At 50.2% G+C, this 71170-nt stretch overlaps 2 protein-coding genes and 1 long non-coding RNA gene across 4 annotated transcripts; 1 reads left to right on the forward strand and 2 right to left on the reverse strand.

Annotated features, from left to right (window-relative positions):
• Positions 1 to 24123: 24123 nt before the first annotated feature.
• Positions 24124 to 25853, reverse strand: LOC116966952 (gastrula zinc finger protein XlCGF49.1-like). 2 transcript variants are annotated; one of them, XM_033013339.1, is made up of 2 exons: positions 25135 to 25853; positions 24124 to 24702 (listed from the first exon to the last, which is right to left on the reverse strand). In XM_033013339.1, the coding sequence occupies exons 1-2, from the start codon at positions 25840 to 25842 to the stop codon at positions 24604 to 24606; spliced, it is 807 nt and encodes a 268-aa protein (XP_032869230.1). In that variant the 5' UTR covers positions 25843 to 25853; the 3' UTR covers positions 24124 to 24603. The 2 variants fall into 2 exon arrangements, with proteins under 2 accessions (XP_032869230.1, XP_032869231.1); XM_033013340.1 differs by lacking the exon at positions 24124 to 24702 and having other exon boundaries at positions 24709 to 25503; positions 25585 to 25853.
• Positions 25854 to 44991: 19138 nt separating this feature from the next.
• On the reverse strand, positions 44992 to 51712 carry LOC116967097. The gene is made up of 3 exons (XR_004410138.1): positions 51701 to 51712; positions 50732 to 50734; positions 44992 to 45035 (listed from the first exon to the last, which is right to left on the reverse strand). It is a non-coding gene; the product is annotated as an uncharacterized LOC116967097 (long non-coding RNA).
• A 17038-nt stretch (positions 51713 to 68750) lies between these two features.
• Positions 68751 to 69834, forward strand: LOC116966831 (zinc finger protein 551-like). The gene is made up of 2 exons (XM_033013170.1): positions 68751 to 69774; positions 69812 to 69834. Exons 1-2 carry the CDS (start codon positions 68751 to 68753, stop codon positions 69832 to 69834), a joined length of 1047 nt encoding a protein of 348 aa, XP_032869061.1.
• The last annotated feature ends 1336 nt before the right edge of the window (positions 69835 to 71170 follow it).

A 71170-nucleotide genomic window follows, 5' to 3' on the forward strand; every position in this document is an offset into this window, starting at 1 on the left:
TGGAAGCTCATGAGGGTGGTGTGGAAGAAGCAAACAATACCTAAGGCGTGGCGAAGGGCCGGCGGCGTGCTAATACCTAAAGAAAAGAATGCGTCAGACATCAGCCAATTCCGGCCAATATGTCTCCTCAACGTCGAGGGAAAAATCTTTTTCAGCATTGTATCACAAAGGCTGTCCACCTATCTGGTAACAAACAAGTACATTGATACATCTGTACAGAAAGCAGGAATTCCAGGATTTTCGGGCTGCTTGGAGCATACAAGCATGATCTGGCACCAGATCCAAGCAGCTAAGAAGGAGAAGAGAGACCTACATGTGATCTTCCTCGATCTGGCCAATGCATTTGGTTCAGTTCCCCATGAACTCCTTTGGGAATCTTTTGCCTTTTTCCATGTACCAGAGCTCATCACCACACTGGTCAAGAGCTATTTCCAAGACCTGCAGCTGTGCTTCACAACAGCTGACTTCAGTACAACATGGCAGCGCTTGGAAGTAGGCATCATGGCAGGCTGCACAGTCTCACCCTTGGCCTTTACAATGGCCATGGAAGTCATCATCAGGGCCTCAAAATGGGTGGTGGGCGGTGAACGAACCAGGGCTGGGCTCCGTCTGCCACCCATCAGGGCATACATGGACGACATGACCACACTAACCACTACTGCAGCATGCACCAAGCGGCTACTTGGAAAGCTGCAGGAGAACATCAAGTGGGCCCGAATGAAGATCAAACCATGTAAATCTCGAAGCATCTCCATAGTCAAGGGGGTGCTTAGAGACACAAGGTTCTGTATCGGTGACGACCCTATACCAACAGTGTCTGAACAGCCAGTTAAAAGCCTGGGCAGATGGTACAATGCAAGTCTCAAGGATAAAGAGCAGGTGGAACAACTAAGGCAAGAAATTGTCAATGGCCTGGAGAACATCAATCAGACCCTACTGCCTGGGAAACTGAAGCTCTGGTGCCTACAGTTTGGACTCCTTCCTCGGACAATGTGGCCACTGACCATTTATGAAGCCCCAATAACAACTGTGGAGAAGATGGAGCGAACCATAACTTCATACGCGAAGAAATGGCTCGGGGTCCCACGATGTCTAACTAACATCGGCCTATATGGCAAAGGGGTCCTGGAACTACCTCTCACTAGTCTAACAGAGGAATACAAGTGTTCTAAAGTAAGACTTCAGATGACACTGAGGGACTCTAGAGACAAGACCATCAGTGCTGTTGCGCCGCCCCTAGTAACTGGCCGGAAGTGGACGCCATCTGATGCATTACAGCAAGCTTCATCAGCCCTGAGATACAAAGACATCGTGGGGCAAGTCCAGCAGGGAAGAGGAGGCTTTGGCCTTACGACAAGTAAACCAACTTGGCGAAAGGCCACAACATCAGAGCGGAGGACATTGGTGGTCGAGGAGGTGCGGCGACAAGAGGAGGCCGCAAGAAGTGCAAAGGCGGTCTCTCTTGCCAAACAGGGGCAATGGATGCAGTGGGAAGGTGTGGAGCGGAGGAAGATCAGCTGGAAAGAACTATGGGAAATGGAAGCAAGCAAGATCAGCTTCATCATCAGAGCGACTTATGACGTGCTTCCATCACCAAAGAACCTCCATCAGTGGTACGGCGAGGATCCAACCTGTGCCCTCTGCCCAACTCCAGCGACCCTCAAACACATCATGGTAGGCTGCAAGACCAGCCTCACGCAAGGGAGATACACGTGGCGGCATAATCAGGTACTAAAAAGCCTGGCATCAGCCCTTGAGAACAGGCGGTGTGCGACCAACTCCTTGCCTCCGAGAGCAAGCAACCCCCTCCCCCTAAGGGCAACAACCTTTGTCCGAGAAGGACAGAAAACATCTAAACATCCTTCCACCAGATCAGAAGAAGGAAACCTATGCAGGGCCCGCGACTGGAGGATGCTGGCGGACATTGGCCGACAACTAGTTTTTCCACCTGAAATTGCTTCCACCAACCTCAGGCCAGACTTGGTGTTCTGGTCCCCTTCACAGAAGACTGCTTACATCATAGAGCTCACAGTTCCATGGGAGAACTCTGTTGAGGAGGCCTATGAGCGTAAGAAGCTGCATTACGCAGAGCTTGCAGCAGAGGCAACGCAGCGTGGCTGGAACACCAAAGTCTATCCAGTTGAAGTGGGATGCAGAGGATTTGTTGCGTCATCTACCATCAGACTGCTGAAGGAGCTTGGAATCCACGGTCAGGCTCTGCGGAAGACCATAAGATCACTCTCAGAGGCGGCTGAAAGAAGCAGCCGGTGGATTTGGCTCAAGCGGAAAGATCCATGCTGGGCCCCAAGTATTTCAGGGTGAATCTTTGGGACGGTTTGACACGGGACACGCGCTGAGGGCTGATCATCCTGCAGCGGGCCGCCCTTGTGGAGGGTGTATAGTGATAAAAGGCCGAAACACCCAGTGATGCAAGGGTACACTACTGATGATGTGTCCTGTGCCCAACTGTCCTAAAGGTTACCCAGGCCAAGATATACGTATCCACTCCCCCACCCCCCCCCCCCCCCGCCCCCCCCCCCCCCCACAGATGTTGAGCGTCTACCACTCTCAACAATCAACGAATGTCGTGAAATGCTCCCCACCTATTGGCACAAGGGACTTCTTAACATCTTGTCCTGTGTATTTGATTCTGTATCTTTAAATTAAACTTAAAACACTAAAATTAGAGGGAGTCTAAACAAGGGTCTCTACCCGAAACGTCACCCAATTTCTTATATCCAGAGATGCTGGCTGCTCCATAGTCTTCACCCTACCATAGTTACCCAACCAGACGCAACTAAATTTAAGGTAGCTCTTTTTTCCCCAACAACCCTTTTTTGCTTAAGTCCAAGTCAAGAATCAAGAGAATTATATTTTCATGTGTCCCAGTTAGGACAAAGAAATTCTTGCTTGCTGCAACACAACAGAATATGTAAATATAATACAGAACAGGAGATAAAAGCTCAGTGTGTCTATATAAAATAGAGCATATATATATATATACACAATAAATAAACAGATAAAGTGCAATAGGCTGAGTTGTGCTGAGTTTGGAGTTTGGTGGTGGACCCTCCTCCGCCTCCAGTTTAAATTTAATTTGGAATATTTTGGGGGGACCAGGAAACCAAGAAGCAAGAGATACCACAGGGAGTTACTCCAGCTCCAGGGAGTGATTCTGCATTGGGTTTCAAGGGTGGGGGGGGGGGGGAGTGCGAGGTGGTGAGTAGGGGAGGGAGAATGGTGAGAGGGGGGGAAAGGTGTGAGGGTGAGGGGGGGGGGGGTGGAGGGTGAGGGTGAGGGGGGCGAGGGGTGAGAGGGGGAAGGGTGAGAGGGTGAGGGTGAGGGGGGGGGAAGGGTGAGAGAGGGGGAAGGGTGAGGGAGGGGAAGCGTGAGAATGTGAGGTGAGGGGGGGAAGGGTGAGAGGGTGATTGGTTGAGGGGAGGAGGGTGAGAGAGGGTGGAAGGGTGAGGGAGGGGGAAGCGTGAGAGGTTGAGGGGAGGGTGATGGTGAGGGGGGGAGGGTGGAGGGGGGGGAGGGTGAGGGGGTGGGAAGGGTGAGGGGGGGGAAGGGTTGAGGGGGGAAGGTTGTGAGTGAGGGTGAGGGGGGGGAGGGTGCGGGGGGGACAGGTGAGGTGAGGGGAGGAGAGAAGAGGGTGAGCGGTTCGAGGGTGATTCGGGGGGAAGGGTGAGGGTGAGGGGAGGGTGAGGGTGAGGGTGAGGGGGGAAGGGTGAGGGGGGGAAGGGTGAGTGAGGGTGAGGGGGGGAAGGGTGAGTGAGGGTGAGGGGGGGAAGGGTGAGTGAGGGTGAGGGGGGAAGAGGCGTCGAGACGCCAGTCGGTGTGGAGTTTGCCCGCTTTCCTCCCCGTGGTGACCGGATGTGGGAGGGGCGGGGGCCGGGAGCCCCTCAATCCATTGGCCGCTGGCGTTGCCCGTCAATGCGGGGGCGGGACCTGGTCGCCGGTCACGTGAGACCGACGCTCAGGTGGGAACCAAAGGTCCTATGGCGGAGCTCCGCCGCCGCTGCTGCTCGGCCCCGCGTCCTTTCCCCACCCCCTCCTCCCTTTTCGAGGGTGATCCTGCGGCCGGCGACCCGAGGAGCCGGAGCCCGAGGCGTGCGGACGATGTCAGTGAGTGAAGGAGGGAAGGAGGTCTGGGAGGCCGCGGTGCAGCGGATCCAGTCCTCCCGGTGCAGCGTCTCTGGTCCTCCGAATGAAGCGCCCCTGGCGGCGGGAGGCCGCGGTGCAGCGTCTCTGGTTTGGCGGTGACGTCTGGGCTTAGGTCGTGCACGACGGTTGACGTCACGGCGGCTCGCTGCGATTACCGTTTGCTCGTCCCCAGGTAAGTGGAGGAGAGGCCCGGCCCTTCCCCCCCTCCCCACTCTTCCTCCTTCCCCCCCCTTCCCCCCTCTACTCCTCCCCCGCTCAACCTTCCCCCTCTCTCCCCTTCACCCCTCACCCCCTCCCCCCTCTCACCGCTTCCCCTTCACCCCTCTCCTCCCCACCTTTCCCCCTGCCCCCTCTACTTCCTTCTCCCTCGCTCCCCTTCACCCCTCTGGGCTTCCCCCTCACCCCCTCCCCCCTCTCACCGCTCCCCCCCTCCCTTCAAGCACTAGTAATGTTCACGTGTTAGTAAAGATCTGTTTACCCGCTTGTTGAGCCTCTGTGTTCCCCTCCTGCAGGGTTGCTATGGACGGAGAGGTGGGGACGTGAGCAGCCATTGAGGGCGCCCAGGGTACCAGTGAGCCCCCCATCTGCTCGGTGTGTGGGCTGAGCTTCAAGGGGCTGAACTTCAATGGAGGACCGCATGATAGGGCACAATAAGGAGAAGCATTATGAGTGTGACATGTGTGGCAAGGCCTGGCAGCGCCCAAGCCAGCTGGAGGCCCACCGGCGGGTGCACACGGGAGAACGCCCCTTCGACTGCTCCGACTGCTGCAAGAGCTTCAAGACAGCAAATCACCTGAAGGACCACCGGCGGGAGCACACGGGTGAGAAGCCCTATGGCTGCTCCATCTGCGGAAAGGGCTTTACCCGGTCGTCGGGACTGCGGGAGCATCGGCAGGTGCACAGCAATGAGCGGCCCTTCACCTGCTCCGACTGTGACAAAGGCTTCAAGTCATCTACGCAGCTAAAGGTGCACAGGCGCCTGCACACTGGGGAGCGGCCCTACACCTGCAGCGAGTGTGGCAAGAGCTTCACCCGCTCCAACAACCTGCTGGATCACCAACGCACCCACACCGGCGAGCGCCCCTTCACCTGCGCCCAGTGCGACAAGGGCTTCACCAACTCCTACCGCCTGCTGGAGCACCAGCGCACCCACACCGGCGAGCGCCCCTTCACCTGCGCCCAGTGCGGCAAGAGCTACACCCGCTCCTCCAGCCTGCTGTCCCACCAGCAGGTGCACGCCAGCGACCGACCCGTCCCCAGCCCAGAGTGTGGATAGTGCTTTACCATGCCCTCCCATGCCGTCTCACCAGCGCGTGCACACCAGTGGCCAGCCCTATGGCTGCGCGTACTGCGGTGAGGCGTTTTGACAGCTCGTTGGAGTTGCTGCAGCACCGGCGGGCCCACGCCGGCGAGTGGCTGCTCCCACTTTGGAAAGCATTTCAAGAACGCACGGGGGCTGCGGGAGCACCAGCGGGTACACACCGGAGAGAGACCCTTTTTTGTGCACTGAGTGTGGCAAGGGTTTCGCCAGCATGACCTGCCTGTGGCAGCACCGGCGTGCCCACAGCGGTGAGCGTCCCTTCCCCTGCCCTTCCTGTGGTAAGGGCTTCGCCCTCCTTGACCACCTGTTGGAGCACCGTTGAGCCCACACCAGCCAGCTCCCCTACACCTGCCTGTTCTGTGGCAAGGTCTTTGCCCGCTCCTCCAGACTGCTGGCACACTGCGATGTGGATAGGTGTTAAAGTTCGATTACTTATCACAGACAAGTCAAACACAAAGTAAGGCAAGATTCTTTTATTCGCTAGCAGGAGTGTGCTGGAAGCTATACACCTTCGCTTCCCTGTCGCACAACTCTCCGAACAAAGAAAAGTTAGTACAATTTTAGTCATTTCTTATCAATAAACACGCCTACCAAGTCTATCTGTAGCCTTTCAGGAAATAAGGAAAGCTAGACCCATATCAAGCTAAACCAATAGCAAGTTATTAGTAAACTATGCAATGTCAGCAGTATGCTCCAATCTTAGCTCGGGCATACTGTGTTCATCCATTTCAGTTTCGAGACAAAGTTTCTAGAGAAAGAAGGACAGTCGACTCCATTTTGTATCAAGGTTGGCACAGTCATTATTGGCAGGAGTTATTGCCTTGTCCTTGATTCTAGTCGTATGTTTCTTAAAATTGTCAGTTATATCAGATTTGGCACCGAGCCTCTTTTCTCAAACAATGCTTTCTCATATTACGTATACATTGTAGTTAGTAGAGAAATAGAGACTACTTACAATGTCTCTATTTCTTAAACTCCTGTTAGATACGACTGCATTATTTATTTAAATTTTGTTAAATAAAATGTAATAACTCTCATTCCCTCCTTTTATCATAAATGATAACATTCGCAGTCCTCTGTATCTACACAATGGTCGCAAGCATTTAATAATGAAAAGCAGAAGGATAGAGCCATAATGTATCATAATACCTCTAATTCCACCAAACCAACGGTATGGCCACCGGTTTCCATTTCTCACCGTATCCATACATGTCACTGCCAACCCTACGGATCTTCTCAATTTCTTAGCAACGTCAGTGATATTAGAGGATTTATCAGGGATGTAGGTGCAACACTCTTGTCCTTTAAATATCGCAGGTGCCCCCTTTTTTTCCGCCAAGATCAAATCTAATGTCATATGATCTGCAAGGCCATAGTGCGGATGGCAACCATGTCTGCTGAAAGAGACGTAATGGTCATCTTTGCATTTGCTAGGACTTCGACAGTTGTATTTGTCAGTGATTCCATGGGGGAAGCAATATTGAGCAACTCCCTTGTTAACTTGGCTTTCCTGCAGAGGGGGAAAGCAATCATACAACACCTCTGTGCTTCCCAGATACCCCTTTTGACTCTTAGGGTTTTAGCTACCTCTGCAAGATCCTGGACCACTTTCATGCAGGGAACAACATATCTGTAGTCTTCCGTTGGCATCCATGCCCGTAGCTTGCACACAAATTATGTTCCATTTACTGGTGGTGGTGGTCTCTGAGGAGAGATTGCGGTGCATGAGCTGTTTCCCAATTATGTCCCTTTCTCTGGGTTGTTGCAGTGACATGAGCTATTCATTGGTATATCGGGATGGCTTGTTATGATAGATAGATAGATAGATAAATACTTTATTAATCCCCTTATTCAGGGGAAATTCTGATGTCCTTGCAGCACACTAATAAAAATACAACACCGTATTCATAAAGAAATTCAACACCAAAACATCCCCCCACAGTGATTCCCACTGTGGGGGAAGGCACAAAGTCCAGTCCCCATCCTCTTGTCCACCCATAGTCGGGCCTATTGAGGCCTCCACAGTCGCCGCCACGGCGCCCGATGTTCTCGCCGGGTGATGGTACTCCGGCGTCGGGAGAACCCCCAGCAGCTTGGGGTGCCAGGAACGGCCGCCTTCCCACCGGAGCCTGCGGCTTCCAAGCCAACAGACCACGCCCGACGGAGCTCCGCACACTGGTGATCTCGGCGAGATGTAAATTCAACTTCGCAGCTGGCCGCTCCGCAGAACCGCGGCTCCACGATGTTTTCCTCGGCGGTACCAAGCATACTGGAGTCCCAGCGCGGCGACCCAGGAAAGGCATCGCCCGCTCCGCAATAGCGCTCCAGCGCTGCACTGCCGCCAAAGCCGATGTTCTGCGCCGCCAACGCCGACGTTCTGCGCCGCTGCCAACGCCGATGTTCTGGCCAGGTCCCCTCAGGGAAACGTCGCTCCAGGACCCGCTGGTAAACCGCGAGGACAGGTCGAAGACGCTGCTCGGAGGAAGGCAACCCCTCCGACCAGGTAGGGACTTAGAAAAGCAGTTTCCCCCTTCCCCCCCACCACCCCCCACACATAAAAGATTTAGACCCCCTGACTGTACACTTAACGAACTAAAAATAATAAAAAAAGAAGGGGAAAAAACGGACAGCTGCAGGACAGGCAGCCGTTCAGGACAGCGCCTCCTCCGGAACTCAACCTTCCAGCCTGGTTCAAACGGGCTTGTGTACCATCCTTTAAAATTGTTATACTTGGGTTCCCTGTGCTTGTTGCTCACATTCCCATATACTTGCGAGATTACTAGGCAACTGCCAGACGCCGTGACGTGAAAATGGAGTAGGACCACGGGCTTTCAGTCTGGTTTAGGGCTATTGGCACCAGTGGTACACGTCCTCTGCTGTTGTGGGGAAGATAAGTGCACACCAGACAGTTACTGCCATTCCCCCTACAAACTAACTCATAACTCATAGACAAAAAGGTATTAGTCCAGGTCATCTGGGCCATTTAATCCCATTGTCCTTTTTCCTGTATCCAATCCTTTTGCCTTCAGTTAGGTGTACCCAACGAGGAAGATCTTCGACCTTCACTGCTGTAGGTGTGGTCAGTAGTACTAGGAAGGGCCCTTTCCACCGTTCTATGCTAATAGTGGTTTCTGCGTCTCCAATACCTGTGAATGCAAAACTGACAAGGTTCGGGTTAATTGCTGTGCGTACATAATTAGTTAATCGCTGAGGGCCTGTAGGTCAAAACTAACTTCCACACTCTAGTCGCACCCCAGGGGGTATGTAGCGTGGGGTCACCCTCATTACAGATAGAGGGCCATCTGCTGGTTGGTTCATAGCTTGTCCTGTTAGCAGTTCAAAAGGTGTAAAAGCTGTAGCTTGGTGTTTTGAACTGTTAAAATGGCTGGGAATACCATAACTCATTCCTGTCCAGTCTTGGTCAAGGCTTTACCTAAACTCTTTAGTGTCCTACTAGACTAAATGGGACACAGGCTTGGTCCCTCAACGCAATATTCCACCACTCAGCTATAACCCCCAACTGTGCTGGCGCGGCTCATTTCCCCTCATCCCTAGCACTCTCTCCCCCTCCTCTTCACCCTCCCTCTTCTTTCCCCTCTCCTCCCCACCTCCAATCCCTCCTCACCTCTCTCTCCCTCTCCTTTCCCCTACCCACAGTCCACTCCTCCCTCCATAACTTCTCTCCCCTCTCTACACCCCCCTCCTACCTCTCTATCCCCACCTCCTCCACTCACATCCCCTATCCCCCCCACTATCCCTCCTCACCTCCCCACTGCCCTCCTCTCCCTCTATTCCCCATTCCCAACCTCGCCCACTGCCCCTTCACTACTACCCCCCACTCTCCCTCTATTCCCCCACTCTCCCTCCTCACCTCCTCCCTCTTTTCCCTCTCCTTCCCTCCCCCAATCCCTCCCTCACCTCTACTTTCCCCGGCCCTCAGCCACTCCCTCCCTCCTTCCATTGGTCCTCTCCCCTCCCTACTCCCCTCCTCTCCCTCTATCCCCTCTCCTCCCCCCCCCCCCCAGGGTCTCGAGGTTGCCTTGTGTTTAAAAAAATAAATTTGCTGTCTTCATTGACAGCTTAGATCGGACTCGCTGTGTGTGTGTGGGGGGGGGGGGGGGGGGGGGCAGGTGGTTAGTGTGTGTGCCCAGCTGCTGACCTCACAATGCCTTTGCACCTGGCCCTACCCGACCCTGCCCATCCACCTGCTTCCTGGCCCCGCCCCCCCAGCCTGCCAGGTCATTGTTCTGCTCTATGATCTTTGGTTTAAACTGAAGATAGACACAAAATGCTGGAGTAACTCAGCAGGACAGGCAGCATCTCTGGAGATGAGGAATGGGTGACGTTTCGGGTAGAGTCTGAAGAAGGGTCCCAACCCGAAACATCACCCATTCTTTTTCTCCAGAGATGCTGCCTGTCCGGCTGAGTTACTCCAGCATTTAGGTCATTACTATCCATCTATCACTTGCCTGGCTTTGCCCTGCTCCGATCCAACACATCCTATTCCCGTTTCTCAGTGATGCTGCTTGACTCACTAAGTTACTCTAGTACATTGAGTAATTTCTAGTTATAAATCAGCCACATTGAGCAGGTCACATCATTAACCTGCCTGACACCAGTCTCCCAAAACCCACACTACTCCAAGCATTAGCATGGGAAGAGATTACTGGGAAGATAGAGGGAAAGATTCAAGGATGTGCTCCAAGTTACCTTGAAGAAAAACAACATGCTCCACTGACTCTTGGAAGCCTCTAGCCATGAACACTCAGTGAAGGAGAATTGAGAACCTGAATACCATGCATTGGGAGCATGCAAGTGTCCATTCCTCTGCTATTGATTCAACCATACCTTATTGTTACTGTATCGAGGTACAGGGAAATTGTTTGATATACAAAGAGGTAAATTCGTATCGCAAGACTGGACTGGACTGAAACGGGACCATCTCATAAACCATCCTCCTGTCTGCCCAACTGGCCTCCCCATGCCGCATCTGCGGAGGAACCCCCATTCCCCACAATGACCATTTGCCTGCTCAGGACCCACTGAACCTGACTGGAAGCAAATCATCCACCATCTCATGGGACAGCCTAAAGGAAAGATGTAAAGTGCCAGCATTTAAATACAAACCATGTGACCAATAGAGCATGTTCTGTCCATTGCATGAAAGGCACCGTCTGTCACGACCAGTTAGTTTCTCCAGCGTGAGCAAGGTCTTCATCTCATCAGCAGTTTCAGACAATGGTTTGAAAGAAACCTTTGTTGACAGAAAATGGATTAATTTGTCACTATTGACTGTCTGACACTTCTAAACTACATAAACGAAAGTCATTAAAGCTCTGAAAGATAATTCAAGAGCTATTATAACCAGAAACAAGTAGACACTCAGCAGATTAAGACACCACTGACTGATTTTTAAAATTACAGTCAGATCAAATTAATTTCAGTCTTTCCAGGTGAGGCAGAGGTTCACCTGCACTTCCTCCAACCTCATCTACTGTATCTGCTGTTCCAGGTGGCAACTTCTCTACATCGGCGAGACCAAATGCTGGATCGGCGATCGTTTCATTGAACACCTCCACTCAGTCTGTCTTAACCTACCTGATCTCCCGTTGGTTCAGCACTTCAACTTCCCCTCCCATTCCCAATCTGACGTTTCTGTCCTGGGTCTCCTCCATTGTCAGAGTGAGGCCCAGCGTAAATTGGAGGAACAGCACCTTGGGTAGTTTACACCTCGGTGGTGTGAACATTGACTTCTCTAACTTCAGATAGCCCTTGCTTTCCCTCTCTTTCCATCCCCTCCCCCTTCCCAGTTCTGCCACCAGTCTTACATAGAAACATGGAAAATAGGTGCAGGAGTAGGCCATTCGGCCCTTCGAGCCTGCACCGCCATTCAATATGATCATGGCTGATCATCCAACTCAGTCTCCGACTACTGAGTCTATGTTTGTCCCAAATTCAATGGAGCAATAATGAGCTTGTGTTTATTTGGGGCTCTCTGTGGTTTTCCTTCTGGATACATGCAGCAGGCCCTGGAAAACTGATCATTAATTCTCCGGAGATTCAGGGAATTCTTGACAACCCATAAGACGCTTTCTTAGTAATATATTGACGGAGACGCTAGTAAATAAAACAGAATACGTAAGATTTAAGAAAGAACTACAGATGCTGGTAAAAACAAAGGTAGACACAAAATGCTGTAGTAACTCAACGGGTGATGCAGCATCTCTGGAGAGAAAGAATTGGCAACATTTTGGGTCTTTTGGAGTGTAAGAATTTTGTGGAATTCCCTACCACAGAGGGTAGTGGAGGCCAAGTCACTGGATGCATTTAAGAGAGAGTTAGATGCTCTAGAGGCTAGTGGAATCAAGGGATATGGGGAGAAGGCAGGCACGGATTATTGATTGGGGACGATCAGCCATGATCACAATGAATGGCGGTGCTGGCTCGAAGGGCCGAATGGCCTCATGCACCTATTTTCTATGTTGCTAATTTAAAGCTATTTCTACTCACCACAAAGTTGTACTGGTAGTTGCGAGAGTGATCCCTACTGTTGACTAGCTAGAATAGATGAGGAGTCCTAGCGATAGTGGTGATAACTATATGTGATAGATATATACAATTGGCGGTCTACTGCTGTTTGTGAATGATCCACAACAACACACATAGTGAAAGATCAATCTTTATTCCAGAAGCAATCAGGAACATTTATACTGCCAGCCATTCTCATCCAGCTCGGCGTGGCTTATGAGAGCCGACTGACCTTGCTAGTGTAAAGCTGTGTAGTACCGTAATACCATGTAAAGGGTGTCATGCATATATGTGTAGTGAAGATTGTAAATGGCATGGATTAATAAGGGTTAAACTACATCCTTCCTCTTAAAGAAGCAAAGCATATATAGAGTGGTTAGTGGAGCATATTGTAAAACACCAGTATAAGGTGTGAGGATTTGTTATTTTACGTGTACACGCTTGTGCATATGTGAGCACATAATACGAAACGGGTCATGCACAGTTCACGTATACCCGGTGAATGTTCCAATCAGCGGGTTTGGCTTGCAGACACGACCTGCACGTGTATGGTAGTACCCCTCGTGCGCCTCTCTGAGGAAGCAAGTCCCTTAGCGCGTGGCTCTTTAGCGCGTGGATTCTTAGAGCAGCTTGTATTGGAGCCTACCAGAGAGAAGGCAATTCTGAAATTAATGTTGTGTAATGAACTTGATAAAGGAACTTGAGATTAAGGCGCCATTAGGAGGTAGTGACCGTAATATGGTCAGGTTTAATCTACAATTGGAGAGGGAGAAGGGTAAATCAGAGGTGTCAGTGTTACAGTTGAATAAAGGGGATTATGGAGCCATGAGGGAGGAGCTGGCCAAAGTTGACTGGAAAGATACCCCAGCAGGGATGACAATGGAACAACAATGGCAGGTATTTCTGGGAATAATACAGAAGGTGCAGGATCAGTTCATTCCAAAGAGGAAGAAAGATTCCAAGGGGAGTAAGGGGCGACCGTGGCTGACAAGGGAGGTCAGGGGCAGTATAAAAATAAAAGAGAAGAAGCACAACGTAGCAAAGATGCGAGGATTGGGTAATGTTTAAAGAGCAACAGAAGATAACTAATAAGGCAATATGGGAAGAAAAGATGAGGTAGGAAGGTAGGCTAGCCAAGAATATAAAGGAGGAAAATAAAAGCTTCTTTACATATGTGAGGAGGAAAAAAATAGTTAAGACCAAAGGTGGACCCTTGAAGACTAAAAAAGGTTTAATTAAAAATATATAATATGGGGAACAAGGAAATGGCAGATGAGTTAAACAGGTACTTTGGATCCGTCTTCACTAAGGAGGACACAAACAATCTTCCTGATGTACTAGTGGCCAGAGGATCTGGGGTGACGGAGGAACTGAAGGAAATCCACATTAGGCAGGAAATGGTGTTGGGTAGACTGATGGGAATGAAGGCTGATAAATTCCCAGGGCCTGATGGTCTGCATCCCAGGGTACTTGAGGAAGTAGCTCTAGAAATTGTGGACGCATTGGTGATAATTTTTCAATGTTCTATAGATTCATGATCAGTTCCTGTGGATTGGAGGGTAGCTAATGTTATCTCACTTTTTAAGAAAGGCGGGAGAGAAATGGCAGGCAGTGGGGTACCTCAAGGCTCTGTGCTGGGACCGCAGCTATTTATAATATACATAAATGATTTTGATGTAGGGATTCAAAGTAACATTGGCAAATTTGCAGATGACACAAATCTGGGTGGCAGTGTGAACTGTGAGGAGGATGCTATGAGAATGCTGGGTGACTTGGACAGGGTGGGTGAGTGGACAGATGCATGGCAGATGCAGTTTAATGTGGATAAATGTGAGGTTATCCATTTTTGTAGCAAAGCCAGGAAGGCAGATTATTATTTAAACGGTGTCAAGTTGGGGAAAAGGGGAAGTACAACGGGATCTGGGCGTCCTTGTTCACCAGTCAATGAAAGTAAGCATGCAGGTACAGCAGGCAGTGAAGAAAGCGAATGGCATTTTGGCCTTCATAACAAGAGGAGTTAAGTATAGGAGCAAAGAGGTCCTTCTGCAGTTGTACAGGGCCCTAGTGAGACCACACATGGAATATTGTGTGCAGTTTTGTTCCCCTAATTTGCGGAAGGACATTCTTGCTATTGAGGGAGTGCTGCGTAGGTTTACAAGGCTAATTCCCAGGATGGCGGGATTGTCATATGCTGAGAGAATGGAGCGGCTGGGCTTGCACACTCTGGAGATTAGAAGGATGAGAGACTAAAACAAAATTTCTACTTCTCAAATTCTTGTTAGAAAATGACTGAAGGATTAATTTCTTAATATTTTGTTACGTAAAATGTATTAACCCCTTCAGTACAAGAGGTCAATACGGGAACCCCCACCCTCAAACCTGTACGAGAAGGCACTAGAGTCAGGGAATCAGTGATTCCCCCCTCCGGGAGCCGGGCTGTTTGTCCCTCGCCGCCACGTTTCAGCCGCCGAACACCGGCCACGGGATTAGACAGCCCGGGGTCCGCAAGTGTGGAACCATTCAGCGTGGAGTCCGGATGTTGGGACAGAAGACTGGCAGACATAGTAAATGCTTACTGACGTTTACCGCTTGTACTCCAGAAGGCGTTGTGTGGCAACAGTAAGGGTCACGGGTCAACCATGCAATCACTTCACTATCTCAGTCAGACTTGATGCTGCCTATGGAGATGATAGGATGTAATGTTTCCTCCGCTTGTGTTACAAGACTATGAGTTGTTACTCCTGTGTATGGGTCTCATTACACACCTGAGTCTTTCTTTCTCCACCCCTCCCCACTCTCTCTATCTGACCCTCTCCCCTTATTCCTGCCTCACTCTCTCAGCTCTCTGCCTCCCCGCTCCACACTCTCCCCTCTGCTCCCCTGGGTTCCCTCTCTCTACCCCTGGCCCCTTGCCACTGGGCCTCCCCCGCCTCCTCACCCCGCCTGGCCTGGAGGACCGCTGGCTCCCATCACGGAGTGACATCGCTCTGTATCGTCCCATATCCTTCACTTTCCCCCTCCATCTCTCCCCCATCTATCCACACTCCCCTTCGCCATGCCCCTCCCTCTTCCCCATCCCTCTCTCTTCCTTTCTCCCCTCCCAGCTCTGTTCTATCCTCTCTCCATCTCAAACCTCCCTCATTCCTTCCGTCTCTCCATCCCAAACCTGTTCGCTCAAACCCTCTCATCCTTCCCTCCACCTGTCCCCTCACTTTCTCCTCGTTCCCCCCTCACTCCCACTGTTACCTCAATTCCTCCCTCCTCCCTAGACCTCCATCCCCTCACTCCCTTCCACCAGTTCCTCCCCTCACTCCTCCATCCAATAATAATAATAATAATAATAATAATATCTTTTATTGTCATTGCACATAAGCGCAACGAGATTTGGTATGCAGCTTCCAACCGATGTCATAACATAAATAACTAATAAAATTGGGATTTAGATATCCCGAGGACATGGATTGTAAAAAGAACAGTAAAACAGTAAGAACCTCCTGTTCTTTCACTCTCCTTGTCCATCCCTCCCTCTCCCTCTACTCCCACTGCATTCCCTCATCTCCCTGCTCCATTCCTCCATCCCTTCACTCCCTCACTCCTCTCTAGCCCACCTCACTTGTTACCCTCTCCCCCATTCTAGCGCACATCTCTCCTCTCCCTCTACTGCCACTGCGTTCACTCACTCACTCCCCCTCTCTAGTCCTCCCACCTCCACCCCCCACACATATTCCCTCATCCTCTTCAACAACTCTTGGGCTTATATTAGAAACACTTATCCATCTGTTTCCCACCACGGATGGCTGACCTACTGAATTCGACCGGCACTTTGGAGGGAAATGGAGGAGGCCCAGGACAGAAAGATCAGTGTGGGAGTGGGAAGGGGAGTTAAAATGATTGACAACCGGGAGATCCAGCAGGCCTTGGCAGACCGAGCGCAAGTGTAGGGTGAAATATACGCCTAGTCTAGATACAAGGAACAGCAGATGCTGGTTTACAAAAAGAGACACAATCTACTGGAGTAACGTGCACCTCTGGAGAGCATGGACAGGCAACATTCTAGGTCAGGACCCTTCTTCAGACTGCTTGGTGTGGGGGGTGGGGAAAGTTGGAAAGGAGAGGTGGGAGTGGTCGCCTTAGATTCCTTTCCCTCTAAAGATGTGGCCTACAACAGCCATACTAGCCCAGGGAAAGTCCTTTCGGCCCACAACACCCATACTAGCCCAGGAAGAGACACTTTGGTCCACGACACCCATACTAGGCACTTCAGTCCACAAATGTACGAGCCCAGGAAAAGCCCCTTCAGCCCACGACAACCTTACTAGCCCAGGAAACAGCCCCTTCAGCCCACAACAGCCATACTAGCTCAAGAAAAGTATCTTTGGCACACCACAACTGTACTAGACCTTTAACTGGACGGGAACAGTCCATTCTGCTCAGCACCCGTTCTTGATCTGAAACCATGTGTGGTGCTTTTATAGGTCATTTACCGTGGTTTTGCATGTAATTTATTGTGCTTTTGTATAATTTATTGTGCCTTTGTAAGTAATTTCTCTCGATGCTTTGTTTTGCTTAAAACAGATATTTATTTCATTGGAATACAACTTGGCTCCAGCGCGTTAATGAGCAAAAGTCCTTGTTTACCGCAGCCACCGGAGTCCAAGGGTGGAGAGTGAGATCCAACCGTTCGGAGTTGAGGGGGAACAGCCGGGGGATGGGAAGCGGTGATTCCATATTAATCCGGACGCCTTTCGTCATCGAGAAGACAGGGCAATGACGAAGAGATGTCCCATGAGGAGGGGGGGGGGGGGGGGACGGAGGGGGGGGCGGCGGACGATGACTGGTCAGCTCGGACCTTGCATCCCATCCCAAGAATGGACACCGCATTCTCGACAGGGCCAAGGAGGGATTATATTAGGAATACTTCTCCATCCGTTTCCCACCACAGATGGCTGACCTGCTGAGTTCTACCGGAACTTTGGAGGGGAATGGACAGGCGACGTATCGGGTCTAGACCCTTCTTTGGACTGATGGAGTCGGGGGAGAAAGCTGGAAAAAAAAGATCGGGTCGGCACAGACTCCAGAACTTGATTAGGATGGGGGAGGGAGTGTCTCGTTAATTTTCAGAATTCAATGTTCATGTCCAAGGGGACATGACCGACATCCACTATAAAACCCACTGACTCCCATGGCTATCAGGACTACACTTCTTCCCACCCTGCTTCCTGTAAGGACTTCATCCCCTACTCCCAATTCCTCCGTCTACGCTGCATCTGCTCCCAGGATGAGGTGTTCCACACCAGGGCATCGGAAATGTCCTCATTCTTCAGGGAACGGGGGTTTCCCTCCCCCACCATAGATGAGGCTCTCACCAGGGTCTCTTCCATACCCCGCAACACTGCTCTCTCTCCCCACCCCCCCTCGGAACAAGGGCAGAGTCCCCCTAGTCCTCACCTTCCACCCCACTAGCCGTCACATACAACAAATAGTCCTCTGTCATTTTCACCACCTCCAAATCTTCCCATCTCCTCCCGTCTGCTTTCCGCAGACCGCTCCCTCCGTAACTCCCTGGTCAATTCTTCCCTTCCCTCCCGCACCACCCCCTCCCCGGGCACTTTCCCTTGCAACCGCAAGAGATGCTACACTTGTCGCTTTACCTCCCCCCTCTACTCCATTCAAGGACCCAAGCAGTCGTTCCAGGTGCGACAGAGGTTTACCTGCACCTCCTCCAACCTCATCTATTGCATCCGCTCCTCTAGATGTCAGCTGATCTACATCGGTGAGACCATGCGTAGGCTTGGCGATCGTTTCGCCAAACACCTCCGCTCGGTCCGCTTTAACCAACCTGATCTCCCTGTCGTTCAGCACTTCAACTCCCCCTCCCAATCCGACCTTTCTGTCCTGGGCCTCCTCCATTGCCAGAGTGAGCACCACCGGAAACTGGAGGAGCAGCACCTCATACTTGGGCAGTCTGCATCCCGGTGGCCTGAACATTGACTTCTCCAATTTCCGGTAGCCTTGCTATCTCCTCCCCTTCTCAGCTCTCCCTCAGCCCTCTGGCTCCTCTTCTTCCTGCCCCCCCTCCCCCACCCTGCATCAGTCTGAAGAAGGGTTTCGGCCCGAAACGTTGCCCATTTCCTTTGCTCCATAGATGCTACCGTACCAGCTGAGTTTCTCCAGCAATTTTGTCTACCTTCAATGATCATGTCATTGGGCTGTAAGCTATGAGGTTATTGCTATTCCTCCAGTTTCACCTCACTCTGGCAATGAAGGTGGCCCAGGACAAAAAGATCAGTGTGGGAGTGGGAAGGGGAGTTAAAATGGTTGGCAACCGGGAGATCCAGCAGGCCTTGGCAGACCGAGCGCAAGTGTAGGATGAAATGCACGCCTAGTCTAGATACTAGGAACAGTAGATGCTGGTTTACAAAAACAGACACAATCTACCGGAGTAACGTGCACCTGTGGAGAGCATGGACAGGCAACATTCTGGGTCAGGACCCTTCTTCAGACTGCTTGATGTGGGGGGGTGGTGAAAGTTTGTGGGAGTGGTCGCCTTAGATTCCCTTCCCTCTACAGATGCGGCCTGTAGTTCCTCCACCGCTTTAGAGCGAATGGACAGACAACGTTTTGAGTCAGGACCCTTCTTTTCAGACTGACTGGAGAGGGTGGGGGGAGGAAGCTGGAAAAAAGAGATGGGGGCTGGACAAAGCCCGGCAGGTGATAAGTGGACACAAAATGTTGGAGTAACTCAGCGGGACAGGCAGCATCTCTAGAGAGAAGGCATGGGTGTCTTTTCAGGTTGAGACCCTTCTTCAGAAGTGATAGATGGATATAGGTGAGGGAGACACAAGAAACTGCAGATGCTGGAATCTTGGTTTAGGTTCAGGTTTATTATTGTCACGTGTCCCGAGGTACAGTGAAAAATCCTGCTATCCAGGCAGGTAGATACTATACGTCAATGCAATCGAGTTATGCTCAAGTACAGTAGATAGATCAGACTGCAAAATATAGTTTTTAGCATTGTAGCGCATCAGTTCCATTGCCAATATTCGCAGGAGTTTAGAAGGATGAGGGGGCATCTTATAGAAACATATAAATTATAAAAGGACTGGACAAGCTAGATGCAGGTTAAATGTTCCCAATGTTGGGCGAGTCCAGAACCAGGGGCCACAGTCTTAGAATAAAGCAGAGGCCATTTAAGACTGAGGTGAGAAAAAACTTTTTCACCCAGAGTTGTGAATTTGTGGAATTCCCTGCCGCAGAGGGCAGTGGAGGCCAAATCACTGGATGGATTTAAGAGAGAGTTAGATAGAGCTCTAGGGGCTAGTGGTATCAAGGGATATGGGGAGAAGGCAGGCACGGGTTGATTGGGGACGATCAGCCATGATCACAATGAATGGCGGTGCTGGCTCAAAGGGCTGAATGGCCTCGTCCTGCACCTATTTTCTATGTTTCTAACACAATTTAGTTAGATGCACAGAATCTCTTGCCCCGAGTGGGGGAATTGATGACCAGAGGACATGGGTTCAAGGTGAAGGGGAAAAGATTTAATAAGTTCTCTGACCACTGGCACTGTTCCTACCTGCTTCAAGCACGCGCTGGTCCAGCCCCTCCTGAAAAAACCTAACCTTGACCCCACCTTGCTGAGCAACTACAGACCTATTTCCAAACTGACTTTCGTTTCAAAAGTTCTTGAAAAGGTAATTCTAAATCAACTAATGCCTTACCTACAAGGCTCCATCCTAAGCCCCATTCTCTTCTCTCTGTATATGCTCCCTCTAGGCCGTCATTCAAAGGCACGGCATTTCCTTCCACTGTTATGCAGACGATACAGAACTCTATCTCTCCCTGAAACCCAACAACCGATCAAATCAACTCAGCCTTATGCTCTGCCTCGAGAATATAAAGTGTTGGATGGTGCAGAACGTCCTCCAACTAAACGAGAGCAAGTCTGAGGTCATCCAACTCGGCCCCTCGGAGGCCATCAAAACGATAGCAGGCAGCCTTGGAAGCCTAACCTCCTTACTCAAACCGCACGTCAAAAACCTTGCCGTGATATTTGACTCCGCATTGAAGTTTGACAAACAAGTTAATGCTGTGGTAAAAGCTTGCTTCTTCCAGCTTCGCACAATAGCTAAAATCAAACCATTCCTCCAATTCGACGACTTTGAAAAGATCATCCACACATTTATAGATCAGTAAAGCGGCCTTTTCACGGGGCGACTTGACGCAAGAGTTAACCAGAGTTTAACATCGTGGGAACCTCGTGCGATAACAGTACGGCATTCGTGGACCACCGTAGCGCTAACGGCAGGTAATCGTGTATCTTGGTCACTCGGGAGAAAATTCAAGAAAGTTTGAATTTCTCCAAGAGTGACTTGTACACTTGTGGTTGAGCATTGCAACATTATATGGACGTAGTGGCCAGTGCGATATCCGTAATAACTCTTGCGGGTACCGTGGGAACTCCTGCGAACGGTGAACCCGGAAGCTGGACAGGGGACAGAAGGTGAGTAAAAATTGTCTTCTGTGGGATTGAATTTAAAAAATAAATAAAAATAAAGATTTGCATCCGCATATGGACATCAACTTATTCATGAGTTATGTTAATGAGATTCAAGAAAATAACTATAATCTTTAAAAGGGACTTTAAAAGGGACTTTACTGAAAGGTTACGCATTTTTATGGTCCGTGATAAATTTTTCACATGTACTTCTTTGAGAGATACAGGTCGGAGTCCTCGCCGACTAGCGATCGATGCCTTTCCGAAGCAGGGTCCGGAACGCTACCAATCAATGTTGTACAGAGACCCGTGTAAGGAGTGAACTGCACATGCTGGTTTAAACCGAAGACAGACACAAAAAGCTGGAGTAACTCAGCGAGTCAAGCAGCATCTCTGGAGAAAAATAGCTGATGTTTCGGGACGAGACACATCTTCAGACTCAATTCCGATTAGGCTGTCTGAAGAAAAGTTCCGATTCGAATCGCCACCTATTCTTTTTCTCCAGAGATGCTGCCTGACCCGCTGACTTACTCCAGCTTTTTATGTTTTTCTTCCCAGATCTGACTTACCTGCTGAGTTACACCAACATGTTGTGTCCTTCTGTGCGTATTAACCAGCATTAACCATCGTCTGCAGTTCCTTTAGACATTACCTAACTTCAGATTTTAGAGATATAGCGCGTGGGAACTCCTGCGAACGGTAAACCCGGAAGCTGGACAGAGGGGACAGAAGGTGAGTAAAAAAGGTGGTCTCAATATCGACAAGGGAACATGTGTCCTTCGAGGACGTCCCACCTAATTGTCATTGTTGGATAATCTTTTTAACAGGAACACTTGCAGAGATGGCTCCCAGAAAATCTCAAAGAAAGGGGGTAAAGCGTGTCAGAGATGTTTTTGCCATGTTGCTCTATTCAGTTTCTATATTGTTTCAGTTTCTATATCTATATTGTTGCTCTATTCAGTTTCCCAGGGGGTCGGGACGGGACTGGAGTTGGGAGGGAAAGGTGGGGGAGTCGAGGGAGAGGGGGAGACAGATGGGGGTGTCTTCATTTACTGGTGGCGGGTGTCTGTCACTGAAACAGGCAGGTGAGATTTCACATCCACCTTGTGTGTGCCTCTCTCTCTCCCTCCCTCTTACACAGGCTGAGAGACTCTGCCTCTGTGAGTGTACGTCTCTTTCTCCCCCTCTCCCACACATAGTAAGACCGAGGTACTGTGCTCAGTCCATCTGTGTCTCCCACATACACAGTAAAATATGTCTCCAAATGAGCAAATTCAACCAAGGGAGGATATTTATAGTGTGTGAAAAAAAAAGTTACATCATTTGTGTCACGTGTAGTTCACGATGTTCATTCAAGATTTAACGCGAAAGCTCGGGAGACGGACAAGTCACTCGCACAAATAACAGAAATGCCGAGTACCGTGGGAACTCTTTATCTACCCCCCGTTATATCGTGCGAGACTCGTGCTGGACCACGACCACTTCACTCTGGAGACATCTTGCGTCAACTCGCCCCGTGAAAAAGCCCCATTAGCCTGACATCGGTGGTGGGGAAGTTGCTGGAGTCAATTATAAAAGATGAGATAGCCGCACATTTGGATAGCAGTAACAGGATCGGTCCAAGTCAGCATGGATTTACGAAGGGGAAATCATGCTTGACTAATCTTTTGGAATTATTTGAAGATGTAACTAGGAAAATGGACAAGGGAAAGCCAGATGATGTAGAGTACCTGAAATTTCAGAAAGCATTTGATAAGGTCCCACATGGGAGATTAGTGGGCAAAATTAGGGCACATGGTATTGGGGGTAGTGTGCTGACATGGATAGAGAAGTGGTTGGCAGACAGGAAACAAAGAGTAAGGATTAACGGGTCCCTTTCAGAATGGCAGGCAGTGACTAGTGGGGTACTGCAAGGCTCGGTGCTGGGACCGCAGATATTTACAATTTACATCAATGATTTGGATGAAGGGATTCAAAGTAACATTAGCAAATTTGCAGATGACACAAAGCTGGGTGGCAGTGTGAACTGTGAGGAGGATGCTATGTGAATGCAGGGTGACTTGGACAGGTTGGGGGAGTGGGCAGATGCATGGCAGATGAAGTTTAATGCGGATAAACGTGAGGTTATCCACTTTGGTAGCAAAAACAGGAAGGCAGATTACTATCTAAATGGCGTCAAGTTGGGAAAAGAGGAAGTACAGCGGGATCTGGGGGTCCTTGTACATCAGTCTATGAAAGTAAGCATGCAGGTACAGCAGGCAGTGAAGAAAGCGAATGGCATGTTGGCCTTTATAACAAGAGGAATCGAATAAAGGAGCAAAAAGGTCCTTCTGCAGTTGTACAGAGCCCTAGTGAGACCACACCTGGAGTATTGTGTCCCCTAATTTGAGGAAGGACATTCTTGCTATTGAGGGAGTGCAGCGTAGATTTACAAGGTTAATTCCCGGGATTGCGGGACTGTCATATGCTGAGACAATGGAGCAGCTGGGCTTGTACACTCTGGAGATTAGAAGGATGAGAGGGTATCTCATTGAAACACATAAGATTGTTGAGAGCTTGGACACACTAGAGGCAGGAAACATGTTCCCGATGTTGGGGGAGTCCAGAACCAGGGGCCACAGTTTAAGAATAAGGAGTAAGCCATTTAGAACGGAGTCGAGGAAACACTTTTTCTCACAGAGAGTGGTGTGTGTGGAATTCTCAGAGGGCAGTGGAGGCAGGTTCTCTGGATGCTTTCAAGAGAGAGCTAGATATGGCTCTTAAAAATAGCGGAATCAGGGGATATGGGGAGAAGGCAGGAACGGGGTACTGATTGGGGATGATCAGCCATGATCACATTGAATGGCGGTGCTGGCTCGAAGGGCCAAATGGCCTACTCCTGCACCTATTGTCTATTATCTCCTCCCGCCTTGATTACTGCAACTCCCTACACACTGGCATCAGCCAATCATCCCTGTCCCGCCTGCAATTGGTCCAAAGCCGCAGCAAGACTTCTGACGGGTACCCGTAAAAGGACCATATCACCCCGATTCTGGCCTCTCTCCACTGGCTCCCAGTACGGTACAGAATCAATTTCGAGCTCCTCCTATATGTATACAAATATGTATGCACCTAGACTATGGAACAGCATCCCTCTTCTCATCAGAACTGCCCCCTCCATCGACTCCTTTAAGTCTAGACTTAAAACCTATTTCTACTCACAAGCGTTAGATCTATGTACCACTGTATGTAGCACGTTAGTACCTGCACTGAAGTAAAGCACTTTGGTCAACGAGAGTTGTTTTTAAATGTGCTATAGAAATAAAATTGACGTGACTTAACTTGAAGAATTTGAGGGGTAACTTTTTCTCACGAAGGGTGGTGGGTTTACGGAACAAGCTGCCAGAGGAGGTAGTTGAGGCTGGGACTATCCCAACATTTAAGATACAGTTAGACAGGTACGTGGATAGGACAAGTTTGCAGGGATATGGACCAAACGCGGGCAGGTGGGACTAGTGTAGCCGGGACATATTCGTCTGTGTGGGTAAGTTGGGCCGAAGGGCCTGTTTCCACACTGTATCCCTCTATGACTCTAACACGAAGTGCTGCAGTAACTCGGCGGGTTAGTCACCATCTGTAGAGAGAAGGAATGGATGACATTTCGGGTCGAGACTGAAGAGGGTCTCGACCCGAAGCGTTACCCATTCCTTCCAGCATTTTGTGTCTACCTAAACAGTGCCTATCCACGTCGCAGTGTGCCAGCAGTCTGGAGGAGCGGGTAAAGGCCTTGCCACAGAGTGGGCTAGTAAAGGGCGTTGGCCAGTGTGGATTCACCGGTGCTCTAGCTGGTGGTCAAGGCGGGTGAAGTCCTTGCCACAGGACGGGCAGGGGAAGGGACGCTCACTGCTGTGGGTACGCCAGTGCTGCCACAGGCTTGACATGCGGGTGAAACCCTTGCCACACTCAGCGCACACAAAGGGTCTCTCTCTGGTGTGTATCCTCTGGTGTTCCCTCAGCTCCCGTGCGCTCTTGAAACGCTTGCCGCTGTGGGAGCAGCCGCTCGCCGACGTGGGCCCGCCGGTGTTGCCGCAACCCCCGCGAGCTGTCAAACTTCTCACCGCAGTACGGGCAGTCGTAGGGCTGGCCACTGGTGTGCATGCGCTGGTGAGGCAAGGCGTGGGAGGCCATGGCAAAGCGCTCTCCATACAGCGGGCTGGGGACGGGACGGTGGCCGGCGTGCACCCGCTGATGGGATAGCAGTTTGGTGGAGTGTGAGAAGCCCTTGCCGCACAGGGCGCAGGTGAAGGGGCGCTCGTCGGTGTGGGTACGTTGGTGCTTCAGCAGGCGGTCGGAGCGGGTGAAGCCCTTGCCGCAGTCGCTGCAGGTGAAGGGCCGTTCCCCGGTGTGCAGGCACCTGTGTACCTGCAGGTGTGTGGACGACTTGAAGCCTTTGCCGCAGTCGGAGCAGGTGAAGGGCCGCTCACTGCTGTGCACTCGCCAGTGCTTCTGCAGCCCCGAAGACTGGGCAAAGCTCTTGCCGCAGGTGGAGCAGCCGTAGGGCTTCTCGCCCGTGTGCACCCGCTGGTGGATCTTCAGCCCTTGCGCCCTCTTGAAGTCCCTGCCGCATTTGGAGCAGCTGAAGGGCCTGGGGAAGAGACGGTCGCCGGTGTGCACCTGCTGGTGGGACAGAAGATAGGTGGGGCGGGTGAAGCCCTTGCCGCACTCGGCGCAGGTGAAGGGGCGCTCGCCGGTGTGGGTATGCTGGTGCTCGAGCAGGTTTTTTGAGCAGATGAAGCCCTTGCCGCAGGTCGCTGCAGGTGTAAGGCCACTCCCCGGTGTGCACGCGCCTGTGCACCTTTAGTTGTGGGGACGACTTGAAGCCTTTGCCGCAGTCGGAGCAAGTGAAGGGCCGCTCGCTGCTGTGCAACTGCTGATGCATCCGCAGCCCCGACAACTGGGCAAAGCCCTTGCCACAGGTGGAGCAGTCATAAGGCTTCTCGCCCGTGTGCACCTGCTCGTGCAGCCGCAGACCCGTCAACTGGGCAAAACTCTTGCCGCAGGTGGGGCAGCCATAAGGCTTCTCGCCCGTGTGCACTCGCCAGTGCACCTGCAGCACCGACAATCGGGCAAAGCTCTTGCCGCAGGTGGAGCAGCCATAGGGTTTCTCGCCCGTGTGCATCCGCCGGTGGATCTTCAGCTCAGTCGTCGTTTTGTAGGCCTTGTCACAGTCGGCGCAGCCAAAGGGCTTCTCGCCTGTGTGTACCCGCCGGTGGGCCTCCAGCTGGCTCGGGTACTGGCAGGACTTGCCACACACGTCGCACTCATAATGCTTCTCCTTGTTGTGCCCCGTCATGTGGTCCTCCATCGAAGCTCTGCCCCTCGAAGCTCAGCCCGCACACCGAGCAGATGGGGGGGGGTGGGGTCACTGGCCGCCCTCAATGGCCGCTCACGTCCCCATCTCTCCGTCCACAGCAACGGCTCCTAAACCCTGCAGGAGGGGAACACAGAGGGTCAACAAGCTGGCAAACAGGACATTACTAGCACATGTTGGGTGCGTTTATTGCAAAGGAAACCGTTATATAATTCTGGGCGGCACAGTAGTATAGTTGCTGCCTCGCCTCCAGAGACGCGGGTTCGATCCTGACTACGGATGCTGTCTGTGTGGAGTTTGTACGTTCTCCCCTTGACCCTCGTGGGTTTTTACTCCGGGTGCTCCGGTTTCCTCTAACATTATAAAAACTTTCAGGGTTGTAGATTAATCAGCCTCTGCAAAATTGTTAAATTGGTCCTAATGTGCGTAGGATAGTGCTAGTGCATGGGGTGATCACTGGTCGTAGCGGACTCCGTGAGCCGAAAGACCTGTTTCCGCGCTGCATCTCTAAACTAAACCAAAGAAGGATTTCGGCACAAAACGTCACCCATTCCTTCTCTCCGCAGTTGCTGACTGTCCTGCTGAGTTAATCCAGCACTTTGTCATAGAGTCATACAGCATGGAAACAGGCCCTTCGGCCCAACTGGACCACACCGACTAACATGTCCCATCTGCACTAGTTCCACCTGCACGCGCTTGCTTGGTCCATATCCCTCCAAACCTGTCCCATCCATGTACCTGTCTGTTTCTTAAACCATGGGATTGTCACAGCCTCAACTACCTCCTCTGACAGCTTGTTCCAAACACCTTTGTGTGAAAAACTTTACCCCTCGGATTCCTATTAAATCTTTTCCCCTTCACCTTGAAGGTTCTCTGATCCTCGATTCCCCTACTCTGGGCAAGAGACTCTATGCATCTCTGCGCAGGCAGTGAAGAAAGCGAATGGCATGTTGGCTTTCATAACAATAGGAGATGAGTATAGGAGCAAAGAGGTCCTTCTGCAGTTGTACAGGGCCCTAGTGAGACCACACCTGGAGTATTGTGTGCAGCTTTGGTCTCCAAATTTGAGGAAGGATATTCTTGGTATTGAGGGATGCAGTGTAGGTTCACATGGTTAATTCCCAGAATGGCGTGACTGTCATATGTTGAGAGAATGGAGCGGCTGGGCTTGTATACTTGAATTTAGAAGAATGAGAGGGGCTCTTATTGAGACATATAAGATTATTAAAGGGCCTGTCCCACTTTCATGACCTTTTTTACTCGTGGACATTTTTCATCATGCTAGAAAAAACGCCCCGACCTACTTGATGCCACGAGTACCTACGACTAGCATCACGGCCTGCTACGACCTACTTACGACCTCGTGGCGACCATGCTGTGAGTATGAGTCAAGGGCAAACTCGGCAGAGGTCGTGAAAGTGGGACAGGCCCTTTAGGGTTTGGACCCGCTAGAGGCAGGAAACATGTTCCCGATGTTGTGGGAGTTCAGAACCAGGGCCACAGTTTAAGTCTGAAGAAGGGTTTCGGCCCGAAACGTTGCCTATTTCCTTCGCTCAATAGAGGCTGCTGCACCCGCTGAGTTTCTCCAGCATTTTTGTGTACCTTCGATTTTCCAGCATCTGCAGTCCTTCTTGAACCCACAGTTTAAGAATATGGAGTAAGCCAGTTAAAACGGAGATGAGGAAAAACATTTTCACTCAGAGTTGTGAATCTGTGTAATTCTCTACCTCAGGAGGCAGTGGAGGCCAATTCTCTGGAGGGTTTCAAGAGAGAGTTCGATAGAGCTCTTAAATATAGCAGTCAAGGGATATGGGGAGAAGGCAGAAACAGGGTACTGATTGTGGATGATCAGCCATGATCACAGTAAAACATAGAAACATAGAAAATAGGTGCAGGAGTAGGCCATTCGGCCCTTCGAGCCTGCACCGCCATTCAATATGATCATGGCTGATCATCCAACTCAGTATCCTGTACCTGCCTTCTCTCCATACCCCCTGATCCCTTTAGCCACAAGGGCCACATCTAACTCCCTCTTAAATATAGCCAATGAACTGGCCTCAACTACTTTCTGTGGCAGAGAATTCCAGAGATTCACCACTCTGTGTGAAAAATGTTTTCCTCATCTCGGTTGAAGAAGTGATAAATCTGGCTGTATTTTTTTTAAATCGCCCATGGTTCTCGTGGGTTTTTACATACAAAATGAAAACGCATCTGAAGAAAAATTTACAGCCAGATTTATCACTTCTGAGAATTTTTAGATACCAAAGGAATCAAGAAAAAACACAAATAATGCCTTACGTGATGAGATGCAGTGAGCAAACACGATAATTCCCGATATTTTCAATGTTTACCAAGCACTTTAGCTGCTGTAGTCCCATCAGTTCTCTCTTCTCTATACCTTCATTTCGCTTCACGTTTGGAATTCTAAAGTTGGGTGCATGTCTCTCACACTTACCCCGACTCCCACAGTATTTTTCAGCGCAAAAATTCAACATTTCGGCGGTTTTTAACAGGTTGGAAAGTACGCGTTTCTAGCATTAATAACATATACCGGAAGTGCCGGATGTCTTCCAGTTGGATTTAGCGGCTCCGTGCGTCGAGCCCTATGACCCAGTGACCTTTCGTGCAACTCCCCTATTGGCTCGAAGGGCCGAATGGCCTACTCCTGCACCTATTGTCTATTGACAATTCCCCTCATGATTTTATACACTTCTATAAGGTCACCCCTCATCCGCCTGCACTCCAAGGATAAGAGACCCAGCCTACTCAACCTCTTCCTGTAGCTCACACCCTCTATCCTTTTGTGTCTATCCAGGTACACAAACAAGGTGGGGGAGGTGGGTAGTGGGGGGGAGGGGATAAGTGGGGGGGAGTGGGCGGGGGTGAGGAAGGGTGAGTAGGGGGAGCGGGAAGGAGGGAAGGGGAAGGGGGGGGGGTGTGGAGGGGAGGTGAAGGGGGGGTGAGGAGGGGAGGTGAAGGGGGGTGAGGACGGGAGGTGAAGGGGGGTGCGGAGGGGAGGTGAGGAGGGGAGGTGAAGGGGGGGGTGAGGAGGGGAGGTGAAGGGGGGGGTGAGGAGGGGAGGTGAAGGGGGGGTGAGGAGGGGAGGTGAAGGGGGGGTGAGGAGGGGAGGTGAAGGGGGGGTGAGGAGGGGAGGTGAAGGGGGGGTGAGGAGGGGAGGTGAAGGGGGGGAGGGAGCCGCGTCCGGGAACTAACCTTCGAGCCAACCGTCCGCTCGTCCGACCTGCGCCGTGACGTCCGCCCTGCGCCGTGACGTCGAACGGCTCCGCCCAACGGCCCTGCGCCGTGACGTCACCGCCAGTACGTCAGGAAGAATTTGCAAGATGGCGGGGTTTTTTTTATTTCTAAGGGGGACACAAAATACCGGAGTAACTCAGCGGGACAGGCAGGCAGACAGGCAGGCAGACAGACAGACAGACGGGCAGGCAGACAGACAGACAGACGGGCAGGCAGACAGACAGACAGACAGGCAGACAGACAGGCAGGCAGACAGGCAGGCAGACAGACGGGCAGGCAGACAGACAGACAGACAGACAGACAGACAGACAGACAAACAGACAGGCAGGCAGACAGACAGGCAGACAGACGGGCAGACGGGCAGACAGACAGACAGGCAGGCAGACAGACAGACAGACAGACAGACAGACAGACAGGCAGGCAGACAGACAGACAGACGGGCAGGCAGACAGACAGACAGACAGACAGACAGGCAGGCAGACAGACAGGCAGACAGACGGGCAGGCAGGCAGACAGGCAGGCAGACAGGCAGGCAGACAGACAGACAGACGGGCAGGCAGACAGACAGACAGACAGACAGACAGACAGGCAGACAGCATATCTGGAGAAAAGGAATTGGGCGACATTTCGGGTCGTGACTCTTCTTCAGTCTGAAGGTAGACACAAAAAAAAATGCTGAACTAACTTTGTCACTGGACGGGTTACAACTTAAGAGGCGGGGGCCAGCATTCTCTGGTTTGTCACTGCTACACGGGTGGGTTTAAACTAAATAGAGGGGACGGGGGAGGAGACAAATTGGAAATACAAGGGTGGATTTAAAGGGAAAGAGAGTTTAGGAAAAGTTAAGAAAGACACTAGAATTAACGGGGCATAAAGCTCAGGAAGGGAGAGGAGAGCATGGCCAAGTGAAATAGGAATCGATGTGAAAGGTGAGGTGAGTAATGGATTAAAAGTATATATGAATGCACGAAGTATAAGGAATAAAGTGGGTGAGCTTGGCAAGTTTGATGTTAGAAACATAGAAACATAGAAACATAGAAATTAGGTGCAGGAGTAGGCCATTCGGCCCTTCGAGCCTGCACCGCCATTCAATATGATCATGGCTGATCATCCAACATGTTGTGGGAATTACAGAGACATGGCTGCAAGAGGTAGTAATGTCACAAAATTTTGAGATTAAAAAAATTAAGAATGTCCTGTAGATTATCACATTTGGAGTAGTCCAAATTCGGATCATCTCTGCGAATGCTGTCTCTTTTGCTGGCCATTTGGATTGACAATTCTACATTTCTTCTTCGGAGACATCTATTTAAAATGTAAAGGAAAAAAAAACACTGAACAACATTAACAGAAACAAGTTATTATTTGCAGTTTTAGAAAAAAAGGTGGAAATGATCAAAGTTAAATGCTAAAACAAATAGTAAATATCCACAAAAAATTCGTATTCATCAGTTTCATCAAATCAATTAAATTCATCTAAATTCAATTACTAGATCTAAACATAGAAACGTAGAAAATAGGTGGAGGTGTTTCCCATTCGGCCCTTCGAGCCTGCACCGCCATTCAATATGATCATGGCTGATCATCCAACTCAGTATCCTTTACCTGCCTTCTCTCCATACCCCCTGATCCCTTTTGCCACAAGGGCCACATCTAACTCCCTCTTAAATATAGCCAATGAACTGGCCTCAACTACCTTCTGTGGCAGAGAGTTCCAGAGACTCACCACTCTCTGCGTGAAAAATGTTTTTCTCATCTCGGTCCTAAAGGATTTCCCCTTTATCCTTAAACAGTGACCCCTTGTCCTGGACTTCCCCAACATCGGAAACAATCTTCCTGCATCTAGCCTGTCCAACCCCCTAAGAATTTTGTAAGTTTCTATAAGACCCCCCTCAATCTTTCAAATTCTAGCGAGTACAAGCCGAGTCTATCCAGTCTTTCTTCATATGAAAGTCCTGACATCCCAGAAATCAGTCTGGTGAACCTTCTCTGTACTCCCTTTAAGGCAAGAATCGATGTGTATCTATCCATCTATCCATTTCTTAAGAAAAGGCTTTTTTTTTTAATAGCCTAAGTATCTAAACAGGGCTGCCAACTCTCTTGCTTTGAGCGTGAGAATGACGCCCTCAAGCAAACTCTCATGCCCTCATGCTGATCAGAAATTTCTCACGCTCTGTGGTGAGAAATTCTGTGATCAATGAAAATGTCAAAACTCGGATAAACTGCACGAGGAAAACATTTTTCACACAGAGAGTGGTGAATCTCTGGAATTCTCTGCCGCAGAAGGTAGTTGAGGCCAGTTCATTGGCTATATTTAAGAGGGAGTTAGATGTGGCCCTTGTGGCTAAAGGGATCAGGGGGTATGGAGAGAAGGCAGGTACAGGATACTGAGTTGAATGATCAGCCATGATCATATTGAATGGCGGTGCAGGCTCGAAGGGCCGAATGGCCTACTCCTGCATCTATTTTCTATGTTTCTATGTCCGCGGGTGTTGGAGAGCTGGGGCTGAGGAAGGGATGGGAGCAGAACCAGCGGCGGGAACAGATGCGGGGAGCCGGGCTGCGTGTGTTTGCGGGGTTGGCGAGTCGCTCGCTGCAGTTCCGGCCATAGAGCTGGGCCGTCGGAGTCCCGGGCCGTCGGAGGCGTCGGAAGCGTCGCGCCGCTGCGCGAGAGTCTCTGTGCCGAAGGGACAGACTCTCAAAGTGAGGTGGAGAGAGAGAGAGAGGGGAAGGAGACAGGTAGACAGTGGGGAGAGAGAGAGGGGGTGAGAGGAGACGGAGAGGAGAGACAGGGGGGAGTGAATGGAGAGAGAGAGGGGGAGAGGTAGGGGAGAGTGAGGTGGGAGAAGGGGGGAAGAGAGAGAGGGGTGAGAGGGAAGAGAGAGGGGGTGGAGAGGGAGGAGATGGTAGGAGAGAATGCGAGAGAGAGGGGGAAGAGAGAGGGGAGGTAAAAGAGAGAGGAGGGAGAGAGGGGGAAAGAGAGATGAGAGGGGGCAAAGATACAAGATACAAGATGCATTTATTTGTCACATGTGCCAGATGGCACAGTTAAATGAGATTACCATCCAGCCATACAATAAAAATAAAGAACACAATACACGATAGAATTCAACATAAAACATCCCCACACAGCAGAATCAAACTTTCCCACTGTGAGGGAAGGCACCAAAGTCAGTCTCTTCCTCTAATGTTCCCCAATGTTCACCCGTGGTCGGGGCATCCCCGAGCCCTCTGCAGTCGCCGCTACGGGCCGCCCGATGTTCAGGCCCGCTCGCCGGGGTGATGTAAGACCGACATCAGGGCTGGGGGACGTCCTCAGCGGCCTGGACAACAGAGTTGGCCACCTCCTACCGGAGTCCGCGGGGCGGAGACTGATGCTGGCGGCCCTCGGCAAAGGGCCCCAGGACTCCGTGATGACGGTCAGCGCCGCCCGCGTTGGATGCTCTCCCAAACCGGTGCTCCACGATGTTGGAGCAGCGGCCCAACGCTCCGGAGCTCCAAACGGCGATCCAAGTAGGCATCGCCCGCTCCGTGGTGAATCCAGCGCCGCGCCACCGCTGTTGAAGCTCTGGTCCGGTTCCTGGTCCCCGGCAGGAAAGGCCACTCCGATCCAGGCGGTAAGCCGCGAGGTGGGGAGCGAGGACGCGACTCGGAGAAATAGTCGCGTCCCCGCCAGGAAGCGACTGGGAAACTGTTTCCCCCTTACCCTGCCCCCCTCCCCCACATAGAAAAGTTAAGGTTTCCCCCCAAAACAGATTTTAAACTAACTAAAAATTAAAAAAAAGATTGAAAGGACAAACAGGCTGGAGGCAGAGGCTGCCGTCAGTGCAGAGCCCCTAGTGGCATCTCTCAAAGATGAGATAGAGACAGGAGAAAGAGAGAGGGGAGAGAGAGCAAGGGGGAGAGTGAGGTGGGAGGGAGAAATGGAGGAGAGAGAGATGGAGAGAGAGGAGGAGAGATAGATGAGAGAGGGATGGAAGAGAGAGAAGTGAGAGGAGAGACAGAGAGAGAGGGAAGAGTATGTGGAGAGGGGGAGATAGAGAAGAAAGAGAGGGGGAGAGAGAATTAGGGGAAACAGAGAGGAGAGAGAGTTAGGGGAAGAGAGGGGAGAGAGAGTTAGGGGAAAGAGGGGAGAGATTTAGGGGAGGGGGGGAGAGATGGGGGAAGAGTGAGGTGGGGAGAGAGAGGGGGGGAGAGAAGAGATAGGGAAGGGGAGAGAGTGAGAGGGGAGGACAGGGGAGAGAGAGGGGGTGAGAGGAGAGACAAAGGGAGAGAGGGGAAAGAGAGGGGGAGGGGAGAGAGAGGGGGGTTGAGAGGAGAGCGGAAGAGAGGGGAGAGAGAGAGAGAGAGGGATGAGAGTGAGGTGGGAGAGAGAGAGGGGAGATAAAGAGAGGTGGAGAGAGGGTGGAGAGAGAGAGAGGTGGAGGGGGAGAGGGGGATAGAGAGGCAGGGCTGCCAACTCCCATGCATTGAGCGTGAGAATCACGCATTTCACCAATTTCTCACGATGATCACAAATTTCTTACGCTCTTGTGAGAAATTCTGTGATCAACGAAAATTTCAAAACTCATATCAACTGCATGGGCCGCGGGTGTTGGAAGCAGAAGCAGTGGCAGGGACAGATGCGGACGGGGAGCGGGGTTGGCGAGTGTTTGCCGGGCTGGCGAGTCGCTCACTGCAGCTCCGGCCATGGAGCAGCCTCAGTGTAAGAGTCCCGGGCCGTCGGAGGCATCGAAGCGTTGCACCGCTGCCTTGAGAGTCTCTTTACCGAATTCGCCCAGGTGACCGGCATGGATCAGGCTGCGGCTCGGTGCATCCTGGAGGACAACCAGTGGCTGCTGGAAGTAAGTACCAAGCACTGGGTAGAAACGATGGAAGATAGTGGACTTCAAATGGGGGTGGTTGGTGAAAGCATCCTGCTTGCCTGCTAGATTTTCACTTACTGTAACTGCAGAAAAAATGTTCCCGATGTTGGGGCGTTCAGAACCATGGGTCACAGTTTAAGAATAAAGGGGGGGGGGGCAGTTAGGACTGAGATGAGGACCAACTTTCTTCATGCAGAGAGTTGTGAATCTGTGGAATTCTCTGCCGCAGAAGGCAGTGCAGGCCAATTCACTGGATGTTTTCAAGAGAGAGTTACATTTAGTTCTTGGGGCTAACGACATTAAGGGATATGGGGAAAAAACAGGAGAGGTACAGATTTTAGATGAATAGTCATGATCATATTGAATGGCAGTGCTGGCTCGAAGGGCCGATGGCCTATTCCTGCACCTAATTTCTATGTTTCTATGCTTGAGTATATGGCAATAAAACTCGATCACTTGATTTTGAAGCATTCATGCATGGTGGAGATATAATGTAGTCATAGAGTGATACAGTGTGAAAACAGGCCCTTCGGCGCAACTTGCCCACACCCGCCAACATGTCCCAGCTACGCTACCTACTTTTGGTCCATACCTCCAAACCTGTCCTATCCATGTATCAGTCCAACATTTTCTTAAATGTTGGGATGGTCCCTGCCTCAACTACCTCCTCTGGCAGCTTGTTCCATACACCCATCACCCTTTGTGTGGATAAAGTTACCCCTCAAAAAGTTACCTCTTAAAAATACTTCATACAAAAAACATTGGAATCATACTTCTACAGTGCACTAAAACATGATTTTAATACATCAAATTTCAAAAAGTTCCTACCCTGGGAGGGGACACACCCTTCTTCCACACCCTCTCCCCACTCGGTTGCTCCAGTCCCTCACCGGGTACTCCCAAGGCCAATGATCAGTGATCGCACAGCCTCCCCCTTTCAAAAACGCTCCAATCCAATTTAAAGCATATATATTGCATTCAAGTGTAAGTTAAAAGACTCACTACAGTATGCACCATATTGCTCAATTTCAAGCGCTTCAAGCCGCGGGCGCACGGACTTTAGCATCACGGAGCCTGCGATCCTTTCCACAGAATCGCCTGTGAAGAGCTCCATCCGCGGGGCCTGTGGACTTTAACACCATGGAGCGTGCAAACTCCACACGGACCGCGCGATGGCCACCCTGCCCAGAGACAGGCCCTTCGGCCCATCTCATCCTAGCTACCCCGGGCTTTCTGCAACGCAATCTTGCACCGTTCTGCACTGGATATTGCATTTATTGCGTTTATCACCACTGTATGTACACTGTTTGCTCTGGCGGCTGCGTGTAAATGTCATTGCCTCCCCGTCGATGTGCAGAACAACAAACTAATGAAGCATCTGGAACAGTTCTCCTGGGTTGCTGCAGGCTGAAGCATCAAAAGACTACCCTGTTGAGCCCCGTCAATCCCACAGCACAGAAACACACAGTCATGCCTGTCGAAGTTAGTCCCACATGCCCGCGTCTGACCCCTAATCCTCTCTCCGTTTCCCACCCATGCACTTTAGTAAGGAGTTGAGGAGGAATTTCTTTAGCCAGAGGATGGTAAATCTGTGGAATTCATTATCACAGACGGCGGTGGAGGCCAATTTACCAAGTATCGTTTAGATTTTAGAGATATTGCGCGGAAACAGACCCTTCAGCCCACCGAGTCCTCGCCGATCAGCGATCACACCGTTCACTAGCTCCATCCTACACACATCACAGAAGCCAATTAATCTGCAAACCTGTACGTCTTTGGAATGCGGGAGGAAATCGGAGCACCCGGAGAAAACCCACGCAGATCACGAGGATAACGTACAAACTCCATACAGACAGCATCCGTAGTCAGGATGGAACCTGGGTCGCTGGCGTTGTGAGGCAGCAATTCTACCGCAGTACCACTGTGCCGCGCCATTTAAAGCACAGATTGACATGTTCCTGATTAATACGGGTGTCGGGTTATGGGGAGAAGGCAGGAGAATGGGGTTGAGAGGGAGAGATAGATCCGTTATTATTGAATGGTGGAGCAGACTCGATGGGCCGAATGGCCTAATCATAATCACTATTTATTATCCAAGTATATTTTGCAACATACAAGGAATTTGATTTGCCATGCAGTCATATCAATAACAAGCACCAAGACACACAACATATATTTTAACATTAACATCCATCACATTCCTCACTGTGATAGAAGGTGAAAAAAAACGTACAAACTCTTCCCTTCTTCCTTCTCCCGCGGTCAGGGCACTTGAAACTTTCGTTGTCGGGGAGATCTTCGCTCCCGTAGCTGGCGTTCGGGCCCTCCGCATCGGGGTGATCAAGTTCCTGCATCGGGGGGATCTCGGCTCCCTGCTCCGGGCAATCGGACCCCGGGTCGGGGCTAGTCGAACCTCCTGCGACTCTGGAGCTTCCCGACATCGGTCTGTGCCCGAGGCTGCGAGCTCCTCGATGTTGAAATCCACAGGTCGCAGAAGGCAAGAACAGTAAAGGCTGTGAGAGAAGATAATAGACAATAGGTGCAGGAATAGGCCATTCGGCCCTTCGAGCCAGCACCGCCATTCAATGTGATCATGCCTGATTATCCACAATCAGTACCCCGTTCCTGCCTTCTCCCCATATCCCCTGACACCGCTATCTTTAAGAACCCTATCAAGCTTTCTCTAGAACGTATCCAGAGAACTGGTCTTCACTAAGGCAGAGAATTCCACAGACTCACAATTCTGTGTGAAAAAGTGTTTCCTCATCTCCGTTCTAAATGCCTTACCCCTTATTCTTAAACTGTGCCCCCTGGTTCTGGACTCCCCCAACAAATGAAAAGGTTTACTTCTTAATAAACGGACAACTCACAAAAACGTTAGGTAGACCAACTCAAGCTTTACTGATCAACGGCCGAGAAGTGACGGGGATACACCAGTCAAGTAGGTGGCAGGATAGATTGGAGGGCTCATCTAGGGAGGATATTTGGGTGGAACTGAGAAGTTGGAAAGGTGTAGCAACACTTATAGGGGTGTATTATAGACCGCCAAATGGGGATCGAGAATTGGAAGAGCAAATATGTAAGGAGATAGCGGATATTAGTAGTAAGCACAAGGTAGTGATTGTGGGAGATTTCAACTTTCCACACATAGACTGGGAAACACATTCTGTAAATGGGCTGGATGGTTTGGAATTTGTAAAATGTGTGCAGGATAGTTTTTTGCAGCAATACATAGAGGTACCTACTAGAGGAGGGGCAGTGCTGGACCTCCTGTTAGGAAATGAGACGGGACAGGTGGCGGAAGTATGCGTTGGGGAGCACTTCGGGTCCAGTGATCACAATACCATTAGTTTCAATATAATTATGGAGAGGGTCAGAACTGGACCTAGGGTTGAGATTTTTGATTGGAGAAAGGCTAACTTTGATGAGATGTGAAATGATTTAAAAGGAGTGAACTGGGACATTTTGTTTTATGGGAAGGTTGTAGAAGAGAAATGGAGGACATTTAAAGGGGAAATTTTAAGAGTACAGAATCTTTATGTTCCTGTTCGGTTGAAAGGAAACAGTAAACATTGGAAAGAGCCCTGGTTTTCAAGGGAAATTGGACATCTTGTTCGGAAAAAGAGGGAGATCTACAATAATTATAGGCAGCATGAAGTAAATGAGGTGCTTGAGGAGTATAAGGAATGTAAAAAGAATCTTAAGAAAGAAATTAGAAAAGCTAAAAGAAGACATGAGGTTGCTTTGGCAAGTAAGGTGAAAGTAAATCCAAAGGGTTTCTACAGCTATATTAATAGCAAAAGGATAACGAGGGATAAAATTGGTCCATTGGAGAGACAGAGTGGACAGCTATCTGCAGAGCCAAAAGAGATGGGGGAGATATTGAACAATTTATTTTCTTCGGTATTCACCAAGGAGAAGGATATTGAATTATGTGAGGTAAGGGAAACTAGTAGAGTAGCTATGGATACTATGAGTTTCAAAGTAAAAGAAGTACTGACACTTTTGAAAAATATAAAAGTGGATAAGTCTCCAGGTCCTGACAGGATATTCCCTAGGACATTGAGGGAAGTTAGTGTAGAAATAGCAGGGGCTATGACAGAAATATTTCAAATGTCATTAGAAACGGGAATAGTCCCCGAGGATTGGCGTACTGCGCATGTTGTTCCATTGTTTAAAAAGGGTTCTAAAAGTAAACCTAGTAATTATAGACCTGCTAGTTTGACTTCAGTGGTGGGCAAATTAATGGAAAAGATACTTAGAGATAATATATATATAAGCATCTGGATAAACAGGGTCTGATTAGGAACAGTCAACCTGGATTTGTGCCTGGAAGGTCATGTTTGACTAATCTTCTTGAATTTTTTGAAGAGGTTACTAGGGAAATTGACGAGGGTAAAGCAGTGGATGTTGTCTATATGGACTTTAGTGAGGCCTTTGACAAGGTTCCTCATGGAAGGTTGGTTAAGAAGGTTCAACTGTTGGGTATAAATGCAGGAGTAGCAAGATGGATTCAACAGTGGCTGAATGGGAGAAGCCAGAGGGTAATGGTGGATGGCTGTTTGTCGGGTTGGAGGCAGGTGACTAGTGGGGTGCCTCAGGGATCTGTGTTGGGTCCTTTGTTGTTTGTCATGTACATCAATGATCTGGATGAAGGTGTGGTAAATTGGATTAGTAAGTATGCAGATGATACCAAGATAGGGGGTGTTGTGGATAATGAAGAGGATTTCCAAAGTCTACGGAGTGATTTAGGCCATTTGGAAGAATGGGCTGAAAGATGGCAGATGGAGTTTAATGCTGATAAATGTGAGGTGCTACACCTTGGCAGGACAAATCAAAATAGGACGTACATGGTAAATGGTAGGGAATTGAAGAATACAGTTGAACAGAGGGATCTGGGAATAACCGTGCATAGTTCCTTGAAGGTGGAATCTCATATAGATAGGGTGGTAAAGAAAGCTTTTGGTATGCTAGCCTTTATAAATCAGAGCATTGAGTATAGAAGCTGGGATGTAATGTTAAAATTGTACAAGGCATTGGTGAGACCAAATCTGGAGTATGGTGTACAATTTTGGTCGCCCAATTATAGGAAGGATGTCAACAAAATAGAGAGTACAGAGGAGATTTACTAGAATGTTGCCTGGGTTTCAACAACTAAGTTACAGAGAAAGGTTGAATAAGTTAGGTCTTTATTCTCTGGAGCGCAGAAGGTTAAGGGGGGACTTGATAGAGGTCTTTAAAATGATGAGAGGGATAGACAGAGTTGATGTGGACAAGCTTTTCCCTTTGAGAATAGGGAAGATTCAAACGAGAGGACATGACTTCAGAATTAAGGGACAGAAGTTTAGGGGTAACATGAGGGGGAACTTCTTTACTCAGAGAGTGGTAGCGGTGTGGAATGAGCTTCCAGTAGAAGTGGTGGAGGCAGGTTCGTTGGTATCATTTAAAAATAAATTGGATAGGCATATGGATGAGAAGGGAATGGAGGGTTATGGTATGAGTGCAGGCAGGTGGGACTAAGGGAAAAAAGTTGTTCGGCACGGACTTGTAGGGCCGAGATGGCCTGTTTCCGTGCTGTAATTGTTATATGGTTATATGGTTATAAGTAAGCAACACAGACATTTGACTTCCCCGCGCCACCACTTCAATGAACAGAGCTTTGCAACGTGTTTATATACAGTGTGTCAGTTAATCACATTAGTCATGGCTACATCACTTCATCACATTTTGAAGAGGTCACAAGATTCAGTCAAAACACATCACCAGCCGACGACTCTGAGCTAGTCTCTCTTATCAATTGTTAGACACATTTCAAGTTCAAGTTCAAGTTCAAGTGAGTTTATTGTCATGTGTCCCTGTATTGGACAATGAAATTCTTGCTTTGCTTAAGCACACAGAAAATAGTAGGCATTTACTACAAAACAGATAAATGTGTCCATATACCATGATATAAATATATACACACATGAATAAATAAACTGGTAAAGTGCAAATAACAGAAAGTGGTTATTAATAATCAGAGTTTTGTCCGAGCCAGGTTTAATAGCCTGATGGCTGTGGGGAAGTAGCTATTCCTGAACCTGGTTGTTGCAGTCTTCAGGCTCCTGTACCTTCTACCTGAAGGTAGCAGTACCGGTCATTGTCTCAATATACATTAACCTGAGGCAAGCCTGGACTTGTCTCTCTCTCTTATCAATCTACCGGAGAAGCCCTGCTTGAGACAAAATATAAGCTATAACCTAGTCCAGGATCCCATAATATCTATATTACTAAAACTCTGTTCTTGACCGGTTTTGGCGATCTGTGCTGCGATTTCCGAGAGAACGCCACCACCTACGGCCGTCATTTTTGGCCACCTTGCTCAGAGCCCCCCTCCGCCGCATGTGTGCCGAGGATTTTTCCCATCGATGAAATATGACAGAGATATGCTTTTACAAAATTCCCCATTCTCTCTGCTGCCCCTGCTGGAGGGAGGGAGAGGGACTATAAAACCAGGAAGTGGTGTGCCTCAATCAGTCTCTGCAAGTGGTGTGCCTCAATCAGAGCTCTGAATGACACTGAACAAATGTCTCCACAGCTGTGAGTACCCATAATGTGGTTTTAAATGAAATATATGGGGTAGTTGGAAGTAAAAAGCACTGCCTGCAAATGGTTGTTTCGGTTTGGTGGGAAGTAAAAAGGCACTCTCTATCTTAGATATACTGATTACTCCTCTAGAACAGAGAGGAAAAGAGGAAGAGAGAGCGTGATAGAGAGAGAGCGCAGCGAGCGCTATAGCTAGCGAGCGCGATCGAGCGAGAGATATAAGCGCGAGCGCGAGAGCCAGATAGAGCAGCGAGAAGCGAGATAGAGAGAGCGCTAGCGTGCGTAGAGAGATGGATATCTCGATAAGCTCTAGAATCTATCGCTAGATCGCGCTAGCGTCGATATTATAGACTTATCTATCCTCGGCCTCTACCTTCACTCTCTCTCTATTACACCTTTCAACTCTCACATCTCTATCTCCTCCCCCACCTTTCCCCCTCCCACCACCCCTCTTCTCCTCTCCCCACCCCCCATCCCTCTTGCCCCTCTCTCTGTGACTCTCGCTCTCCCTGTCTCTGCCCCTTCTCTCTCTGCCCTCACTCTCTACCCCCCCCCCCCTTCCCCTCTCTCTAGATGTGACTGCAAGTTTGGGGCTATGCGTCAGTAGATAGGGTGGTTATTGGGTAAAAGGAGCAAATTAATAATATTCATATAATATCAAGGGGGGTAATTAGCGTGAGTGCGGGGGGGGGGGGGATAGTTAGTGTGTGTGACGCTGCATGCCGCCTCCCTCCCACAACCGCACGTTGGGGAAACAGACCCAACGGGTCTGCACTTGGTCTAGTATCTTTATATATTTAAAAGCATTTAACCTTTTCGTTGGGAACATATTTCCTGCCTATAGCGTGTCCAAAACCTTAATAATCTTGTATGTTTCAATAAGAAACCCTCTCATCCTTTTAAATTCTAGAGTATACAAGCCCAGCCGCTCCATTCTCCCAGATGACAGTCCCGCCATCCCGGGAATTAACCTGGTGAACCTACGCTGCACTCCCTCAATAGCAAGAATGTCCTTCCACAAATTAGGGGACCAAAACCGTACACAATACTCAAGGTGTGGTCTCACTATGGCCCTGTACAACTGCAGAAGGACCTCTTTGCTCCTTTTCTCAACTCCTCTTGTTAAGAAAGGCCAACATGCCATTCGCTTTCTTCACTGCCTTCTGTACCTGCATGTTTACTTTCAATGACTAATGAACAAGGACCCCCGGTCCCATTGTACTTCCCCTTCCCAACTTGACATCATTTAGATAATAATCTCCCTTCCTGTTTTTGACACCAAAGTGTATAACCTCACATTTATCCACATTAAACTGCATCTGCCCACTGACCCACCCTGTCCAAGTCACCCTGCATTCTCATACCATCCTCCTCACAGTTCAACTGCCACCCAGCTTTGTGTCATCTGCAAATTTGCTAATGTTACTTTTAATCCCTTCATCTAAATCATTGATATATATTTTAAATAACTGTGGTCGCAGCACTGAACCTTGTGGTACCCCACTAGTCACTGCCTGCAATTTGGAAAGGGACCCGTTAATCCCCAATCTTTGTTTCCTGTCTGCCAACCACTTCTCTATCCATGTCAGCACTCTTCCCCCAATACCATGTGCCGTACTTTTGCCCACTAATCTCAGATGTGGGACCTTATCAAATGCTTTCTGAAAGTCCAGGTACACTACATCCACTGTCTCTCCCTTGTCCATTTCCCTAGTTACATCCTCCAAAAATTCCAGAAGATTACTCAAGCATGATTTCCCCATCGTAAATCCATGCTGACTCGGACCGATCTTGCTACTGCTATCCAAATGTTCGGCTATATCATCTTTTATAATTGACTCCAGCATCTTCCCCACCACCGATGTCAGGCTAACTGGTCTATAATTCCCAGTTTTCTCTCTCCCGCTTTTCTTAAAAAGTGGGATAAAATTAGCTACCCTCCAATCCACAGGAACTGATCCTGAATCTCTGGAATATTGGAAAATGATCACCAATGCATCCATGATTTCTAGTGCCACTTCCTTAAATACCCTGGGATGCAGATGGGGATTTATCAGCCTTCAGTCCCATCAGTCTATCCAACACCATTTCCTGCCTAATGTGGATTTCCTTCAGTTCCTCCGTCACCCCAGTTCCTCTGGCCACTAGTACATCAGGAAGATTGTTTGTGTCTTCTTCAGTGAAGATGGATCCAAAGTACCTGGTGAATTCGTCTGCCATTTCCTTCTTCCACATAATCAATTCACCTGTTTCTGTCATCACTATTTTTGCTGCCTTAACTATTTTTTTTCCTTTTCACATACCTTAAGAAGCGTTTACTATCCTCCTTTATATTCTTAGCTAGCTTACCGTCGTACCTCATCTTTTCTCTCCGTATTGCCTTTTTAGTTATCTTCTGTTGCTCTTTAAAAAATTCCCAATCCTCTTGCTTCCCGCTCTTCATTGCTATGGTATACTTCTCTTTTATTTTTATACTGTCCTTGACTTCCCTCAGAATCTTACTTCATGGTTGGAATGAACTGATACTGCACCTTCTGCATTATTCCTTGAAATACCTGCCATTGTTCTTCATCTGTCATCCCAGCTAGGGTATCTTTCTACTCAACTTTGGCCAGCTCCTCCCTCATGGCCCCATAGTCTCCTTTGTTCAACTGTTACACTGACACTTCTGATTTTCCCTTCTCCCTCTCAAATTGTAGATTAAAACTTAATATATTATGGTCACCTAATGGCTCCTTAACCTCGAGTTCCTTGATCAAATCTGGTTCATTACGCAACATTAAATCCAGAATTGCATTGTCCCTGGTAGGCTCCAGTACAAGCTGCTCTAATAATCCATCTCAGAGGCACTCCATAACGTCATATAGCCACAGAGAGATATGGTGTGGAAACAGGCCCGTTGGCCCAACTTGCCCACGCTGGCCAATATGCCCCATCTACACTAGTCCCACCGGCCCGCATTTGGTCCATATTTCTCCAAACCTGTCCTATTCATGCACCTGTCTAACAGTTTCATAAATAAATGTGTAGTCCCTGCCTCAACGACCTCCTCTGGCATCTTGTTCCACACATCCACCACCCATTGTGTGAAAAATGTACCCCTCAGATTCCTATGAATTATTTTCCCCTTCACCTTAAGCCTATGTCCTCTTTACCTCGATTCTCCTACTCTCTGGATCTACCCAATCTATTTTTCTCGTGATCTTATACACCGCTGTAAGATAACCCGTCATCCTCCTGCGCTCCAAGGAGACCAATCCCACCAAATGGAACCTGTCTACTAACTAACGGTGTCCATTCCAGATAACATCCTGGTGAATCTGCTCCGCACAGCCTCTGGCAATGGAACAGCATGTCGATAATATGGTGACCAGAAATACACCAAAGGGCCTCGCAGATAATTGAAGTGCAACTGAGGAGAGCCCTGCATTTGGACGAGCAGTGAAGTCTTGATTTTTCTTTATTTCTATGTTCAGCAGCAGTGTGTTTTCAGAATCGGACGCAGATGGGAAGTGAAACAAGTTCAAGTGAGTTTATTGTCATGTGTCCCTGTATAGGACAATAAAATTCTTGCCATCAGTAAGTTCAGAGATATTAGTACTGAGGAGCTGGAACTGAGGCAAAAGGGTGAATGAACTGTAGAGCTAGGATGACAGGTACACAGTGCATTGAACATAGGTAGATGCGTGGGTCAGAGGTAGATAGGGGGGTCAAAAATGCTTTCGACACATTGGCCTTCATCGGTCAGAGCATTGAGCATAGTTGTTGGGAGGTCATGTTGCAGTTGTATCAGAGGTTGCTGATGCCGCATTTAGAGTATTTTGTTCAGTTCCGGGCACCATTAAAAAAGAAAGATGGTGTCAGGCATGGAAATGGCGTAGAGAAGTTTTACGTAGATTCTGTCAGAACTCGATAGTCTGGTCTAGAGGGAGATATTCAGCTCGCTAGTACTTTTTCCTTGGTGCGCAGGAGGATCTTTTACAGGTGACCAAAATCCCCAGAGAAATAGATGGGCTAGACGCACAGTGTAGGAGAATCAACAACAAGAAGGCATATGTTTAATATGAGGGGGGCGGGGTGGGGGGTAACTTTTCATACAAAGGGTGGTGGGTGTATGGAACAATCTGACAGAAGAGGTTGTTGAGGCCAGTACTATCGCAACGTTTAAGGAACATTTAGACAGATACATCGATAGGACATGTTTAAGAAGGAACTGCAGATGCTGGAAAATCCAAGGTAGAACAAAAGTGCTGGAGAAACTCAGCGGATGAAGCAGCATCTATGGAGAGAAGGAATAGGTGACGTTTTGGGTCGAGACCCTTCTTCAGACTGTTGTGGGGGGGAGGGGTGGACATGTTTAGAGGAATATGGGTGGATCGCAGGCAGGTGGGACTAGTGTAAATTAGACATGTTGGCCGATGTGGGCAAGTTGGGCCAAAGGGCGCTATTCCACGTTGTGAGACTCTATAACTGAAGGTTGAGTGAGCAATTGGTGTGGTAAGATATTCCTCACTTGTCCATGGATCTCTGTGCTGGAATCGGAGAACAAATTCACTTCAAGACCAATCAGGTTAATCACACTTATTAATATTATTAGTACAGCTGTTGTGCCCAATGGGTAACCCATGGATAGGTAACCTACAACATGTCCAATCTTCGACAATGGCTCAGCACGAGACAAATGTTCTTAATGGTGTCACCGGTGAAAATATATCTGCGCAGTGAGGGACGGAACTGGGAACTGGATGTTATGTGAGATGGAATGGGTGATACAAATAAATGATCTGTGATGTGTCTGGATAAGCAGTGATATCCCATTATTCTGACCGCTATATTTTACATTTGATATGATGTAAAATAAAGAATCCTTTCTTTTTATTTCCAAAGTTCGACTATAAAGGGTTAACTCAAGTTCGATATCCATAATTAATCTAATCTGTAATGAGCACAAACTCCATCTTGCTGCTCTATCTACGCTTGCAAATACTGCAGGTGAAGATGCATTCATTTGTTATTTTTTATCTTATATTAACACTGGTTAGAAATACTTATGACCTCTCCCCGGCAAATAATTGAAAGAATAACAGAAAATGAAGAAAAAATGAAGTGCCGCTTCAGATCTAAGAAAGGGGGAATTGAGTGTTCGGCAAAATGGTCGCCGAGTCTACGCTTGACCCGCTTGTAAACACCGCATGCAGCAGATGGGATTAGAGGAAGTGCAGGTGAACATCTGTGTCACCTGGAAGAGCTGCAGGAATGTGAGGGAATGGGTATTGAGACAGCTGTTACATCCCATGGTGGCTAACCGTTTTAACCGTACTTCCCAAGAAAGGGACTGGAGAGAGACGTGGGGGCGAGCAGGAGGAGAGTTGGGGAAATGGAGAGAGACAGATGGGGAGTACAATGATGAAAGGGAGAAACAGCGGAGAAGACGAAAGGGGAAGAGATGGAGGGATAGTGGACTATTAAAGGGAGTGGGAAGATGAAGAGATGGGAGGTCAAAGCGAGTGGGTTGGTAAAAGGGAGAAAGGGAAGGGTCAGAGAGATACAGATAAACGGAGGGAGAGATGCAGTGAGAGTGAGAGGGTAGGGAGGGGTAAGGGGAGAGAGGCTGACAGAGAGAGGGCGGCGCAGAGAGGATGGAGAGGGTAGGAGGGTGACAGGTCAGCGAGAGTGACAGCAGAAAGGATGGAGGGAGAGAGAAAGGAGGAGGGAACTGTGCTGATTCATTCGTTTCATCTAAGGTTAGGACAATCCTGAGGTGGCAATGTTTCTGTTCTCTGAGTGTCGCGAGTCTTTGGGTCCATCCTCCTCAGAGCTGGTGAAGGCAGAGAATGTTTTTGTCTCAGGGCAAAGTCAGGTCCATTCCGGGCAAGCAAGGAGTGAATGGTTCCCCGTGTCGCCGGGGGTGTGGGGTTGAGGTTACAGTTAGATGATCCGCGATCATATTGAATGGCGAAACAGAGTGGAGGGGGCATTTTAGCCAGAGGCGATCTGTAGAACTAATTCCTCAACCTGTGGACAAAGGTCGCCTCGTCCACATTCAAATTGGGCACCAGAAGCCCGGATGGGCCCTTGGAATTTGGCATTGCCTTGCTGAGTGAAATGGATTGATGGAAACCAGACAAACAACATGAGGTGGAGAGTTGGGTCAGATGGAGTTTGAAACAATATCCCATTTGCTGGAACAATGCCGCCACTCCCAATTTCCGTCCCTCAGTGTCTATCGCCACAATTCCCTGAATAAATCTTTACCTGTCACAGCGGGGATTTCACTCGGCTGATGTCATCTGTTTACGAATAATTTCAGAATCTCTATTTTTAAACTCTGTTGAAACTTTACAGTCCCGGTGGTACGGAAAAGAGTATAAAATCTCGGGGAATGTTCTACCCTTGCATTTCATTCCGAGACTTTACCGGTGGCTCACGGGGACACGTCGCTGGACAGAGAAAATGGGGGGAAATATTTTGGAATATGACAAGGTGGAGAAAATCTTGTATGTAATAATTGCTGTCGTTGGAGTCCCTAGTAAGTGAGCAGAACAATTTGAGTCGTATAACTCCGAGTGTTAACAGATGTTGACCTGATTCTCGTTATGTTACAAGGTCCACAACTGATGACCGTTGTACAATAATATGTGAAGTAAATCAATCCTCTTAATTTAAACATTTTTGAATTAACGCTGAGATTTTCGTATTTCAAACTGCCGAAACTAAACCTCTTTTTCTCTCGCTACCGGGACCCACTAGAATGTTGTTTTTGCCTTCAGTCGGACCTTGCCCAGAGTTGTCCCAGTGCTCGGGACAGGCAGCTCTCTGGGATAATGTGACTGGGAGGGAGGGGTTTACATTGTGAAGTTCACTGTGTCTGAGTTATTGATCAGAGTGAGACACTGTGTCTCACTGTGGAATCTGTCTGTCTGTCACAGTCGGATTTCACCGACAGTCTGTTGGTCAATAATTGGATCGATGTCCTGGACCAGTGGCCGCGGATCTACCGGCGTGTGTTGTTATCGAACTGAACTCACTGTGGAATGAATCCGTTAACGGAGCCACTCTGCTGCCGGAGTTGCTAAGTTGTCCCTGCCCTCCCTCTGGAAGCCTCCATCAGATGCCGAGTTCCCAGAGCGGTTGTCTGTGAAAGCGGCCCCAACAGAGACTGTGAGCAGGGTTAACAATAGAAAGGACCATTCCAACTATTGTTGCGGGTGGCTGCTCGTTTCTCTCCTCCCTTTACCCCGTCTGCCCGTCGCCTTATCTCTTCTCCCCTGAAGCCGGTCGGGCACAGTCGGAGCCGGCTCTGACATTGTTAAACTTGCAGCCACGCACCAACTCCGACACTCCTGACCTTTCGGATGTGTCGGCGCTGCGCTGCAGTCCGTTGTCTTTTCTTTTTTTTTTTTACTTTGTCCTGTTGTTTTAGTTTATTTCAGTTTATTTTAGTTGTGTGTGTGTGTGTGTGTGTGTGTGTGTGTGTGTGTGCGTACGTGCGTGCGCGTGTGTGTGTATGTGTGTTTTGTGTGTGTGAGTGTGTGTGTGCGTATGTTAGTGTGTGTGTGTGTGTGCGTGTGTGCGTGTGTGTGTGTGTGTGTGTGCGTATGTCAGTGTGTGTGTGTGTGTGTGTGTGTGTGTATGTGTGTGTGTGTGTGTGTGTGTGCGTATGTTAGTGTGTGTGTGTGTGTGCGTATGTGTGTGTGTGTGTGTGTGTATGTGTGTGTGTGTGTGTACGTATGTTAGTGTGTGTGTGTGTGTGTGCGTGTGTGCGTGTGTATGTTAGTGTGTGTGTGTGTGTGCGTGTGTGCGTGTGTGTGTGTGTGTGTGTGCGTATGTGGCGTATGTGTGCGTGTGTGTGTGTGTGTGTGTGTGCGTGTGTGTGCTAGTGCGTGTGTGTGTGTGTGTGTGTGTGTGTGTGTGCGTATGTTAGTGTGTGTGTGTGTGTTTGTGTGTGTGTGTTTGTGTATTAGTGTGTGTGTGTGTGTGCGTGTGTGCGTGTGTGTGTGCGTATGTGGCGTATGTGTGCGTGTGTGTGTGTGTGTGCGTGTGCGTGTGCGTGCGCGCGCGCGTGTGTGTGTGTGTGTGTGTGTGTGTGTGTGTGTGTGTGTGTGTGTGTATGTGTGTGTGTGTATGTGTGTGTGGGTGTGTGTGTGTATGTGTGTGTGTGTGGGTGTGTGTGTGGGTGTGTGTGGGGGGGGGGGAGAAATTCTTCCTTCGGGGGATTGCGACATTTTCCTGTCGTATCCTCCGTCTCCGTCTCCGTCTGCGCTGAGGCCTAATGCGGAGCTGGCGGCCTCCAACTGGGACCGACCTCGAAGCTCCAGAGGCAGAGCCAACCTGGACTTACCAACGCGAGGCTGGCCGACTTCAGGGCTGTGGCGGCGTTGCGGCGGTGGCGACCCAACTTCGGAGGCTTGGCAGCGGGCCTAGTGGACGACATCGTCGGGAGCTCTCAGGTCACAGGATGGTGACCTGTTCTCCTGAGCTCTCGCAACAACAGCTTCGTCCGCTGGACTGGAGGGTGGCAGCTTCGGCTCGGGTGCGGCCACTGGACATACCATCACCTGGCGGGGTCACAACATCGGAAGCCTGGATCGCCTGGAGACAAGGACTTGAAGACTTTTGCCTTCCATCACAGTGAGGAGGTGTCTGGTGGACTCACTGTGGTGGATGTTAAATCTGTGTTTATTGTGTGTTTTGTTTTGTTATTTTATTCTATGTTATGACTGCAAGTCACCAAATTTCGTTCAGACTGAAAAGTCTGAATGACAATAAAGGATAATTTACTTTTTACTTTTTAGCTAAAAGTCGAGCTGGTGTTCAGCCCCGGAGACCGTGTTGAGTAAATGCCCAGTGTCCGTTCCCTTGTCTTTCCGCTGTGAATTTTGTGGCGATTGTGATCCTATCCCGGGGAAAGTGCGGCCTCTCCACCTGCACCACTCGCTACCTGGTGGCCACGACAGCGGCCGATCTACTGGTCGCCATCACCGAGGTCATTTAGTATCATCTCCGATATCATTACTTTAATTGGAGTTTCCTGGCCATCACCCCCGTGTGCAGTGTTATCCATGTACTTCAGACAGCAGCAATAAAATGTTCTGTCTGGTTCACCGTCACTTTCACCTTTGATCGCTTTGTCGCCATTTGTTGCCAGAAGCTGAAAACTAAATATTGCAGCGGGAAAACGGCGGCTGTGTTTCTGGCAACAGCCGGCGCTCTGCTCTGTCTGAAAAACCTTCCCCGTTACTTCACAAATGAACCGCGGTCATTCATCGACAATGTCCCGTGGGGCTGTAGAAATGTGGACAGTTATTTCACTGACCCCGGGTGGGTGGCGTATGACTGGATCGACACGGTTGTAACTCCGTTCCTCCCTTTCGCTGTAATCCTGCTGCTCAACGCTCTGACAGTCCGCCACATTTTAGTGGCCAGTCGGGTCCGTAAGGGGTTGAGGGGTGAGAGCAAGGGGGAGAACGGCAGTGACCCGGAGATGGAGAGCAGGAGGAGGTCAGTGGTTTTACTCTTCACCGTCTCCGGCAGCTTCATCCTCCTGTGGCTGACGCTGGTGGTAAACTTCGTCTATTATCAGATCACAGGAATTGGAAATAATCTGAATGATTCTGAATTGATCTTTCACAACGTCGGTTATTTGCTGAGTAATCTCAGCTGCTGCACCAACACATTTATTTACGCTGTGACCCAGTCCAAGTTCAGGGAGCAGGTGAAGAGCGCGGTGAAATATCCACTCACCTCAGTGCTCGGGCTCATTAATAAATCCGCACCCTGAGCGCATCCATATAACCATATAACAATTACAGCAAAGAAACAGGCCATCTCGGCCTTTCAAGTCCGTGCCGAACACTTATTTTCCCCTAGTCCCAGCTACCTACACTCAGACCATAACCCTTTCCCATCCATATACCTATCCAATTTATATTTAAATGATACAATCGAACCTGCCTCCACCACTTCCACTGGAAGCTCATTCCACACAGCTACCACTCTCTGAGTAAAGAAGTTTCCCCTCATGTTACCCCTAAACTTCTGTCCCTTAATTCTCGTCATGTCCCCCTGTTTGAATCTTCCCTACTCTCAATGGAAAACGTTTATCCACGTCAACTCTGTCTATCCCTCTCATCATTTTAAAGACCTCTATCAAGTCCCCCCTTAACCTTCTGCGCTCCAAAGAATAAAGACCTAACTTGTTCAACCTTTCTCTGTAACTTAGTTGCTGAAACCCAGGCAACATTCTAGTAAATCTCCTCTGTACTCTCTCTATTTTGTTGACATCCTTCCTATAATTAGGCGACCAAAACCATCCCAGAGACGGCCACAGTCTCCCAGCTCCGGGCGCCGGCTCCTGACATTCACCGCCGGATCTTCCTGCTGTCAGTCCCGGGCAGACAACACCCGTGGTCAGGATCGAAGGCAGGTGGGCAAGTTGGGCCGAAGGGCCTGTTTCCACGTTGTTGGGCTGAGGGGAGAGATGGGAGTCGCCGTGACGACCACTGGAGAATCCAGGGGGATGGCGGGATAGTGGAGGTTAGGGAAACAGAGGGGAAGTTTTAAAACTCTTGATCAGAGTTTGACAAAATCACCTCGTGCCCGTGTCTGTAACCCCCTCCCCTCCGGCCCCTACACCCGCTCTCCCCGTCTCTAAAACCCTCTTCCCTCTGGCCGCTACATCCCCTCTCCCCGTCTTTGTGTCCCTCTGACAATGACATAGGTTGAGAGATGCAGTACATTCTTAGGACCCAGTAATTGTTTCCTTGTTTCCTTGCACACTAACGCCCCCCCCCCCCCCTCTGGAAAGAAAAACAACCCACTCTTCACACGGCCTATGTCATTTTTAGTCTTTTTTTTCAGTGAGCAACTCTCTCTCTCTCTTTCCCCTCTCTCTCCCACCCCTTCTCTCACTCGCTCTCTCCCATCTCTTTCTCCCCGATTTCTCTCCCCCTCACTCTCGTCCCCCTCTCCCGTCTCCCTCTTTCCACTCTCCCTCTCCCCTCTTTCTCTCCATCTCTCCCCCCTCTCTCTCTCCCCTCTATCCCCTTCTTTATTTGACTTTATTGTCACGTGTAGCGAGGTACAGTGGAAAGCTTTTTTTGTTGCGTGCTATCCAGTCAGCGGAAAGACAACACATGATTACAATCGAGCCGCCCCCAGAGAACAGATACAGGATAAAGGGATCTCTCCCTTCCCTCTTTCTCCCTATCTCTCTCCCCCCTCTCACTCTCCCCCTCTCTCTCTCCCCCTTCTCTCTCCCCTCTCTCTCTCCCCTCTTTCTCGCCTCCGACTCCTCCCTTTCTCTCCCCTCTTTTCTCTCCCCCCTCTCTCTCCCCACCCTCCCCCCCCCCTCTCTTTCTCCCCTCTCCCTTTCTCCCCCTTTCTCCTTACTCCGAACACCAGTATTTCAGAAGAGGGAGAAGGGAATATTTGTTAATGGTGTGTGTGTGAGACGCCACTTTCAGGGAACGGTGTAGCTCTTCTCCGAGATCCCTGAGTCTGCTCTGCAACACTCCCTCTATAGCCTCCCACTTATAGTCATAGTCACATCCATGTACCTGTCCATGTGTTGTGATTGTCCCAGCCACAATTACCTCCTCCGGCAGCTCGGTCCATGCACCTGTGTTGAAAAATTACCTCTCATGTTCCTATTAAATCTTTTCCCCTTCACCTTAAACCCATTTTCTCGCCCTCCGCAAAAGTCGGCCATTTTGAAACAAGCCCCAAATTGTTTGATAGCAAACAATGTTCCATTTTGTTTCACGCTATTCTTCACCAATCCTCACTATTTGAGGCCATTTCATACTTCACTGATGAACATTGCCTATCTCTGCTGATAGAACCAATCAGTACAACCATTGCAAATTTGCTACTTCTAGATTGCTTGCAATTTCGAGAAAATTACACTTTTAAATACCCTCAACCAATAATTTTTCAAAATTCACACAGATAGCATCAGACGATGAATATGGAGCGAAGGAAATAGGCGACGTTTTGGGTCTTGACCCGAAACCTCACCTATTTCCTTCGCTCCATAGACGCTGCCTCACCCGCTGAGTTTCTCCAGCATTTTTGTCTACCTTCGATTTTCCAGAATCTGCAGTTCCTTCTTAAACAAGACAATGAAAATGGTAGTTTGTGATTTAATTTAGGCCAAATCCATGGTCACAGGCAAACACTATGGCTTTAAGACTAGTCCACTGCAAGAAACATGAAACAAAGCAACAATCTACACAAATTGAACACGGTGTGAACTTTAGGCAGACAATTAATACTTTTAAAATAAAATACCATCAAACTAAAAAAGAATGAGTGATACCATTTTCCTTTTCTTATGTGACATGATATTGAGACTGGTGTGTAAATGGTAGCAAAAGTTTTGCTGAAAAAATGTATGAGAAACATAGCATTTAGAATGTGTAAATGGGGGGGAGGGGGGAGTGGATGAGTGTGTGTGTGTGGGCTTGTGTGTGTGTGGGGGGGGGGTTATTTTAGTTTGTAAAAACATATCTAACAAATCTAGTACATTTTTAGTTAATGTAAAGGTACATTTGGGGGATGGGGCATATATGTGTGTGTGTGTGGGGGGGGGGGGGGGCGAGTTGTGTGGGGGTAATTTTGTTTAATTTACACATATCTAATAAATCCAGCATAGTTTTAGGTTGTTTATTAAAGGTACATATGTCACCGTTGCTTAGGAGAAATATGTCCTTAGCAACCAAATTTAACTTTTTCTTTGTTTTTGGCCGTTAATCCTTAACACCCAATTTTCGAATGCGGGGACATTGATATACCCCTTTTTTTGACATATCTAACACGTTTCCGGTTCTTTCCAGAGGTGTATCACGAAACGCAAAAGCGAAACCCTAAATCCTGCCTCGGCCCATGGTCTATTTACAAAAGGAGACACAATCTTCTGAAGTAACTTGCACCTCTGGAGAGCATGGACAAGCATCATTTATGGTCAGGACCTATCTTCAGACTGCTTGGGGAGAAAGTTGGAAAGGAGAGGGGGGAGGGGTCACCTTAGATTCCCATCCCTCTACAGATGCAGCCTGACCCACTGAGTTCCTCCACTGCTTTAGAGGGAACTAGAGTAAGTGGGACCCGTTGGGTCCCAGCTTCACACGGGAGGGCTGGTCCCCAAATGCAATATTGCACCTTCACCAATTCCAATATTGCTGGCCAGTGGGGGGGGGGGGGGGGGGGGGGGGGGGTCACTTTCTTGAGTGCTAGCATGGGTGTAGTGGGTCAAAGGGATTGGTTTCCAGAGGGTTAGTATGGACATTGTGGGCTGAATGCATTCTTGGGCTGCCAGCTCAGTCGCTCAGGCTTGGCAGCTTGGTCACTCAGGCCAGGCAGCTCAGTCACTCTGGCCTGGCAGCTCAGTAACTCTGGCCTGGCAGCTCAGTAACTCAGGCCTGGCAGCTCAGTCACTCAGGCTTGGCAGGCTGGCACCCTAGTAACCCGGAAGTGGCAGCGCTGCCTGGCAGCTGCGGCTCGCTTACAGTCCATCTGTTTTTTTCTTTTTTTGTTGTTTTCTTTTGTCCTGTTTTAGTTGAATTTTAGTTTATTAGGTTGTGTATGTGTGGGGGGGGGGGGGGGGGAACTTGTTTTAGTCTCTTCCTTCGGGGGATTGCGACTTTTTCTTGTCGTATCCCCCTTCTCCGTCTCCGTCTGCGCTGAGGCCTAATGGCGGAGCTGGCGGCCTCCAACTGGGACCGAACTTGAGGTTTCGGAGGCAGAGCCGGCCAGGACTTCAGGGCTGAGGCGGCGTTCCGGCGGTGACGACCTGAATTCGGGGCTCGGCCGCGGGCCCAGTGGACGACATCGTCGGGAACTCGCAGGTCACAGGTTGGTGACCTCTTTTTCCGGAGCTCCCGCAACTACAGCTGCATCCGCTGGACTGGAGGGCGGCAGCTTTGGCAGCCCTAGGCGACAGGGCTTGAACCGACCCGTTCGCGGAGCTCGGATTCAGCCGTGGGACTGACTTACCATCACCCGGCGGGGTCACAAGAACGGAAGCCTGGATCAGCGCAGAGGGAGTACAAGGAGGGAAGAGACAGTGACTTGAAGACTTTTGCCTCCATCATAGTGAGGAGGTGCCTGGTGAACTCACTGTGGTGGATGTTAATTTGTTATTTATTATTATATGTATGACTGCAGGCACGAAATTTTGTTCAGACCGAAAGGTCTGAATGACAATAAAGGAAATTCAATTCAATTCAATTCAACTCAGGCTTGGCGGGCTGGCAGCTGAGAAACTGCCAGAAATTCTGCCAAAAACAGGTGACCGACTCTGTGAGAGAGAAGGGGGAGAGGGTGGAAATCAATTTTAGATATTGTCATCTTTTTTTTACAGATCAGAGCAATGAAGGAGGAAAGTCTATCCTTGCGTGGATCTCTGGAGATCCTAGAATTTAGAATTCTAGATTTTAACATTTTTAACATTTCACTCAGCCAGGCAGTAGTGCCCAACTGCCTCAAAAGTGCCACCATCGTTCCCGTCCCGAAGAAACCCAACCCAGCCTGTCTCAATGACTTTCGTCCAGTGGCTCTCACACCCATATTAATGAAGTGTTTTGAGCGGCTGGTCATGCAGCACATCAAAAACAGTCTCCCTGCCAACCTGGACCCACTGCAGGTCGCTTACAGAGCCAATACTGCAGGTCGCTTACAAAGCGTCCACAAAAGACGCAGTCTCTACAACACTCAACCTCGCACTATCACATCTCGACCGGAAGAACACCTTTGCCAGGATCTTCTTCATAGACTTCAGCTCAGCTTTTAATACAATCATCCCACAGCAGCTGGTGGAGAAGCTGAAGCTGTTGAAGGTGGACACTGGCACTTGCAACTGGGTCCTTAATTTTCTGACGCAGTGGCAGCAGACAGTCAGGGTGGGCAGCCGGACATCAAAAACCATCGCAGTGAGCACTGGCTCACCCCAAGGCTGTGTCCTAAGCCCCCTGCTGTTCAGTCTGCTTACTCATGACTGTACTGCCAGACTCAGCAATAATTATATCAACAAGTTCGCTGATGACACAACAGTGGTGGGTCTCATCAGTGACAACGATGAGTCGGCATACAGGATGGAGGTGGAGCTGCTTACAGAGTGGTGCAGATCTCACAATCTCATCCTCAACGTGGAAAAGACAAAGGAGATGGTGATTGATTTCAGGAGGGCTGGAAAACAACATCACACTCCACTGCATATTGATGGTGCTGCTGTGGAGAGGGTCAGCAGTGTGAAGTTCTTGGGACTTCACCTGGTGGACGACCTGACCTCAACGACCAGCACCACAGCAGTCACCAAAAGAGCTCAGCAGCGGTTGCACCCCCTCCGGAGACTAAGAAAAGCAGGTCTCCCTAAGGACCTTCGACAGGGGCACCATCGAGAGTACACTGACCTACGGCATCACTTCCTGGTTTGGGAGCTGCAAGGCTTATGAACAAAAACAACTTAACAGGATAGTGAAGACAGCCAGCAGGATCATTGGTGCCCCACTCCCTTTCCTGGTGGAGATTTATAAGAAGCGTAGCATCAGCAGAGCCATCTCCATTATTAAGGACCCCTATCATCCATCACACCATATCTTCTCCATTCTGCCATCTGGGAAGAGGTACAGGAGCATCAGCTGCAAAACCAGCAGGATGCTACACAGCTTCTTTCCACAGGCAATAAGACTGGTTAACGGACTGTGTCCCCTCCCCATATATCATACACCAACACATCTAACCTCGCCCATACTTTGACAGCTAGGCACCTGTCAAATCAAAGCCACTGTTCGGTCTGAATGTCTGTGTTTATTTCAATGATTAGGCCTATTTTAGATATGGTAATTTTAATTTTAAAGCTATATGTATTTATTCTGTTTTTATTAACTGCACTGACGGGAACTGATTGAGAAACACATTTTTGTTTCTTCTGTGTATGTAAGTACTCAGTTAAAATGACATTAAAGTAAATACTGAATAATACTGAATACTGAATTCAGTCCATCACCCCTCGAGCTCCCCCCCATGTACTCTTAGTGGCTCTCCGACCGTTCCCATTGTGATGAAGAAAACGCAGGCATGGCAAGTGGAAAAGGATTTAATAAAGTTTAAAATGTGAATAACTCTTAAAATATAACAACAATTTAAATGTAAACGATGAGATTGATTACGTTATTTCTTGTTGTGTTCTGCTGCTCACTGCCTCTTGATGCCTCTTTGCTGTTGCTATTAAAAAAAGAGACAATTTTAATATAGAGAGATTGAGTGGTCAAATTTTAACAAAGAAAATCTGGGAATTTACTTCAAAAGTCATAATTCAGTGCACGCCTGCAAATCCAATCTCACAGCGTTCGAAGCAGAGTGCAGGCAGCAAGTCCAACCTCACAGCACTCCAAGCACAGTGCAGGCAGCAGGTCCAAACTCACAGCACTCCAAACAGAGCCACACAGTTGCTATAGCCACACAGTTGCAATAGCCACACAGTTGCAATGGCCACACAGTTGCAATAGCCATACATTTCAATAGCCACACATTTCAACAGCCATACATTTCAACAGCCATACATTTCAACAGCCACTGTTACAAAAGCCACACACTTCAACAGCCTCAGTTGCAAAAGCCACACATTTCAACAGCCACACATTTCAATAGTCACAGTTGCAATAGCCACACGGTTGCAACAGCCACACGGTTGCAACAGCCACATGGTTATAATAGCCACACATTTCAATAGCCCCACATTTCCATAGCCGACATTTCAATAGCCACACATTGAAATATCCACACATTTCAATAGCCACACGGTTGCAATAGTCACACAGTTGCAATAGTCACACAGTTGCAATAGGCACACAGTTGCAATAGCCACACAGTTGCAATAGCCACACAGTTGCAATAGTCACATAGTTGCAATAGTCACACAGTTGCAATAGTCACACAGTTGCAATAGTCACACAGTTGCAATAGCCACACAGTTGCAATAGGCACACAGTTGCAATAGGCACACAGTTGCAATAGCCACACAGTTGCAATAGGCACACAGTTGCAATGGCCACACCGTTGCAATAGCCACACAGTTGCAATAGCCACACATTTCAACAGCCACAATTGCAAAAGCCACACATTTCAACAGCCACAATTGCAAAAGCCACACATTTCAACAGCCACATATTTCAACAGCCACACATTTCAACAGCCACATATTTCAACAGCCACACATTTCAACAGCGACTGTAGTAAAAGCCACACAATTCAACAGCCACACATTTCAACAGCCACAGTTGCAAAAGCCACACATTTCAACAGCCACAGTTGCAAAAGCCACACATTTCAACAGCCACACATTTCAATAGCCACAGTTGCAATAGCCACACGGTTGCAACAGCCACATGGTTATAATAGCCACACGTTTCAATAGCTACACATTTCCATAGCCGCACATTTCAATAGCCACACAGTTGCAATAGGCACACAGTTGCAATAGCCACATAGTTGCAGTAGTCACACAGTTGCAATTGCCACACAGTTGCAGTAGTCACACAGTTGCAATAGTCACACAGTTGCAATAGCCACACAGTTGCAATAGCCACACAATTGCAATAGTCACACAGTTGCAATAGTCACACAGTTGCAATAGTCACACTGTTGCTATAGGCACACAGTTGCAATAGCCACACAGTTGCAATAGCCACACATTTCAATAGCCACAGTTGCAATAGCCACACGGTTGCAACAGCCACATGGTTATAATAGCCACACATTTCAATAGCTACACATTTCCATAGCCGCACATTTCAATAGCCACACAGTTGCAATAGGCACACAGTTGCAATAGCCACATAGTTGCAGTAGTCACACAGTTGCAATTGCCACACAGTTGCAGTAGTCACACAGTTGCAATAGTCACACAGTTGCAATAGCCACACAGTTGCAATAGCCACACAGTTGCAATAGTCACACAGTTGCAATAGTCACACAGTTGCAATAGTCACACTGTTGCTATAGGCACACAGTTGCAATAGCCACACAGTTGCAATAGCCACACATTTCAACAGCCACATATTTCAACAGCCACACATTTCAACAGCGACAGTAATATAAGCCACAATTCAGCAGCCACACATTTCAACAGTCACAGTTGCAAAAGCCACACATTTCAACAGCCATAGTTGCAAAAGCCACAGTTTAAAAACACATAAAGGGCACTCACAGGTCAGTAGACACTAGGTGTTCTGTAGATTTCCAGCTCAGACTGAGAGTCGTGATCTCTCGCTCGCCATCTTGCAGCAACAGAGCTACGTCCAGACTTCTGGGTTTTATAGCTCCTGCCCCCGCCCCTGAAGGGGCGTGGCCTTCATGACGGTGATTGGCAGGAGAGAGATTCTCAACATTTTTTCAAAAACTACTAAATTCTATTTTTCATCGATGGGAAAAATCCTCTGCACCTGATGAGCGGAGGGGTACTCTGAGTAAGATGGCCAAAAATCACAGCCGTAACTGGTAGCGTTTTTTCTAAAATCAATATACAGCGCAAACAGGAAGTGGTCAAGTTTAGACTTTTAATTATATAGATATGATAGGAGACCAAGGGGGACCCATTGGGTCCCTTCCCCTCAATGCGCGGTTGCGGGGGGGGGGGGGGGGGGGTGTTTCGGGGCGGCGGCATGCGGCATCTCACACACAGACTAACCACCCCCCTACACACACTAACAACTCCCCACACAGGCACACTAACTACCTCCTTGATATTATATGAATATTATTAATTTGCTCCTTTTACCCCATAACCACCCTGTCCACTGACACATAGCCCCCAACTCGCAGGGTCATCTATGAGATGGAGGGTGGGGGTAGAGAGTGAGGGCAGAGAGAGAGGGGACAGAGACAGAGATAGGGAGCAGAAACAGAGAGAGAGGGGCAGAGACAGAGGGAGAGGGGAGCAGAGACAGGCAGAGGGGGTGGAGGGGAAGGGGGAGGGAGTGGAGGAGCAGGAAGATGGGTGAGGGGAGGAGGGTGGGGAGGGGGGTGAGGGGAGAAGAGAGGGAGGGCTGAGAGAGAGAGGGGAGAGAGGGGGGAGAGAAAGGGGGAGGGAGAGGGGGGGAGAGTGGCGCAAGAGGGGGGAGGGAGGGGAGGGAGGGGTGGAATGGAAGGGGAGAGGGGGGAAGTGAGGGGGAGAGGTGAGCGGAAGAGGGGGGGAGGAGGCGGGGAGTGGAGGGGAGCGGAGGTGGTGAGGTGGTGGAGGGGAGGGGCAGAGGAGGGGGAAGAGAGAGAGAGGAGGGGAGAGAGAGAGGAGGGGGAGAGAGAGAGAGGAGGGGGAGAGAGAGGAGGGGGAGAGAGAGGGGAAGGAGAGACAGAGAGAGAGGGACAGAGACAGAGAGGGCAGAGACTGAGGGAGAAGGGATGGAGGGTAGGGGGTGGAGGAGAGGGAGGGTGGGTGAGGGGCGGGGGTGGGTGAGGGGGGGGGGGGTGGGTAAGGGTGCAGGAGGGGGAGGGGAGGAGAGGGGGGCTAGTGTTGCTCCTTATTCCTTCTTCCAAATCATTAATATACATGGTAAACAGTTGCGGCCCCAACACCGAGCCTTGCGACACTCCACTCGCCACTGCCTGCCATTCTGAAAAGAACCCGCTCACTCCTACACTTTGCTTCTTGTCTGTCAAACAATTTTCTATCCATGTCAACACCATACCCCGAATACCATGTGCTCTAATTTTAGTCACCAGTCTCCCGTGCGGGACCTTATCAAAGCCTTTCTGAAAGTCTCGATACACTACATCCACTGGCTCCCCTTCATTCATTTTACTTGTCACTTCCTCAAAAAATTCCAGAAGATTAGTTAAGCATGATTTTCCTTTCATAAATCCATGTCGATTTGGACTAATCCAACGCCCCATTATTACCTCTTTAATAATTGACTCCAGCATCTTTCCCTCAACTGAAGTCAGGCTAACTGGTCTGTAATTCCCCATTTTCTCTCTCGCTCCTTCCTTGAAAAGTGGGATAACATTAGCAATCCTCCAATCCACAGGAACTGATCCTGAATATATTTGAACACTAGACTGTGGGGGGTGGGGCGGCGGGAGGGGCTTTCTGGAAGCTGTTCCTGAACCTGCTGGTCCGGGAATGGAGAGACCTGTAGTGCCTCCCAGATGGGAGGAGGGTAAACAGTCTGTGGTTGGGGTGAGAGCAGTCCTTGACGATGCTGTGCGCCCTTCGCAGACATCACTTGCTCTGGACAGCCTTAATGGAGGTAAGTGAGAAACCGGTGATGCGTTGGGCAGTTTTCACCACACTCTGCAGTGCTTTCCAGTCGGAGACAGAGCAGTTGCCATACCATACTGTGATACAGTTAGTAAGGATGCTCTCGATGGTGCAGCGGTAGAAGTTCACCAGAATCTGAGGAGACACATGGACCTTCTTTAGTCTCCTCAGGAAGAAGAGACGCTGGTGAGCCTTCTTGACAAGAGTTGAGGTGTTGTGGGTCTAAGAGAGGTCTTCAGAGATGTGGACACCCTGAAACTTGAAGCTGGAAACACGTTCCACCTCCGTCCCGTTGATATGGATGGGAGTGTGTGTGCCACCATTAGTCTTTCTGTAGTCCACAATGAGCTCCTTGGTCTTCTTGGTGTTAATAGCCAGGTTGTTGTCGGCGCACCATGCTGCTAGGAGCTGGACCTCCTCCCTATAGGCCGACTCATCGTTGTCGCTGATGAGGCCAATCACAGTTGTGTCATCTGCAAACTTGATAATGGTGTTGGAACCATGTACAGGTGTGCAGTCGTAGGTGAGGAGGGAGTAGAGAAGAGGGCTCAGCACACAGCCTGTGGAATGCTGTGTTCAGGGTGAGGGTTGAGGAGGTGAGGTCTGTTGGTTAGAAAGTCCAATATCCAGTTGCAGAGGGAGGGGTTGATGCCCAGGTCGTTGAGTTTGGTGATCAGTTTGAAGGGGATGATGGTGTTGAATGCTGAGCTGAAGTCGATGAACAGCGTTAGCCATGAGTGAGAGGTTATGGCAAAAATATCGTGAATCAATTTCAGGTTTATATTTGCACAAGAATTCAGTGCGCACACACATTTGTAAGCATAAAAAATCGCACAAGATTTCTGCGCACACAAACTACTAAAAATTAGAGGGACAAGGAAGCCTTCCTTAGCAACAGAGGAAGCCTTCCATAGCAACAGAAGCCTGACACTTGCAGGCCTTCCTTCGCAACAGTGTAGGGCTTCCTAAGCAATACGGTAGGCCTATCGGAGCAACAGGAGCCTGGTACCAGATCTTCCTTCGCAACAGAAGCCTGTTGGCACTAGGCCTTCCTTGACAACGGACAAGGCCTTCTCTAGCAACAGGAGCCTGCACCAGCAAGCCTTTTACTCAGAGCTGCCACACATTGAGCTGAAGCATCACGCATTTCGGCTAATTCTCATGCTCTCACGCTGATCATAGAATTTCTTACACTCTGTCGAAAACTAATACAAACTGCATGGGTCGCGGGTGTTGGAGAGCCGGGGCGGAGGGAGGGATGGAAGCAGAAGCAGCGACGGGGGCAGATGCGGATGGGGAGCCGGGGCTGGCGAGTGTTTGCAGAGCTGGCAAGTGTTTGACGGGTTGGCGAGTCGCTCGCTGCAGCTCAGGCCATGGAGCAGCCTCAGTGCAAGAGTCCTGGGCCGTCGGAGGCGTCGGAAGCATTGCATCGCTGCCGTGAGAATCTCTGTGCTGGATTCGCTCTGGTGACTGGCATCGACCAGGCTGCGGCTCGGTGCATCCTGGCGGACAACCAGTGGCTGCTGGAAGTATGTACCAAGCACTGGGTAGAAGCGGTGGAAGATTGGCCTTCAAATGGGGGTGGTTGGAGAAAGCATCCTGCTTCCCTGCTAGATTTTCACTTACTGTAACTGCAGGAAAAACGTTCCCGATGTTGGGGGAGTTCAGAACCAGGGGTCATAATTTAAAAATTAGGGGTAGGACAGTTAAAACTGAGATGAGGATACACTTTCTTCACCCAGGGAGTTGTGAATCTGTGGAATTCTCTGCCACAGAAGGCAGTGGAGGCCAATTCACTGGATGTTTTCAAGAGAGTTACATTCAGCTTTTGGGGCTAGTGAAATCAAGGGATATGGGGAAACACCAGGAAAGAGTTTCTGATTTTAGATGAACAGCCATGATCATATTGAATGTCAGTGCTGGCTCGAAGGCCCGAATGGCCTATTCCTGCACCTGTTTTTCTATGTTTCTAGGCTTGAGTATATGGCAAAAAAACTAGACCCCTTGTTTTTGAAGCATTCATGCATGGTGGAGGCTAAATGCATGCTAAATGCATTTCGTTGTCTCTGTACTGTACACTGAGAATGACAATTAAAATTAAATCTGAATCTGATCTGGAGGTATAATGTAGTCATAGAGTGATAGTGTGAAAACAGGCCCTTCCGCACAACTTGCCCTCACCCGCCAACATGTCCCAGCTACACTACCTTCTTTTGGTCCAATCCCTCCAAACCTGTCCTATCCATGTATCAGTCTAACTGTTTCTTAAATGTTGGGATAGTCCCTGCCTCAACTACCTCCTCTGGCAGCTTGTTTCATACTCCCACCTTTCTGTGGAAAAAGTTACTCCTTAAACAGTTACCTCTTAAAAATACTTCAAACAAAAAACATTAAAATCATACTTCTACAATGCACTAAAACATGATTTTAATACATAAAAATTCAAAAAGTCTGTGGAATTCTCTGCCTCAGAGGGCAGTGTAGGCCGGTTCTCTGGATACTTGCAAGAGAGTTAGCTAGAGCTCTTAAAGATTGCAAAGTCAGGGGATATGGAGAGGGCAGGAACGGGGTACTGATTGTGGATGATCAGCCCTGATCACAGTGCTGGCTCGAAGGGGCAAATGGCCTACTGTACCTATTGTCTATTGACACAACACTGGGTCCTTCAAAACACGGGCCCGGAAGCCCAGAACTTCGGCCAAAGCCCGGAACACAGGCCTGCAGCCCAAAACCCTGGCCTGACGCCAACGTACCAAACCTCTAAGCAAAGATATTTTTGTGTGTACTTAGAGACAGATATTATATATATGCTTGGAACTAAATGTTTTAGAGTGAAGCTTTTTATGTCAAAAATCATCAATGAGACGATGAAATGTAATAAAATCAAAATAAAGCATGATTGTGTTAAATGTCTCTCTTCCCTCTGCTCTTTCTCCCTCTCTCTGTCTCCCCCTCTCTCTTTCCCGTTCTCTCACCCGTTCTCTCGTCCCTTTCTCCCCCCCTCTTGCTTTATTTCACCCCCCTCTGTCTCATCCCCTCCCTGCCTTCCCCCCCTCTCTCTCTCTCCCCCTCCCTCCCTCCCTCTCTCTCTCTCCCTCCCTCCCTCTCTCTCTCTCCCTCCCTCCCTCGCTCTCTCTCCCTCTCTCTCTCTCTCTCTCTCTCTCCCCGCGGTCACATGCAGAGAGGGGGGGGGGCGGGGTCGGCGACAATAAGGGGGCGGTACCTGGTCCTCTGTGACGCTGTCCCATTTGCTATTGTCGCTGCCCGTCATTGGGGGGAGGGACCTGGTCGCCGGTCACGTGACGCGGGACGTTGCGTCGCGTGAAGGCCGGACACAGGAAGGAGTGAGGCCGGGAGCTCAGGTGGGGATAGACGCCGCCGCCGCTCGGCCCCTCGTCCTTGCCCCTCCCCCTCCTCCATGCCGGGGGCGATCCGAGGCACGTGTGTGTGTGCGGGGGAACGTCAGGTCTCGGCGCCCTCTGGTCCTCCGACTGTCGCGCCCCCTCTGGCGGCGGGAGGCCGCGCTGCACCTATCCACGTTCACACAGACGCTGAGTGACTCCAGTGACTGTGACCTTCTTCCCATGATGCTCGCCGCCCCCACGCGACTCAGCGCCAATCACCGGCGGGGCGGTGCAGGGTGACGTCAGGGCGCGGACGGCGCAGGGCGGGGGTACGTCACGACGCATCACGGTCGGCAGACGTGCGGCTCAACGCGGTGCCCAGATGATGGGCGTTGCCGGGTCGGTGCAGCCCCCCCTTCTCCCACTTGCTCCATCATCCCGCCTCCTTTCTCCCCCTAACCCCCTCCTCTTTCCTTCGCTCCACAGATGCTGCCTCTTAAACATTTTGTCTACGCCACTGAAATCCCCTCAAGGTATGTCTCCTTTGAATAAGTTCTCCTCCTCCCTCTGAAGACAGTTTGACGACCTTCTAGCTCACTGCTCCCCCTCTGTGATTCCCCCTTCCCTCTAACTCTACGACCACATCCTAACCCAGGCCCGGTACCACAGCCACGATTGCTTTCTCGGGCCTTGCCTGCGCCTCCATCTTCTATCTCATGGTTTCCAGTTCCAGTTCCCTACCTCCCAGTTTGAACCCAACCGGACTATAGATACCGACTGGCGATCTGCCGCCATACACAGCAATTCTCCTTCCGTGCTCTACGATCTACTCTGGCTGTGATGAGCCGGCACCGGCAGCAACTCGCTTTGACTCTCCCGAAACATCGGGCCTCCCTCACCCAGACCTGCAACGGACCCCAACTCCATTCTACGGCAGATCCACGCCTTCAGCAAATGATTCCTGGCCCACCTGGATTCCACCAAGGACCTTAAACTAGTCCGCTCCTGCCACTGACACTCCGCGACCCGACCGTCTGCATACTCCGGGCCCCAACGCTGGCGCGTGCCGCCTGCCCGAGTCCCTCGACGTCATCTTGGCCACTAGGAGCAACACCAGCACTCACCGCCTCCCGGATCGACCTCAGGCCCGGACCACCTTCGCTAACCTCCATGTCGATGCTCCCGTTGACCTTCACCTGCCCACTGATGATGCCGGTCCTCGCTGCCTCACCGGTAACTCTGACTATCACCCCCTCACCGATTACGCCGACCCTCACTACCTCCCCGATTCCTCCGACTATCGCCACCATAACGTGACCGCCGAACCTCGTCGCCTCACCGGGACCGCCGAACATCGCCGCCTCACTGGGATCGTCCAACCTCTACATCTCATCTCACTGCCTCACCTTGCCGCTTCAACCAGGACTGTACTACCTCGGCGCCTCACCGACCATCCACTGACCGGGACCTACTACGCTTCGCCCGCTGATCCAGACTCCACTCCCCACAGGCCTCCAACATCAACTCTCCCATTCCTCGCCACTCCGCCGCTCTCCAGCAGGCCGCAGCCGTTGCCTTACCTGAGTCCCAGGCTCAGCACCGGGCCTGAAGTCTCCACGCTGCAGACTCTGATATCATGGGGTCTGACTGTGCTGGGTCCTAGTGCTAGTCCACCTTAACCAGGGAACCTCAATGGTTGTTCCACTGGGTCTTCCCCTTCCCACTCAAACCATGTGACCCCAGCTCTTCCCCACCCACACTACAGTCCTCACACCCTCTTCCTCCCCTGACCACCCACCACCACCCCACCAGACATCGCCTCGACTTCAGTTCACTCACCTGCCATCCTCCGGCCCCAACCCCCATCGTTGCGTGTGTTCACCATCCCCCCTGACCTCTCCCTCTCTGATACCGAACAGTCTGTCCTCAGCAGGACCTTTGTTCCGCTCCGTCCCCACCTCAATGAGTTCTGTGCCCGCCACGATGTGGAGTGCTTCTTCCGTCGCCTCCACCTCAAAGCGTTTTTCCGTGGGAAGGAGTCCTCACCCCCTAGTGATGACCCCTTCTCCAGTCTCCAACGGACCCCCTCCTCTTGAACTCCCCCTCATGGCCATCTACCGGCTTTAGACCTTTTTATTTTAAACTGCCGGTGGGACATCAACCGCCTCAACTTCTCCACTCCCCTGTCTCATTCTAACCTCTCCCACCCTGAACGTACAGCCCTCCACTCACTCTGCAACATCCCAGACTGGGTGATCAAACCCGCCAACAAGGGAGGTGCCGTGGTAGTCTGGCGCGCTGATCTTTACAAGTCTGAGGCCAGGCACCAACTCTCAGACACCTCCTCCTACTTATCCTTGGACTATGACCCCACAGACGAGCACCAGGCCACTATCTCTAGCACCATCACTGACTTCATCCACTCCGGCTCCCTGCACTCCCAAGTCTCCAACCTCATTGTTCTCGAAATCCACAAACCTGACTGTCCTGGTAGACCCATCGTTTCTGCCTGTTCAAGTCCTACCGAACTTATTTCCACGTACCTCGACTCCATCCTACCATCCTGGTTAAATCCCTCCCTACCTACGTTCAAGACAGCTCACATGCTCTTCATCTACTCCAGTACTTCCATTTTCTCGGTCCCCATTCCCTCATCTTCACCATGGATGTCTAGTCACTCTACACCTCCATCCCCCACCAGGAGGGTCTCAAAGCCCTCCGTTTTTTTTCTTGAACGTAGAACCAATCCCCGTCTACAGATTCTCTCCTCCGAGCTGGTCCAAACCCTTAATATAACTTAGTTTGATTCATCCCATTTCCTCCAAATACAAGGCGTAGCTATGGCCACGCGCATGGGCACCAGCTATGCCTGCCTCTTTGTTGGGTACACCGAATAATCCTTGATCGAGATGTACCATGATCCAATCCCTGAACTCTACCTCCCCTACATCGACAACTGTATTGGTGCTACCTCCTGCACCCACACACAACTCACTGACTTCATCCATTTCACCATTAACTACCATCCGGCACTCAATACACCTGAACCATTTCCGACATTTCCCTACCATTTCTTGACCTCACTATCTCCATCGCAGGTGACAGACTACTGACGACATCCACTAGAAACCCACTGACTGTCATGGCTATCAGGGCTACACTTCTTCCCACCCTGCTTCCTGTAAGGACTCCATCCCCTACTCCCAATTCCTCCGTCCACGCCGCATCTGCACCCAGGAAGAGGTGTTCCACACCAGGGCATTCATCAGGGAAAGGGGGTTCCCCTCCCCTACTATAGATGAGGCTCTCACCAGGGTCTCTTCTATACTCTGTGACTGCTCTCATTCCCAATCCCCCCACTCGTAACAAGGGCAGAGTCCCCCTTGTCCTCACCTTCCACCCTACCAGCCGTCACATACAACAAATAATCCTCCGACATTTTTACCACCACCAACGTGATCCCACCACTTGCCACATCTTCCCAAAGCCTCCCCTGTCTGTTTTCTCCGCTCCCTCCATAACTCCCTGGTCAATTCGTCCCTTCCCACCCGAACCACCCCCTCTCCCTGCACTTTCACTTGCAACCGCAGGAAATGCTACACTTGTCGCTTTACCTCCCTCTTTACTCAATTTAAGGACCCAAGCAGTCTTTCCAGGTGCGGCAGAGGTTCACCTGCACCTCCTCCAACCTCATCTATTGCATCCGCTGTTCTAGATGTCAACGTCTCTACATCGGTGAGACCAAGCATAGGCTTAACGATCGCTTCGGCGAACACCTCTGCTCGATTTGCAATAACCAACCTGATCTCCCGGTGGCTCAGCACTTCAACTCCCCCTCCCATTCCGAATCCGACCTTTCTGTCCTGGGCATCCACCATGGCCAGAGTGAGGACCACCGGAAACTGGAGGAGCAGCACCACAAATTTCGCTTGGGCAATTTACATCCCAGCGGTTTGAACATTGACTTCTCTCATTTCAGGCAGTCTTTACTTTCCCCTCCCCTTCTCAGCTCTCCCTCAGCCCACTGGCTCCACCTCTTCCTTTGTTCTTCCCGCCACCTTCACATCAGTCTGAAAAAGGGTCTCGACCCGTAACGTTGCCTATTTCCTTCGGTCCATAGATGCTGCTTCACCCGCTGAGTTTCTCCAGCATTTTTCTCATCCCCTTCTACCCCTCCCCTTACTTCACTGTCTACATCCCCCTTCTGCACTTTCCCCGGTTGCCACCTCAACACCTCGCCACTCCTTCCCCCCCCCCCCCCGGTCTACTCACACTCACCCCCTCCTCTCCCCCCATCACTCCCCCCTTCACACCCTCCTTACCCCCCATCACTCCCCCCTTCACACCCTCCTTACCCCCCTCCCCTCCCCCCCATCAGGCACAAGTAATGTTCATGCGTTAGTAATGTTGACCATCTTTGTTCCTCCTGCAGGGTTTAAGAGCTGTTGCTGTGGACGGAGATACGGGTACATGAGCGGCCATTGAGGGCGGCCAGGGTGCCAGTGACCCCCCCCCCCCCCCCCCCTCCCATCTGCTCGGTGTGCGGTCTGAGCTTCGAGGGGCTGAGCTTCGATGGAGGACCACATGGCGGGGAACAACAAGAAGAAGCGTTATGAGTGCGACGTGTGTGGCAAGTCCTGGCAATACCCGAGCGAACTCCAGTCCCACCAGCGGGTGCACACGGGCGAGAAGCCCTATAGCTGCTCCACCTGCGGCAAAAGCTTTGCCCAGTCATCAGGGCTGCGGGTGCACCGGCGGGTGCACAGCAGTGAGCGTCCCTTCCCCTGCTCCGATTGCGGCAAAGGCTTCAAGTCATCATCGGACCTGAAACTGCACAGGCGCCTGCACACCGGGGAGCGGCCCTACACCTGCAGCGACTGCGGCAAGGGCTTCACCTGCTCCAACAGCCTGCTGGAGCACCGGCACACTCACACCGGCGAGCGCCCCTTCACCTGCGCCCAATGTGGCAAGAGCTACACCCGCTCCTCCAGGCTGCTGCAGCACCAGCAGGTGCACACCGGCGACCGGCCCTTTGGCTGCTCCACCTGCGGCAAGAGATTTTTCAATTTGAGGAGACTGGGGCAGCACCAGTGGGTACACAGCGGAGAGCTGCCCTTCAGCTGTTCCGACTGCGCCAAGGACTTCAAGACGGCGCAAGAGCTGGAGATCCACCGGCGGGTGCACACGGGCGAGAAGCCCTATGGCTGCTCCACCTGTGGCAAGAGCTTTGCCCGGTTGTCGGGGCTGCGGGTTCACCGCCGGGTGCACAGCAGTGAGCGGCCCTTCACCTGCTCCGACTGTGGCAAAAGCTTCAAGTCGTCGCCGGAACTGAAGGCACACAGGCGCCTGCACACCGAGGAACGGCCCTACACCTGTAGCGACTGCGGCAAGGGCTTCACCCGGTCCACCCATCTGCTGACTCACCAGCAGGTGCACTCTGGCGAGAGGCCCTTCGGCTGCTCTGACTGCGGCAAGGATTTCAAGGGGGCGCAAGAGCTGAAGATCCACCGGCGGGTGCACACGGGCGAGAAGCCCTATTGCTGCCCCACCTGTGGCAAGAGCTTTGCCCGGTTCACGGGGCTATCGGAGCACCGGCGGGTGCACAGCAGTGAGCGGCCCTTCACCTGCTCCGACTGCGGAAAAAGCTTCAAGTCGTCCACGCAACTGAAGGTGCACATGCGCCTGCACAGCGGGGAGCGGCCCTACACCTGCAGCAACTGCGGCAAGGGCTTCATCCGCTCCAGCAGCCTGCTGGAGCACCAGCGCACCCACACTGGTGAGCGCCCCTACACCTGCGCCCAGTGCGGCAAAGGCTTCGCCCGCTCCAAAAGCCTGCTGGAGCACCAGCGCACCCACACCGGCGAGCGCCCCTACACCTGCGCCCAGTGCGGCAAGGGCTTCACCCGCTCCTCCAGCCTTCTGAACCACCAGCGGGTGCACGCCGGCGACCGTCCCTTCCCCAGCCCAGTGTGTGGATAGCGCTTTGCCATGGTGTCGTACGCCCTGTCTCACCAGTGCGTGCACACCAGTCGCCAGCCTACGACTGTTCGTACTGCGTTGAGGCGTATGACAGTTTGCGAGGGTTGCAGCAGCACCAGCGGGCCCACGTTGGCGAGCGGCTGCTCCCACTGCAGCAAGCGTTTCAAGAGCGCACGGGGCTGCGTGAGCACCAGCGGATTCACACTGGAGAGAGACCCCTTGTGTGCACTGAGTGCGGCATGGGTTTCAGCCGCATGACCAGCCAGTGGCAGCACCGGCGTACCCACAACAGTGAGCGTCCCTTCCCCTGCCCATCCTGTAGTAAGGGCTTCACCCACCTTGACCACCTGCTGGAACACTGGCGAATCCACACCAGCCAGTGCCCCTTCACCTGCCTGCTCTGTGGCAAGGCCTTTCTTGGTTTCTTGGTCCAAATATTCCAAATGGAATTTAAACTGGAGGTGGTACTTTGCCCTCTCCTCCAGCCTGCAGGCACACCGCCACGTGCATAGGCACTGTTTAGGTAGACACAAATGCTGAAAAGGAAAGGATAACATTTCGGGTCGAGACCCTCCTCAGTCTCGACACGAAACGTTACCCATTCCTCCTCTCCACAGATGCTGCCTGTCCCGCTGAGTTACTCCAGCATTTTGTGTCCTTTTTTGCACCTGCTGTTCCTTGATTTTAAACTATTCTAGTTAACTATCTCTGCAACTTCCCCAAAGCCTCCACGTCAGTCCTGTAATGGAGTGACGAGAACTGTATGCAATACTCCAAATGCTACCTGACCAATGTCCCTTAAAGCTGCACATATACATCTACCCGAAATGTCACCTATCCATGTTCTCCAGAGATGCTGCCTGACCCGCTGAGTTACTCCAGAACTCTGCGAAACATCATTTATCCATATTCTCCATGGATGGTGCCTGACCTGCCGAGCTACTGCAAGTTAGAGTCATACAGTGTGGAAACAGGCCCTTCGCCCAACTTGCCCAAACCTAGCCACATGTCCCAGCTACATTAGT

Source organism: Amblyraja radiata, chromosome 38, assembly GCF_010909765.2.
Source record: "Amblyraja radiata isolate CabotCenter1 chromosome 38, sAmbRad1.1.pri, whole genome shotgun sequence".
NCBI classification, from domain to species: Eukaryota; Metazoa; Chordata; class Chondrichthyes; order Rajiformes; family Rajidae; genus Amblyraja; species Amblyraja radiata.

Bases quoted from the DNA above. Each gene is read 5' to 3' on its own strand.
- LOC116966952 (XM_033013339.1), bottom strand. From the start codon at position 25,842: ATGACGGGGCACAACAAGGAGAAGCATTATGAGTGCGACGTGTGTGGC. The intron at 24,703-25,134 runs GCCCTTCAGCTG...TCCCGTCCCCAG, and splicing joins GGCGACCGTCTCTTCCCCAG to CCCGCTGTATGGAGAGCGCT.
- LOC116966831 (XM_033013170.1), top strand. From the start codon at position 68,751: ATGGCGGGGAACAACAAGAAGAAGCGTTATGAGTGCGACGTGTGTGGC. The intron at 69,775-69,811 runs GTGAGCGGCCCT...CTGCGGAAAAAG, and splicing joins GCACCGGCGGGTGCACAGCA to CTTCAAGTCGTCCACGCAAC.